General features: G+C 27.6%; 6 protein-coding genes and 2 pseudogenes across 10 annotated transcripts; 2 read left to right on the top strand and 6 right to left on the bottom strand.

Annotated features, from left to right (window-relative positions):
• Positions 1-8901: 8901 nt before the first annotated feature.
• On the bottom strand, positions 8902-11412 carry LOC149061372 (uncharacterized). Its single transcript, XM_089214962.1, has 4 exons — positions 10664-11412; positions 10136-10234; positions 9879-10064; positions 8902-9383 (listed from the first exon to the last, which is right to left on the bottom strand). The coding sequence occupies exons 1-4, from the start codon at positions 10779-10781 to the stop codon at positions 8902-8904; spliced, it is 885 nt and encodes a 294-aa protein (XP_089071088.1). The 5' UTR covers positions 10782-11412.
• A 3099-nt stretch (positions 11413-14511) lies between these two features.
• Positions 14512-17551, top strand: LOC107172707 (E3 SUMO-protein ligase ZBED1-like). Its single transcript, XM_015523004.2, has 3 exons — positions 14512-14525; positions 14612-14693; positions 16646-17551. The coding sequence occupies exons 1-3, from the start codon at positions 14512-14514 to the stop codon at positions 17549-17551; spliced, it is 1002 nt and encodes a 333-aa protein (XP_015378490.1).
• A 4238-nt stretch (positions 17552-21789) lies between these two features.
• Positions 21790-23199, bottom strand: LOC149061371 (uncharacterized). The gene is made up of 4 exons (XM_089216118.1): positions 22700-23199; positions 22487-22581; positions 22145-22344; positions 21790-22057 (listed from the first exon to the last, which is right to left on the bottom strand). The coding sequence occupies exons 1-4, from the start codon at positions 23025-23027 to the stop codon at positions 21919-21921; spliced, it is 762 nt and encodes a 253-aa protein (XP_089072244.1). The 5' UTR covers positions 23028-23199; the 3' UTR covers positions 21790-21918.
• A 13-nt stretch (positions 23200-23212) lies between these two features.
• Positions 23213-26312, bottom strand: LOC149061370 (uncharacterized). Its single transcript, XM_089216117.1, has 6 exons — positions 25482-26312; positions 24989-25386; positions 24507-24640; positions 24125-24347; positions 23757-24023; positions 23213-23666 (listed from the first exon to the last, which is right to left on the bottom strand). Exons 1-6 carry the CDS (start codon positions 25661-25663, stop codon positions 23224-23226), a joined length of 1647 nt encoding a protein of 548 aa, XP_089072243.1. The 5' UTR covers positions 25664-26312; the 3' UTR covers positions 23213-23223.
• Positions 26313-28971: 2659 nt separating this feature from the next.
• On the bottom strand, positions 28972-29881 carry LOC149061369 (zinc finger protein 423-like). Its single transcript, XM_089218220.1, has 2 exons — positions 29298-29881; positions 28972-29231 (listed from the first exon to the last, which is right to left on the bottom strand). Exons 1-2 carry the CDS (start codon positions 29692-29694, stop codon positions 29227-29229), a joined length of 402 nt encoding a protein of 133 aa, XP_089074346.1. The 5' UTR covers positions 29695-29881; the 3' UTR covers positions 28972-29226.
• A 138-nt stretch (positions 29882-30019) lies between these two features.
• Positions 30020-39162, bottom strand: Cdc14 (cell division cycle protein 14). 4 transcript variants are annotated; one of them, XM_089218218.1, is made up of 13 exons: positions 38795-39162; positions 38655-38698; positions 38389-38577; positions 38122-38330; positions 36681-36764; positions 35684-35763; positions 35491-35623; positions 35349-35436; positions 34923-35270; positions 34725-34863; positions 34381-34606; positions 33953-34320; positions 30020-33504 (listed from the first exon to the last, which is right to left on the bottom strand). In XM_089218218.1, the coding sequence occupies exons 3-13, from the start codon at positions 38468-38470 to the stop codon at positions 33405-33407; spliced, it is 1857 nt and encodes a 618-aa protein (XP_089074344.1). In that variant the 5' UTR covers positions 38471-38577; positions 38655-38698; positions 38795-39162; the 3' UTR covers positions 30020-33404. The 4 variants fall into 4 exon arrangements, with proteins under 4 accessions (XP_089074344.1, XP_015374612.2, XP_089074342.1 ...); XM_015519126.2 differs by having other exon boundaries at positions 38389-38574; XM_089218216.1 differs by having other exon boundaries at positions 38389-38508.
• A 5116-nt stretch (positions 39163-44278) lies between these two features.
• LOC107169397 (uncharacterized) lies at positions 44279-47634 on the top strand (annotated as a pseudogene). The gene is made up of 5 exons (XR_016189978.1): positions 44279-44731; positions 46504-46682; positions 46919-47051; positions 47112-47332; positions 47402-47634. The product of XR_016189978.1 is annotated as an uncharacterized LOC107169397 (transcript).
• Positions 47635-51149: 3515 nt separating this feature from the next.
• Positions 51150-54214, bottom strand: LOC149061368 (uncharacterized; annotated as a pseudogene).
• Positions 54215-60948: the final 6734 nt, after the last annotated feature.

Genomic DNA, 60948 nt, shown 5'->3' with positions numbered 1-60948 from the left:
CGCGAACCCGGCGGGAGTTGGCGTTAAATATTATTATTGTATTATTAGTCGGATGTGATCGAAAGACACATCCTGACATATTATAGCCTAGCGTCACTGCGAATATTATTCTTATTATTCCTTTTCCCATATGCCATGTGCCCCCGATATTATATCATGTGATCGCTAAAACTATCGTTGTAAAACTTGTATACTAGTTAAATCAATTTAGATTATCCTGTGACAATTGGTCTTATTTGTTTAAACGTATTATTTTGTACCTTATTGCAAAAAATGTCCACTACATATTATTATCTGAAATGAGACCATTATTATTTAAATGTCCTATACTAAAATATATTATTCTTTATTACCATAATCTAAGCCATATTTTAAATTATTATTCAGGGTAACCTATATTGTACTATATTATAAATCTTTGACATTCATTTGTCACTGCGTGTTCAAAAAATCTATCAGCTCTGCCGACGTAAGTCTCACGACTTACCACGCGGTACGGCTGGCAGTTCACGGTTTCCATGCCCCGTGGAACCGTGGGTGGTTTGTGGGGTGTCAAGAACCCCACATTCTCACAACCTACTATATGATAAGGACTTTATGTATCACTGAAAATGTTGCAGGACCAATTTAAAAATATCTGGTTTATTGACAAAACAGAGACAGCAATAAGACATAAATACAATATAGTTAATTAAATTTAAAAAAGGGGATGAAATATAATACATACTAACCAAGAAAAAGACATAGTAAATTTTTCTTATAAGTAGAGTAGAAAACAAAAATAAATGCATAGATAGGATTATAGTAATTAAGACTAGAAAAATCAATTTATGTCACGGTTATTGGGAATCTAAATGTAATTGTAATGCCTTCTCATATCTAACTATCATCCCTAGAGATGAAATATCGAGGTTATAAGATTTTTAATAATTTCTACGGGATTTTTGCTATTCATGGGATAAGCAATAAAAAGTCAATCGATTTTTTTATAATTATTCAACGTAGCATCCACAGAGTAGAGAAAATTTCCCGTCATTAGACAATTTTAAGCTCATACTGGCAAAAATTGACCATTTTCTGATCAACGGCGTTCGCGTAATTACGATTCTATGACTAAGTCGCCGACGTATGAACAAACACGACATTTTTCGATATTTCTAACTCTTTAAAAAATTATTGATATTTTTTCATATATGAATAAATATTTCCCTCTTAATCATTATCCTACAGAAATCCTTATCATATAGTATATGTTAAACTATAAATTTGTCTTAAAGTGCACTTATCAATTAAAAATCGTCAAAGATATCTTAATCTGGGCTCTACATATTTTGTTAATACAAAAACCTCCAAAATCCAAGCCATATCACAAAGCCTTATCAACCTCATCAGGGTACATTATTTAGGCCATATTCTGGTTAAACTTTCATGTTTCTTACATTCCGATCATAAATTTAACCACACGTGTGAACCCCCCTAGTTGTTGTGTTAGCTACACACGTATTTTTCATGCGTTTTAGATCGGTTGACGCTGCGTTTTCTACAACTTCTTAAAAAAAATGATTGTGCTTCAAGGCATGGTGTTTTTTTTTGACAGTTTTGTCTGCGTCTGCATATAAAAAGGTAATTTTAATTCAAAATGTTATTTAATGGGGAGGTTTGGTCATTACTTATTTTTGGATTCTTGGGAAATTTCTTATATAAAACGATTTAATCGAATGTTTTTGAATAGTTACAGGTTGAACACAACCCAGGTTGTCTAATGAAAGACATGTGTGCTGAAGTTTCAAAAGTAACATATATACGAGCCGATGGCGAAGATGATACTATTATTCACTTTTTAATTGATGTCACAAGGACTCCATCGCTGGCCATAATAAAAACAAGCAAAGACGCTGTTATTCAAGCAAACTATACTGGTTTTTTATATGGCAGTAAAATAGAATTTACAAAGCTTTGGAAATAAATGTACCAGTCCTCCTCTTCCTTTACTACCACTTTCGTGGGCTTTACGGCTCTTTTTTATTATGGTTTCCAAGTGATCTTTCATTTGAAAATCATATTTTGCTAAAAACAATATGATTTCTAAAAAATTTCCGTGGTCTACAAATGGATTATCTAACGTGTATGCTGCTTCAAATTGATTTCCCCTATAACTCAATCCACGTTTTCCTATAAGTTTAACAGCTTCGATCACTCTTGTAACAATTTCGCGGTTTTTTTTTTATTTCTTTTTTATTTTCACAGAAAAGTAGTGAACCAATATCATGTTTTTTTGAATGGAAAAAAAAAGCTGATACACAATTTTTATGTACTGTGCTTTTATCATGTTCATCAATTCGAATATAAGTATGACTCCATACATCTAAGCCTTTAGTAAAATTATTACTTTCTGAAGAAAATGCAAGACACAAATAGCACAATAATTGTTTTGGATTTTTATTGTAGGTTAACCATTTTCGTTCAGAGCCATTACTTCTGAAGAAAGCTTTTTGAAAATTAATTGGAATTTCTTCATTTAATTTTGGTTGTTGAGGATGATATTTAAAAAATTGATTAAGCTGTGTAATTTCAGGTTTCTTGAATATATCTAGAGGGCCAAAATTAGAAAAATTACACATTGATCAGTTTGATAATTTACAAACTACAATAGACACAAAGACACATAGGTTATAGGTATCTAATAATGAGCCAAATGCTCAAATTAGTAAATTGTAATTTGTAATATAATATGTCTACAAATATTTTTAATTAAAAATATTATTAATTACTTTATTGTCGAAAATTGCAAAAAGTGAGATTGACCCTTTTAGACCCGAGCCACAGAATTGTTGTAATTAATATTATTTTTGTCTATGTGCCTTTGTATGCTAACTAAAATTGTTTCCAAAATCAAAAAAAACTTACTAGGTATAACTTCATTGTTAACACTTGTTTGATGACCAATAGATTCAATTACATTCAAGCCAATATTTACATTATCTTTATTTCCAATATTAAAAGTTTCATTCTCCATTAAACTAACGTTATTAATGCAACTATCAGTCACCTATTTAATTAAAATGTTAAGAAATATTATACATTCAGTTTTAGTACTTGTAATAGTATACGACATATCAATTATGTGCAGAGACGTATTCAGAAATTTTGCGCCCGGGTGCCAATGTTTTTCCGCCTATCCCCCCACCAAAAATTTTTTTTTGACTTTTTCAACTTACCGAGCGCATTGGAGCTTACTTTCCGGTGACAACCCGTTATCGTTATCCTTTTTAGAACAAAAGTTAGAAAAAAAAGCAGATTTACAATTTTAAACATTATGTTATCTTTATAAATTAGTCACATTTACATATTTAATATAAAATAGGTTTAGTTAATGTTATTATCAACTATAATTACAAAACAATAAATATTTAAAATTCACATTTTTTTTTCGAGCTTTAAAGGAACTAAACTCATTGATTATATCATCATAGTCTAAACCTTTTGTAATATCTGATTCGATGTTTAATATGGCGATACTGTTTAGTCGTTCATCAGTCATCCTCAAGGCCGGATTAAGCACCTATTGGGCCCCGGGGCTGAAATTTTATATGGGCCCTTTTGACAAAACATGCTTTACAAAACCGCTCGCTACGCTCGCAGAACACTACATTTTTTTAAAACTATTTCACAAATTCTCAATAGCATTATCATATTATAAAATTAATAGGTTTGTACAATTTATGTCTATAAAATTACTTATTTTAGTATGATAAAAGTAAATACAAATTTTCATAATAACTATTTAATTTATTAATAGTATACAACAAATATCAAACTTAAGTTAATAATATATAAAACAAAAACTATTTAATTAATCACATTTTTTTTTCTTGCTTTACTTGAAGCCAACTCTTTTAGTACATCATTTAAGTCTAATGATTTTAACAAATCATTCTCAGAATATAAAATCATTTGTATATCTAAGTTTTCTTGGGTTTGACTAGTTCTATACTTATTTTTAATTCTAGTTAATTTAGAAAAAGCTCTCTCTGCAGAACAATTAGCTACAGGAATTGTCAAATATATTTTTAAAGTAGTAAATATACAAGGAAATACCTCTTCGAGTGATTGATTACCAAACCAGGAAAATAATTTGGAAATGTCAGCTGGATCAAAAGAAGGTTGACAAAGCCTCCAGTATTCTCTAAATTGTACAAGTTCGTTCGGTAAAGTAATATCTACATCATTTTTATATTTTGAAATAAATGTTGAGACACTTAAATCAATTTTTTCATTAGATTCTTGAGTTAAGTGTGTTATAAATAAAAAATGATCACCAATATATTCATAAGCGGAAATTCTTTTGTTTAATTCTGATACAAATTTATCAATAATAAATATATGTGTCTGTACACGAAATTTGTTTTTTCCTTTTAATACTTCTTCATTTGTGCTACCATCAGGGAATTTTTTAATTTTTTTTCTTTGCTTTTCATCTGAGTAGTAAATGGTAATTTCAGGACTAAGATTAGGTATTTTCTCTTCGTAAATTGAATTTGAGTCCCGTAAACTTAACACATAACACTTCAGTGATTTTAATAAGTTGATCGCCTTCATTGTGTCACAGTTTGAATGTTGTAATTCAGTTGACGTTTTGTTACTTCCTTCCATGATGTCATTCCAAAGTAATGACATATATGCACTTTCTCTTTTTACCATTTTCTTCCATAACGATTTAGCATCTAAAGTTGTAACATTATTTTCTTCGCCATCATACATACTTTTTAACGCAGTCAAAATTTGTTCATAATTTACAACTATTGCTTTACAAGCTTCTGCATGACAAGACCACCTAGAGTCACTTAAGGATTTAAGTGTAAGAAGTCTACTAGAATTTCCTTTGACACTATTTTTTTCTTCTTTTTTCAATATGTTAATAAGTACATTCCACCTGTGAGTTGACCCACTAAAGAAATTATACAATTTTTGTACAAAATCAAAAAAATTGACAGCTTCATTACAACAATTTACACTAGTTACTCCAACTAGATTTAACGAATGAGCTGTACAAGGTATAAACACAGCTAATGGATTTTTATTTTTGACATAAGCTTGAAGCCCTTTAAATTGACCACTCATGTTTGAGGCGTTGTCATAAGATTGACCCCTAATGTTCATAATGTCTAATTCACTTTTTTCAAGAAAGTCATCTAATACTTTGTACATAGATTGGCCTTGATGGTCTTTAATGGGAAATAATCCTAAAAGTCTTTCTTCCACACCTGTTAATGTGCAGTAACGAAGAATAATAGCCATTTGATCAACTTTTGTCAAATCTGGAGTTGAATCCATAATTATCGAAAAATATTTACATTCCTTTATTTCATTAATAATAAAAGTAGATAAACTATTTTTCATTATTGTCATTAATTCATTACAAATTGTTTTTGAAAGGTATGATGGGTTGCCTTTTCCTTGATTTCCATACTGTTCAATATGAGCCTTTAACACGTTGAGTGCCGCGGTCGACGGGTAGTCGACAACAGTGGCGTTGCCTCTGAGGCCGCTGTCGACGGGTAGTCGACAATTTGTATAGGCATCTTTATGGTCTTATAATTTACTCGGTTATCAGAGCAATTCTTCTATTTTAATACGTGGTTATTCAGTGAAATGTCTACTTTTAAACGGTGTATTCGGTTTTTATTTTGGTTTATTTTTAGAAAAGTAATGTTTATTTTTTCCCAGGAAATTGTCGATGACGGCGACCACGACAATAATTATACATTAATTTATTGTTTTCATCATATACAGACATACATTTGTATAGACTGTATTCTAATTAAATTTTCGTTTATTTTTATAAAAGTAATGTTTATTTTTCGCAGGAAATTTTCGATGACGACCACGACAATTATACATATATTTATTGTTTTTGTGATACACAGCTGTGTTGTTATTTTTATTATATATAATATTCGTATTTCCAAACTTGTTTTATTTTTCTTATACCTAATATCCATATAAATATATATATATATATTATAATTTTTAAACGAAAATAATTCTAGGATTTTACATCATTCATTATTATTTCATTTACCTGCTAGCTGCATACTATTATTATGTTATTATTATAGTATTCATTAGGTACTTCAACTATAAAATAGTTGAACACGTTTACACGTCTATTAGTCACGTTCAACACGCTGAAGTTTTCAGTAATCAATATTGTATGGTATCGGTGTACATCGACGTATATAATATATGTTTATTTATATACCTGTATTATTATTCATAATTTTGAATCGCTAGTTATAAATCGTATACATTTTATTGTTATTTTATTTATGTAAGAACAAATTTTATTATTCAAATTACAAAAAAATGGATTCTTCTCTTTGTACACCTGGTACGTCCCATGATCGTTCAAAATCACCGGTTACTAAAAAAATACGTTTATCCGATCATGATATTTCTGAAATGTTTGAAGAACCATTATCGTCTGATGAACAGTTTTCTTATGACTCAGATACAGATCTAGGTGAAGGTGATTCGGCGGACGACAATTCAGATTATTGTGTAAATGAAAAGGTTTTGCAAAATGAGTCCGAAATTGAAAATGACAGTATCATCAGAGAAGTAAGTCCTTTGCGTTTAGATAATATCGATCAAATGTTAATGCAAAATGAACTTTCTCCACTTATAAACTCTCCACCTACAATTCATCGAAAAAAAAATAAGAATCTGACAAATTCACAAACACATAATAATATTTGGTTAGATCATTCCCCAGATTTGGACCTTATTGTTTTTGACGAAAATACCGGATTAAAAATAAAGCCTAATGGTGACAAATCAATTGATTTTTTTGACTTACTATTGACCGATGATTTTTATGACTTCGTGCTTGAGGAAACAAATAATTATGCAGCTGAGTTATTCTTGACTAGGTCCAGTAATAAATCTCGAATTTCAAAATGGATCGAACTTACCAAAAATGAATTGAAAACTTTTTTTGGATTAGTTTTTCATACAGGCACAATAAAAATGCCACGGATGTCTGATTATTGGAAAACCGATAAGCTTTTTAATTTAAATTGCTTTCGTGACTTTATGAGTAGAAACAGGTACATGCTGATAACACGTGCATTACATTTTAGTCGCAACCCTGACCCTGATGATCCCAAACCTAGTCGATTATATAAAATCGACCCAGTTTTAGAGTATTTCAATAACCGTATGCTCGAAGTATATAAACCGTCTAAACAATTATCCTTGGACGAGTCAATGGTCCTTTGGCGTGGCCGATTAGTTTTCCGCCAATATATAAAAATTAAACGCCACAAATATGGTATAAAACTTTATATGTTGACTGAACCTAACGGACTTGTATTAAATATTCTTATTTATTCTGGGCAAGGTTACTGATAGTACACCTGAACAAACTCATACAGAGTATGTTGTTTATAAACTGATGGAAAATTATTTGGATAAAGGTCACTCACTCTTTATGGACAACTATTACAACAGCAGTAATTTAGCACACTCATTACTACAACGTAAGACATACTGCACAGGGACACTACGAAACAACCGAAAAAATAATCCGAAAGAAATCATTTCAAAAAAACTTAAAACTGAAGAATCCGTTTGTAAATATACTAAATATGGTGTGTGTATAGTCAAATGGAAAGACAAAAGAGAAGTCCTTGCTATAAGTTCCGAGTTCAAAAATGAAATGATAGAAGTACATAATAAATATGGTAAATCCAAATTGAAGCCCTTGCCGATATCGGAGTACAACAAGTTTATGTCCGGCATTGATCGGCAAGACCAAATGATGTCATATTACCCTTGCGAAAGAAAAACGTTGAGGTGGTATAAAAAAATAGGGTTTCATTTTTTGCAAATAACGTTACTAAATTCTTATTTGCTGTATTGTAAAAACGTCAAAAAAATAAGCTATTATGATTTTCGATTATCAGTCATCAATAGCTTGCTTTATTCTAATAAAGACACAATCTCGGACCCAATACAACCACCATATTCACGATTACCACAAAAACATTTTCCTATCAAAGTGGACAAAAATCATAAAAGACGGTATATTCGTAAAAGATGTCGAATTTGCGCCACAAAGGGAAAAAGAGTAGAAACCATTTATTATTGCAATAAGTGTGAAGATAAACCGGGATTATGTTTGGAACTCTGTTTTGAAGAATATCATAGCAAAATGTAAGTCATTTCATTGTTATTCTGATTATTATTACCTACATAAAAATTATTTTTAGATAAGTAATATAATATTATAGATATTACATTTTATATCATGTTATTTAATTTAATTTTTAATTGTTTTAACTATTTTATATGAGTAACGTATTGTATTATACATTTAATAATTATTAAAACGTAAAACTAATAGATTTTAACCTTGCAATAACCTTATGATTTTTTTTTATGTATTTTTTTGATTTTTTACACTTATATAAAAAAAAAAAAAATGTTTTTTGAAAAAAGTAAACGCGAGTTGCATTTTAAGTGAACTTTATTTAGTAATATTAGATACTAAGAAATCACAAGTGACATCATGATTTGTATTTTGATTTTTTATGATGTTTTTATTTTTTACGCATGTAAAAAAAATGTTTTATTAATAAAAAAAGGAATTATGAGTTGCATTTAAAGTGTACTTTATTTAATAAATTCCATATACTATACTATATTGTATTCGTAATTCGAATACTAAATAATAATAATTAAAAAGTATGAAAAAGACAACGGTATAATAATAATAAATAAATAATAATAGGTAGGTATTGCTCTGGGGGCCGACGTCGACACGTAGTCGACCGACGTAATTGCGCGACCGATTTCACGCGGGTTCTGGTGCAACGCGCCCCAGTTGATACGAGGCACTCAACGTGTTAAGAAAGGATCATATTCTGAAATAAGTTCTAATAGGCCCAGATAATTTCCATTGTGTTCACTATTGAACTTTTCTTCCTTTCCTCGAAAAGCAAGGCCTCTAGATGATAAAAATGTAATGACAGATACAAGTCTCTTCAATACTTCAAACCAATAATTCGTTTCAGCAGAAATTTGACGACATAATTCTTTATTAACTGAGTTGTTGGTATTAGATCTTAATAACCACTTATTAGTAGCATTTCTGTGTTGATGACTATTTTCATGTTCGCCAATCCGTTCAGATTTTTTCCATTTGTCAAAACCACCAGAAATAAAGGGATTCTCTCGATTGCTTCCATACAATTTACAAACAAAACAATATACAGATCCTTCACTAGGTGAATATAGAAGCCATTTCCTATTACATTTCTGTCCATTGGGTAAAGATCGAGTAAACATTGCTAGTGTTAAGTGTCTGTTGAAGTTCTTATCTGAAAAAAGTTACAATAAATATTTACTGATAACTGACATAAGCATTCTATTGCAATTCACTTAATTAAATAATTTTAGACAATTTTAAAAAGTGATTGAAATGCTTTAATATAATACAGGTGAATTTAAGTTATTAGAATAAAAACAAGTGGATAAACAAGATAAAAAAAATCTATAGTTATAATTCATAGTAGGTACCTATACAAGATCCTTAAAAATGACAAACATTTACTATTAAATACATATTTTATATGCATTAATGTATAATGTATTAATGCATTATGCAACTAAGTTATATCAACGATAGATTAAACTAGTTAAGTTAAAAAATCAAAAAATCAACTTCTTAACTTAACTTTAACTTGTTAACAAGTTAAGCACCTTTGAGTATTTACTTATATTTATATTATTATACTTATATTTACTATTATAAACACATAATTTATCAACACTTAATGATTGTTAATAACTTTTTTATAGAATTTTTTAATTACCTGAACGTTTTGAATTTATAAAATCAGAGTTCAAATTTTGAAAATAATCAGGTCCTTTTTCTACACAGCACTCAATAAAAGATTTCTGCATGTTTTTTGGCCAGAAAAAAGGATCTTTGTATAAATTCCAATCTACACTGTTTAGTTCAGTAGTTGTTTCTTCAATATTAACTTTAACCATATTATCTAAAAATTAAATACAGTATTCATGTCAAACAAGAGCAAACATGAACTAAAACATATAATTAGGTACCTACCTTCAGTTAATTTTTCTTCAATTTCAAAGTTTTTGCTAATGTCCAACAAATTGTCATGTGGCGCAATATCACTCTGGATCTCAGCTAAACCATTGGCTTCTTTGTCATAATAATAATATAATGAAAATACAATTTTTAATAAAAACTGGTATACAACAAATTTGCAAATAAAATAGTTATTTGATAGAAAATGATTTAAAATATATATTTAGATACCAACAAATTTGCAAATAAAATACTTATTTAATAAAAGTATTTTATTTTGAATAGTTAATAAAAGACTTGTTTTTTTTTAATTCATTGATTAAAAATTATAACATATCAATTATTTCATTCTTGTTTATTAAAAAGATAATTTCTTTTTAAACAAATGGCCAAGTTAATGGTTCAAAATATTATTGATTGATAAGTATATTATAGTATATATTAACACTAAGTTTAGTTTTAAAAATGTTAAGCTTTGAAAATAACATGTATTGATGTAGGTATTCAATGATAACTATAATAATTTGAATGCTTTGCACTTACCAGGTTGAATGCATCTAAATAAATTGTTGATTTTTTTATTAGTTAGTAAAATATTTTTTGTTTGCTGCTCTTTCTTCTTTCTTTTCGCTGATCCACTCAAAACTTTTGATTTCATCATTTTAGAAAAAATTAAGATTATCCGGATATTTTAATGTTAACACAATATGAAAAATAATACAATACACTGCACACGAAAGAAATGTGAACTGTAAAGCTTGTAATAATATTTAACCGAAAATGGCAAAAATATCCGACTAAATGAATATTATTAGTTCGTAGTCACTAGTCTCGTATTTGCAATAGTTTTATAAAATGATACTAGATCGTATAGATTAATATATCATAAGCACTACGGGTTACTATAAATAACTTAAATGCATCGAGAATCGAGATAAGATATACTCGTACAATACTAGAGCGCGAGCGATTTCCCGTATTCCACCAATACTGGCAATATTACCCACAGACTTGTAATTATTTTCTAATTTTATGTCTATGTTATTACAGAAATAAAAATAACATAAATTATAACCACGGACTAAGATATACATAATATATATGTCTTAGTGCGTGGTAAAATGCATCTTTTCTACCATTGTGCTTTTGTAAGTATTTACTATTTAGTTATTTTTGTCGATAAAAAAAATGGTTTTTAAAATATAGAAAAACTATTTTTTTTAAATCACTGAAAATTATGTATCGGCTTAAAATTGTTTGGGCCCCTTTCACTTGGGTATTTGAGAGGGCCCCGGGGCTGCCGCCCCGGCTAGACCCCCCCTTAATCCGGCCTTGGTCATCCTCGACCGCAAATAACTTTTAATTCGTTTTAGTGCACTAAACGATCGCTCTAAAGAGCAGTTAGACACAGGGCAACATAGATACATTCTTAGAGCAATATTTACGTACGGGTATATGTCTTCAAGTCCTTCATTTTTAAGTGTTACACACATTATCTATAATTGATTTAGGTAATTGCTCCTTAGGTAAGGTAAGTAGATAGCTACGAAAATGTATACATTCGTTTGAAAATGATAAATCCAGATCCGTTGAATAGTGTTTTCTTAACCGTTCAGCTTTTTCTCTAACTTCACTAATGCTTAATTCGGTTATATTAAAGAATGTGTTGCCATATTATTGATAAAAATTTTAATTTTTTAATTATTATATAATTGATAGAAAAAAAACTTATTTATATTATTTTTCATTAACAGAAGATGGGTTATGTAAAAATCTAATGCCGCCCCTATAAAAATGCCGCCCGGGGCGATCGCCCCCTCTAGCCACCCCTAAATACGTCACTGATTATGTGACCATGTTTATAAGTTATAATAATATTATTTACTTTTATAAGAAAAATTTGAGTAATTAAATATAATAATTTAATAGTACTTTTATAAGAACAACAATAAATTACAAGACTTAGTTCATCTAAAGTAGATGTTCCAACTTCAATATCTGTAGTAGTTTCATCCTCATTAATAATACTCTAAAAATAAATCTATAATTATTAAACTAGGATGGGTATTAATGATTTAAAAAGTTTAAGTTAAGTTAAAAACTGAGTTTAAAAAAAAACATTAATTTGCACAGCCTAGTTATTAAATCAATCATAATTTATACTTTTAGATAAATACTATCTATAATTTTTAAAATTATCAGTTGAATATTACACTAAAATAATTTAATGTATATTTTCATATTAAAAAATAAAATAGGTACCTATTGCATTAAGTATTTAGCAAAATATGTTGTTTCTCTGATTCTCTATCAATAAAATAAATTGTAAATTATTGAACTTTGTAGTTTGTACATGTACAGTAACAGTTTAATATTTTTAATTATTAATATATTATTATTATAATGACAAAGTTCAGCTAAAACTCACTTCGCTATTCTGGTACTTGAAAAATGATTTAATGCTTTTAGAAGCCTTTGCTTCTAAACGTAGCATTTTTTCTTTTTGTCTCGAATTTTTTCAGCTCCTCCTTTTCGTTTTTTACCACAGTCTGATCCATCCATTTCCATTTTATTTTATAATTCACAACTATTAAAATTAACCAAATTGTGCTCACTGCCGAATGCTGACATCGAGGTTTGGAATAACGATTGATATTTAAATATAAATAAAATAAATTTCAAATAAAAATATTCTTATTAGTTACCTATTAGGTATTCATATTAACGACCCGCATCGACTTGTATCTTCAATATTCATCGTCATTACCCGCAACCCGCCGGCCCATCTGATCGACGACAACCCAAATAACCAATTATTTATAGATTTTACTATCCACGGAAGTCGATTTTTTGATTACAGCTGTTATTGGTACTACTTATTGATAATTAATATTATTATTCAGTTTCTGTTGTAGACGTTGACACGTTGTATAGGTACTTGTATTATTACAATTTACAATGTTTTACGTTATTATATTATAGACTGTTACTGTTATTACGTAATATCATTGAATAAAATATAATCTATAATCAATGGTAATATTTATTAATTATTTTATTATATTTACGTCTACCTACTATTTACTATTTAGTACGCGGCCCATCGGGAATTTCCCGATTTCCCTATGGCCCAATCCGTCCCTGACTGTGATACATCCTACTTATAATCTACTGATATCTTTTGAATGTATAGAACTATTTGTTGAGTTCAAAATGTGATTTTGAAGAGGTACATACAGCAAAGTATGACATTCATGATCTCTATGAAAATGTCTATAAGAATGATTGGAAATATACAATTTTATATATAATATATGGAGAAACATTATTTAATTCTCAGTATCTATTTTGTAATAACGCAAAAATAAAAGAAAAGAAGTTAATATAATAAAAATAAAATTCTAAAATAAATAATAATATAACTAAAATATTTAAGTTAATACAACTACCTATTATATAACTAAGGCTCCTGCCAATAGCTATATATTACTAGCAGAAGATATGAGGATATTATAAATAAAAATGATGTTTGGTTGATTTATTGAGTTACACTAAAGGATCTGTATTGTTCTCTACTCGTATAAGAGCTGGAGAATAAGCTACCAGATATAAATATTAAAATTGCGCTATTACCTTCCTCCTGATCGTCGGAAGGTTCGAGAACGATCAAGTACGCCGTAGTAATAAAATATTAATTATTAAATTATAAAAATCTAATAAATACAATATAATATATGAAATTATATAAATATATGAATATTGATGCGCATGCACCTTACCTTATTCGCAGCTGTCTTTGATATGCAGTTTACGTAATAAAATAAATAAAGGTTTTTTTTATTAAACACTCAAATCAAAGAAAAACAACACTGTTAAATTTCGATTTTAAAAAAGAAACGGTCCAGCTGTCGCTCGCAATGTCTGGTGTTGAAAAGTTTTTAGGTGCTCCTGCGCTCTTGAAGTTGTTTTAGTTTTGGATGGTGCTCATGCACTTGAGAGTGGTGCTCATGCACTTGAGAGTGGTGCTCATGCACTGATGGAAGGAGATGACGTGGTCCAGCCAGCCAGGATTGTAGGTGGCTCCAGACTTAGCATTGTCTTTGGCAACAGAGATCCTCATTGGACCATCCCCTGCTCTGGTGGCACACGAAATAGCTCACACGTGTTGTGCCAGATAGTCACAACTACGTATAAGTTCCCATGTGATTAAATAATACAAATCGTTCCTTTCATCAGTGGTTTCACCAATGGTGTTTTTTTTTTTTTGATTTTAACTGTTATCTGCGTGCGACAACTTGACTGTTATTTATTTTATTGAATATTTAAACAACATACAATCATGATGTGTGAGCATATCATTACAATTTAAATCACGTAACCTATCATTTGAGATGCCCAACGATGGGTATTATAATTATAATAATAATACATCCATGTAAGTTATATATTTGTTTTATTTATTGTAATTTATAAACAAACTATTATTTTCAGGAAATTTTTAATTGGTGAAATCCAAACAAGAAACTTGGTCAAAGCTTGGAATGTAACTCATCATGAACTTAATCATTACAAGGTGTGTATAAATATAGTTTATTGTAGTTACTTAAATTATTTTTTTTTTTTTTTTACTCATCAAAGCTTAGAATGCTGAGATCATATTTTTTAATTATTTTCTATCAATTTATACTTAATTACCTATTTTTTATGTTTAAAATACATTTACTCATATAAACAAATCAAAGTGATTAAACTTATTTAAAATGACTGTTTTAATTATATTAGTGTTTTGTTAGACATTTTTTACTCTTGATTAATATTTTTAATTTTGAACAGGATGCTCAATCCAATGCGGACTCAGTTCACACATGGAACCACTCGACCGTTTTCCGCTCGATCATTGAACTTATCTTTTTTTTTTTGCTTGTGATACTTCTTTACAAACTCTAAAAATATAATTTACGAATAAATAATGTGTATTATTATTTTAATTTGCTGTTATTATTTTAAGACAACCATAGAAGTGTCTACGGTGGCAAATTCCGGGTCCCGCACTTGGTATGCTGAACGACTCGTATCCTTCGTAGGGTGTTGACTTGGGTGTTATAATAGTATTATTATAATTTGTAATTTACAGCCTATAAGGCTAATATATTTGTTGTTAATCTTGCTTTCATATGTAATATTTATAATCATAATTGTCGAAGCTAATTGTTTACAAAGTTTCTTTTAATAAAAAAAAAAAAAAAAAAAAAAAGGCTAATATAATATCATATTTGTATATTAATATATTATGAATATAATAATATATAAATATTAAATTATATTCGTATTATCAATTATAATTATAATTTATAAACATCAAAGAAAAACATGATCGTGAACCAATAATCACTAGTCAGCTATGAAATCAATGTGAAATCTAGTGATGATTTTTTCAAACAATTGAAACGTACCAAAAACAAAAAATAATAGAATATTATATTTTGCAATATTTCAAATTGAAAATTGCATGTGAAATATTTCATACTTATAACCCTAATTATTAACATCGAATATCGAACATTAAACCTTGAAGAATTTTATTTATAATATTTAAAACAATTTTGAATTTTGTTCCAAAATGTTCACCTGTTTCGAGTTAATCCTTTTTATAATATAGTCTGTTTCTTTCATTTCGTGTTTCAGCTTTTAGAGTAACTCATCTTTGTATAAAAATAACTTTTTCCAGTAACTTATTAAAATATTTTTACTAATTTTTGAAATCCATAAAAAATGCTTGATTAATAAAATGAGAATCTCAATAATATGAAGCCCGAAAAATTTTAATTTAATGTCCCCAGTAAAATCTATACCTCAATAAGGACTAGAATATAATGCATAATAAAACATTAAAACCTTAAAAATATACATAAAATTCCAATAAATGCACTAAAATATGCACTTAAAATATTTAAGATAACTTACATAATATATCAAAAGTATTAAAAATTATTTAAAAGAAAAACTATATTTTAGTTACTAATTTAGTGAGAAAAAAAAATATTTAATTTATTTAAGCAGATAGAATATTAACAAAAAACAAAATGAATATACGTCGATTTATTTAGATAATAAATTATCATTTTATGTTAGTGCTAATAAGGTGGTATCCATATAATTTACATAGAATAATTTGAAGTAGTTTATTTTATGTTCAATTATGATGTGTGTGTTACTAAAATAATTCGATTTGTTTTAAGTACTTGATTTATCGTATATATCTTATTCCACTTTTTGCAGTAAATTGGTGAATGTTAATTGTTATTATGGTTATGTATAGTTATCTATTAATATCAGTGGATTTTGAAAATAGTTTGTCTAACCAAGACTTAAGAAAAAATTTAAATGTTCTTTACAAATATTCTCTATAAATATTATTATTTTTATAGTTGTAAAAGTTGAGGCACTTTTTATTCTTGTATATATATTTACTTAGTTCCTAGTAAACTTATTTGTACAGCATTACACGTGTTTACGTCTTTTCAGTATTTCCAGTCAAAAGCTGGAGTTCCTGAAGGAAAATTCAAAAAATTAATTTTAGACGTTGCAACACGATGGAATTCGGTTTTTTTCATGATTCGAAGATTTTTAGAAATTATGTTTTTTCTAAGCCCAATTCTACTAAACGATATAACTGCGCCTAGTATGCCGACTGCCATAGAAATGAATATCCTTCGACAACTGCTTGAGTTACTACAACCATTGGAGTTTGTCACAAAAGAATCCTCTGGGGAAAATTACATAACCATTTCAAAAGTGATTCCCATGATTAGCTGCCTACTAAAACAACTGGCCCAAATCCAGCCAAGATTTGATGTGTTGTCTGATATAAAAGATGTGTTGCATGCAGAAATAGTTCGTAGATTTGGACTGATTGAGCAAGTTAAACCGATCGCCATTGCCACGATTTTGGATCCAAGATTTAAAAATCTTCATTTTAGCGATCCAGTCGCTTGTTCAAGTGCGATGGCAGAACTTAGAAGACTATCTAAGCCAGATATATCATCCAGTGAATCGGAAGGGGAGGTGACCACTTCTTTAGAAAATGAAGAAAGTTATGATTTTTGGGCTCACCATAAAATGTTAACTCACGGCCAAAAAAAGAAAAAATCATCTTTATTTGCAAATGATGAATTATCTTTGTATCTTTCAAACCCCGTATCTCCACTGAAGTCCAATCCTCTAGAGCTATGGGAAGATATGAAAACTGTTTTCCCTATGTTATACAAACAGTCAAGGATATCTTTTACTATGGTTGCAACGTCGGTTCCAAGCGAAAGACTGTTTTCCAAAGCTGGAGGAGTTATGACTAAAACAAGAAATCGTCTAACAGGTTCTCGTTTAGAGAAAATATTACTGTTAGCAGATTTACCTGAAGACCAATGGTTTTGACTTTTGAGTTATTATAATTTTTTAATAATAATAATATAATATAATTTGTAATTTGTATTTGTATTTTAAATTTTTTTCGATACCTAATATATAATAATATAACTACGATACCTACTTATAGTAAATATGATTTTCTTGTATATTAAATGAGTTTTTTTTATGACGGGGTATAATCAGAGATGTGTTTAAACACCAGTCTTGTAAAAAAATTGCTTTTTTATATAGTTATATAGCCTTGACAATAATGCTCTTCAAAAATCATAACTACTTTTAGTTGAATGTTAGAAAAATGTCATATTCTAAAATAAACCAAGATTTTGAATTCTTTCTTAAATTGAAAAAAAGAATGCAATTAAAGATTAAAGCCCCATTTACACGGAGACAGACGACAGTACTGCCGTGACAGTTCTTTAACATTGAAACATTAACTGTCACCGTGTAAATGGGGCTTTAGCGTAAAAAAAAGGTTTTATTCGATACAATATAGTCTCATAAAGTCATTTCGGTCCTTTTTGCTTAGGTATTTTACCCGTATCAGTATTTTAAATCGATTCGATACTTTTTTTTCTATACTTACTCATATCGGTCCTTTTATTTCGATATTTTACTCATATGAGTATTTTCATTCGATTCGATACCAAGTAAAAGTATCGATACTTTTCTTTCGATATCACGTCCCTAATTTGAGTACTTACTTATTTCGTATTATAATACTGAATTACGAATAAAATGATAACGTAAAATGTACCTATTATCACAGATTATATGAAAATTAATATTATTTTCAATTAATCTGAGCTATTATCACGTTTATCAAATACAATATTAAAACAATACTTAATAAAGTCTTTATAACCATGATCTAAACGTGTTTATAACTCATGATTAAAACGGCCTATTAACGGTTTTGATAAAATTTGGTTACCATAGCGGCCTATAGACACCGTGCAGAAAGACAACTAGCGCTCTGGGGAGACAACTCGCGTACTACTTGGTAGCGACGATTATACGCGCAATATTAGCCATTAGGCCCATTCTTAAAATCGTCAACAACCTCCCCCCCATGGTTTTAGTAATTTTTAATAAAAGTGGGTAAAATCGAAAAATGAGCAATCAAATTTTTAGCTTATAAATATATAACTCACACTCCATACACATGTATATACTATATTATGATTATAATAGTTAATTTGTAGTACTTACCTAGTACCTACTACCTAAATTTAATAGGCAAAGAATTATTTTCGTTGTCACTTTTGCAGTATTACCTATTGCGTTAACTGTAAAATATTCAAAAAAAATAAAACTTCAAACTACTTTAATATTTTGAGTATGGGTACCCATCAGTAATAACAATATAAATTATAATCATAGCCATAATAGAATGTCTAATATTGAACAATGATAAGCATAATATGTTATAAATAGAACATGGAATTAGCTAAAATAACAACAATATTATTATCATACCTTGTTAATTATTTTGTTATATTTTTTTAATTAAAATTGTAATTGTTATACATTTAATTACCTATAATTCCAAATCATATTACAAATGGCTGATTTATGAATTATTAGATGTGGTTTTCAATCTGTGTTGTATAATTTTGAATTTCCTAACAATAAAGGGCAAAAGTTAGTTGAAAGTGGGCATTTGTTTGATGTCAAAGAAATAAAACCTAAGCAAACCAAACATGTTGCTTCTAGAATTAACGGACATTGTATTAGACAAACTTCTGTGTCATCTAACCCATGGCAAGTTACTCTTGAAGTAAGTTGAAAATTATTTTTAAAACATACTAAATTAAATATTTATAATTATTATTTAATCGGTTATAACTACATTTAATTATAATTTATGACCAGTTCGATATGTATTACTACAGTTCACAACACAACACATTTTTTGACCACTTTTCTTTTTAATTTTGCTCATTATTAAAATTAAGTTCAAATAAAACAATGCAAATACAGTAAAACCTCGATAAGACGCTCTCGAAGGGGAAATCGTAAAACCGCGCAATATGCGGGATAGCGTTATAGGCGATATCCCGCCTATTACGCTCTTAAAGCGCTATAGGCGATACCCGCATATTAAAAGCGTTTTAAATGTGATAATATGTATGTACATAGATAGAATAAATTAGAAAAATGTTCATAGTGTGACTTGTTATGTATTACACAGTAACATAAGTTGTATTTAAAATTAATAATAAAAAAACATCAAATATACATACAATAAAATTATTAGGAACATATTTTATAATTATGTATTATTTTCTTGGATTAAAAAAAGTGGTAATGGTTGGTTGTTTCAATACATTATTTTTATATTTATTCAATAAGAAATTTTCCACCCTACCTAGATATAGAAGCATGTTTTCGGAGCCATCAGTTGCAGTAAGTGCCTGTCTCAATGTAGATATTGATTGTACAGTACTAGCGATTAATAATAAATATCAATTACTCGGTCGATAATAGATAAACGTTTCAACGAAATTCTTATCGCTGATTGTATTAATTGGGTTTTTTTCTATTTTAAAATGTTTGAGAAGCCAGCAATTAGAGCGTATTATGCGGGATTACGTAATATGCGGTGGCGTATTAAGCGTCTTTTTTTCAATGTTAAAAGTGTACAATTACCTGGGACCGGTAAAAATCCGCGTGTTAAGCGGGATGGCGTATTAAACGGGAGCGTCTTAACGAGGTTTTACTGTAAACAAATAGTATAAGCTAAAGGGCCAATTCGTTAATAAAAAAGGTACCTTACAAGTCTTACAAAACCACAAAACTACAAAAATTATCCGAGGGAACAAATTTGCTTGTATTGAAGAGTAGGTATAGTATAAAACTATTGAAACTATTGCTACCAACTTGTTTGTAAATTGTCCACTAGGCAGCGCCGTTTTCCGTTGTCTGCAACGAATGGCTCTTAGCAGGAAAAATTTTTTGTAGAATCCATGACGTCAAATCTCATGAAACTGTGATAAGACGGACTATGATAACAATGATAACGAGAATATCAATGTTTTGTTTTTCAAACTTCAACTGAAAGTCTGAAACTTGATGACCTTGCCAGATGATACGATCTTGGTGGGAAAATACGATAATTTAAAGTTTGGTACGATCCCCCACCAAACCATTAAAAATAATAATACTACCTATTAAAATAAATGTTTATTAATAGCAAAATAGTAAATTGTAATATAATATTATATAATATTATTTTTATTTTATAAAATGGTATATTAAAGTATTTTACTATACTATTACCTCTCTGCAAATAAGTAAATAGGGAGTAACGACTATTTTAATAGCAATTATTATTTATAATTAGCAAGAGCAGTACTATTTTATTGATCTTAATCAGTCAGTTCTCAGTTCTTCCATCGTTTGCCTATTGTTAAATCATATTTTATGTTGCATTAAATTATTAATTCTTTTAAAATGAACAGTGAAACTAAAGATAATCCTGATAATCCAAAAAGGGTGAGAACTCCGGAACATATTAAACGATGAAGAGGAGATAGGTAAACTAATTTATTACTACATTGTTGGTGTTGTATGCAGGTGGTCTGGCTCAGAGAATACAATTATTGCTGGTAAATATTTGACTTAAATAAAAGTAGATACATAAATATTCTTAGAGTTGTATATTATAATTGTAACCAAAATGTATAACTGACCAATAGATATTCTCCCCATATTTATATCAAAATAACTTACCTCTTAAGAGGACGTGTCACTAAAACGTGTACGCGTGCAACGGCCGAGAGAATGCGCTATTAAGTCTTTTCACGATGCGCAAGCACGCGACGTTATAGCCACGCCCATTACTCAGTGCCACTCGCGCCCGTTCGGGTCACGAGTCTCGGGACCGCCGTTTATTATTAAATGAACGTTCTACCATGACATATCACGGTAGGTAATATAAAAGTTATAAACCTAAATGCCGATGTATTATTTTTATTATCCGCGCTTACCCAAGAACTATTCTTTTTAAATGTTACTGCTTACCTAATTTTATAAATCAATAAACAGATTGTCAAAAATATAATACAACATAGCTTGATTTGTATTTATTGCATTATTGTCTACTAATTCAAATATCTATATTAAATATATATTTGGGTAGTACCTAAATAAATACAGTGCAATCGAATTAATATTAATTACGTGTTTCATATTTTACATTCAAGTTATATTATTTTCCTTTTTTAAACATAATGATAGTAAATAATAATTAATGAAAATATATCGACATTTATACAAATACATGAAATGTTTCAAATCCTTATAACTATTAGCTTAAAAATAAGCGATATATATTTTGAAAATGTTAATCATAAAAAAATAAAAAAAACAATTTATATTATAGGTACTATAAATTCTTTCTTTTTTTTAATGTTCTCTAAAATGTGTTTCGGCTCTAAAATATCTGACTTCAATAGCCGTTTGCCATACCGTGGATGAACCAATTCGGGCAAAAGACATTCCTTATAAAATCTGTAAAATACATGATTTCAAGTTACAAAATTCAAATATTATGTTATTTACAACTGTAGTTGGTATTTAGTTCGTATTTTTACTTACGTTTCTAACTGAGTTTCCATTTTAGAACTCCAAAAGTTTTTGTCGAATTCAACTACATCATAATGAAGCCAGTGTTCAGAATATACTACAAAATAGCATACCTTCCTCTTTGTTATTTTCAACTGCCCTTGCACTTGGTAGTAGTATGAACTATCTTTTTTTAGTTTCATTTTACCGTCTACAATGCATATATAAGGTATCTGTAAATTATAAATAAAAATCATAGATAGGTAGGTATAATATACTAAACATACGCAGTACGCACTATGTGTCTATGTATATGAAATCGCGCGTTCATGTTTATTTGTATCATAGTTTATAATAATTATTATTTTATTGTACCTTTTTGTTGTCGACTGCAACTTGAATATCAATGGTATCTTTTGTCGATAAAGGACATTTAATTTCAAGTAGAGCTGTATCGCCTACCAAACCATCTGCAGAAAATAAAATAGGTATATACTTTATACGTAGGTAAATACAATATATACGTAATTTACAATGTACATTATACAATATATACATAATATAATAATTATAATAAATCGTATTCACCAGGGCTAGCAGCTAAGTATGGTTTATCTTTGTCGATAAACAAACCACAATTTAAAACTTTAAAATTGGTTAAAGTTTCAAATTTCTTTCTAGCTATATCTTCCATCATTTTTCCATACTCCATCGCCTTGGTTGTTACATTTCCGTAAAGCAAATCATAAACAGTTCCTTTACATGATGTAGTTAAACGCATTTTACAAACTCTACCAAAGTTGGATGCAGTTAGGCGAATTCTGCGTTCAACTTGCCACGTTTGTGAATTCGATTGGTCAATTGTGTCCCTTTCTAACTTATCGATAGCTTCACTAGAAATTGATAATGATTTCATAAAATTATTTTTTTTTTCAACTATATCTCCAGGTGTTTCATAATCGTCTAATGGTTCAGCTAGTCCATAATGTTCATCGGGGCCAAAATTTTTTTTTCGTTTAGCAGTATATTTTTCTTTTTGAAAATGAAGCCTTCTTTTTTGTAAATTACTCAATTTACTTTCACGGGCTTTCAAAAATGTTTACCAACTATTCCTATGTAGGTAAAAAAATTATAAACAATATAAAAATATAAATGTTTAAATAATGAAAAATATAAATACCTGGACTCTTCTTAGTAATTGTTTTATGTATTGATCTAATATATTGTCCTGAAGTATTAAAAGATACTACAGCAGCTTCAATACGGGCGTTGTATGAATTTTTTAGAGCGAAATTAATGCGTTTGCCAGCAATATGTTTGTTGATAATACTATTAAATTGCTCACATATATTATTATCAACATCTAGTAACAAACTTTGGGCATTTTCAACAACTCGATGGTAAATTTGTGATATTTCACTCATTAACCCACACTTTTCCGCTTCAGGTACAACATTTTGTTCACCGATTTTAGAACCATTACAAAAATACGATTCGCAATTTAAATGTTGCCCTAGTAAATGTGATGGTCCATTTTCAATATCCTTTTTTAAATCTAAAATTATTTTATTTTACTTATATTATTTTTACTTGTGATTAAAATATTTATTTGTGTAAAAAACCAAAAATTCATTTTATTAACTACCTTTAATTTTGTTTACTTCACTATCACATAGCGATTTTCTATACTGAATAGCCATAGTTATGGCTGTTCGAAATTTATTGCATTTTTGTTTCTGATTTAATAAATTACGTAAGTGCACTGGATATTTAGTACTTTTGGTTAATTGAGATATTTTTTGACCAAGATTTCTCAATATGTGGTTGCGACATTCAATTTTATCTACTAATAATTTTGGCCCATATGGTAAAGTTTGATGAAGTCGCTTACACACTGAACTGTCTCCATCCCCTAAACATAATATTATTTAGGTACAATAATACAGTAGGTTATACGTCATATAATAGTATGAAGTGTATTTCATGATATTATTGTGATTAAAGTAATCATACCTATAAGTTTATTATATATTAGACCATGCATTTCAATACTCTTCGCAAAACCTTCAGCTATAGCGTCAGCTTCCATACCAGTTGATGTTCCTTTCCAATTTAAAAAACAATTATGAGTTTCAGATATTGTGTTTTTGTTTTTTGAACGTTCGCATATTAAACAATAACGATTACGTATTCCAATGAATAAAATTTTTTTAGTTCTAAACCCAATTATTGTTGCCTAAAATGTAAATTAATAATGTAAGAGTATATATTCTTTTAACTATATCCTCTAAACTTAAATGCATAAAATAATACTATTTAGTCAGCAATATAATATATAATTATTATAAGTATATAATTTAGCAATATAAATTTTATAGAACTTATAGTATCTTACCACTCCAGATAACGAATCGTACTTAGTTTTATAACTTCGCTTACACCACGATCCGTCAGCTACTACAGTTATCATGGGCACTCCATCCGAATTTATATTACCATCTTCAATGGCTAACTTCTTTTCTTCTATTCCTAAATTAATGTATAGACGTACCTATAATAGTTAAAAGTCTACCCTGTTTCCGTGGATATACGGTAAATACCGGATATTATACCGAGTGATCAATTTAATGTAAAAAGACTCGTTTAAACTCATTAAAATTTAAATTTAAAACTATAAAAAAAAAATTTTAATATAATTATAATGACTGACGTCAAATGGATCACTCTGTACATATAGAGAACAGTATCTAGTAAGTACTAAGTTTAACGCAAATATAACATTTTTTTAGCACGCTACTGTATACATAATAAATTATTATATATAAATACAATTATTGTAAGATTTTTATAATTTTATATTGTAATAAATTATCATACCGGCTAGGTATATTTCATCCCACGCAGTTTTATTTATAATTTCACCAATATTTGATTGCAGTTTAATAAACACATTAGGTGAAATACACGGGACATCTATAGACGCTGAAAATTCATTCAGTTGTGTATGACCAATTCCAATTGCAATAGAACCACTAACTGCTGCTTTATTTACTCCTACATATTCAGTTTCACAAGTGTTCTCAGAGTCAATTTTTATTTTAATTCGACAAACTAAACATTTAAACAGCCAAGAACAAAAAAATCCTTTTCTGTGTTCAGAAATTAATTCCATATCTAAGAATGTACAGTCTAGCCCTCCCTTGTGTCTACAATTCAAAATTTGTTTAAATACAAAATTCATATCTACAATTCGACGACCACACAATTCTTTAGAACTAAAAAAATAATTAAAAAATATTTCGCAAAAATTAATTGACTTTTAAAATATTTATATAATATTAGTATAAAGTTGTTAGCAAAGATTAGATACCTTTCAATTTGCTCATTGGACATTTCCACAGAAAGTTGAGTGGAGTTTATAATAGAATTTTCTTGTTCAATTTCTATAAAGGTCGATTGAGCGAGTGGACTAATTTCTGGATATAAATTGAATGTACTGGAATTACTGTTGTTAATATAATTGTTGCCATTTTCAATACTACAATTTGACATGCCGTCAGAAATTTCAATCGCAGATATATCATTAAAACCCGGTATATCAGTCAGTATATCCACACCTGTCACTGTACTATTAAAAATGATTACTTATTATAAGTTATAACACTATAATAGCGTATAAATAGTTAAATATAATATGAAATATGTGTCAACCACATTATTATTTTTAAATAAATAATAATATTATATTATTTAACTAACTTTTGTATTGGAGAATTAAAGTCAGCATTAGAAGTATCCTGATCGATTTCTCTCATAGTACCTTCAGTACTAAATAGATAAAAAAATAAAATAAAAAAACAATATTACTATTAGTGGCGTAGAGTTCAGTTAAAAGTTTTTTAAGCTATTTATATATAATTGAACATTTGAACTATTCAATTTTTCTAATATATTTTTTTTGCGAAATGGCGATAAAAAAGTTTAGGCAGTCTGAAAAATTGTATGAACATTTTTTTGAAATTTATATTGTTCCGAAATCGTTTAAATTAACGATTTATCGTCTTTCACTTGATGTTAAGATTGGCATTCTCTTTACACAATTTTTTTTAAAAATTATTTCATTAATTTTTAGCTATTTATAGGCATCTGAAATCTTTTATTTTTTTTTTTTTTTTATAAATTTCGATAAAAACATTTTGGTTGAGTCAAAACATTTGAGCAGAGTGAGTTCCCGGTTATATTTTTCTAATTACATATTGGTGTATAATGTATATTATAAAAATTAATGCGACAATTTCAAAATAATATCTTTATTATTTCAATCAATATTTCATTTTTTGTCTCTCTTGAAAAGTTATAAAAAGTGGACTTGTCCCCTTTCTGCTGTTAGCAATTCATATGGCTAATACTAATTTTATTTTTTTAAACACTATTTAAAATTAGTACTAATATAATACGAATTTATAAACATAACAATTTAAAACGTAAATAATCACCTACACGGCGCAACTGTGTACAAGTCATATAGTATTTTTAGAAACGAATTTAGTACATAGGTAAGGGTTCTACGACAATTGAGCGAAAGAAATCGAGCGAACGTAAATGAGCGAATGAAAAAGAGCAAATACAAAATACAAAATGAGCGAAAACATATAGAGTGAAAAAATAAATATTATATATAGGTTAATATATCGGAAAGAAAAAGTACATAAAGATATCGAATATTGTTATAAATTGACCACTCATGGTAAACAATTATTTGTTTTATAATATGACAGTATCGATGACTATGGTTTGTCAAACCAACGAATTATAATTTTTTGCACATCTGATAGTTTCAATTTGGAAGTTCATAAAAACCCTTCAAAATCAACAGACTTTAGTGGATATGCAGTTACATCAAATTAATAGTGGCATACGTTCCTCTAATAAAAAAAAATACAAAACTACCCAAAGCTATAATGTCAATGTATTTATTGATAATATGATAATTATAAAATATAATAATAATATGTCAAATATAATAGTCAAATTTATACGTCAACAATTACGAGTAAAATTATAAAATAAATGTAATAAAATATAATTTAGTAATAAATTTAAAATTTAAAAATCAATTTGTGGTGGCCAAGGATTTGCAATATTATTTAGTAAAAATTTGAACTTTTCTTCATCACGATAAGTATATTCCTCCACATAAATGTACAACAAGTTATACTACTACCAGCGTGACAGCATGGTTTTGACTATATGTCTAAGTGTCCTAAAAGATACCCAGCAAGTCTATAAAAATTACGATAAGTGCGATTGTAACGACACTGGAAAAAATAGAATTACAAATAGAATCGCGTATAAAACGGCCTCGCAATTATCTATAATATGAGGTAGTGGCGATAACGCATATTATGTGGCGCGCGGTAGTCGCGATAACGCACAAGTACCAAAAAACTATATATAATGATTTTGGGGAAAAATAAAAAAATATTGTTGACGATTATTATAATATTCCCACACTTCAATATTTAAAAGGTATTACGTATAATTTTTCATTGCAAGTATAAATTTAATTATTTATTTTAATTATATTATAATATTAAATTACTAAGTATGACAAATATGGACAAAAATTAAACATAATTATGTATTAATTATAATGTGCAAATGATTTATTTTAATTATATTATAATATTATATTTTTTTCGCTCTATATGTTTTCGCTCATTTTGTATTCGCTCTTTTTCTTTCACTCAATTGTCGGGATACCATTGGTAATATGTAAAAAATATAAAACAATAGCTAGTGTTGGAGAAAATAAGTATGCACTTACCTTATAGTTTTACATAAATCCAATCTAAAATTTAAAAGGTACGTACCTGTCCTACATATTCGTCATATTCGTAAGATGGACAGACATTTGTAGACTACTCTAATAATTTTATACAAATCAAAATGATGACACTATATTATAGTACTTACGGTTGGTTTTTACAGAGTTTTTTCATACGTAAACCTACAGCTTTTTTTCCAGTAGATCTTTTTTTGGATCGAAATTTTTTTGGTGACATTTTTATATTAACAAATTCTAGAGTAGACAAGTCGATGAATAATAATTTATAAATAACTAGGTACTTTACTGTTCACTAGACAAACATTCAACTAAAAGCGACTTGTTGTCTACTGTAGTACTGTTGTATGGTTGTCCTTATATTGGTATAGTAAAAATAAACAAAATTAAATTATTGCATAATATAGAAACCATAGATATAATATTATATTAACTATTATGTCTATGATTGAAAGTATTCCAGGAAATTATTACGGGCGCGCTAAATGCAGATAAGCGCGCGGCGCTGCGGCCCAGATCCGGACAACTTTATCGTGGTGGGGGAAATCGTGTTCGCTATTACAACGACCGTAGGCAGCAGCACATTACAGCCAAAAATATTTAATAAAATTGAAATGTTTATGTAAAAACTGTTTCGCGCGGGAAAGAACCGAGAAGGCAATAGTTATAACTAAGAAACGAAATTTTCACCACATAAAAAGGAGAATTTTGTCTGTGCAATGTCGTTTTAATTTTTTTGATATCACTTGTACAAAAAAAGTTCTCGTTGTTTCAAAATCCATTATTTTTCTATTTTTTTAACATGAATATTTTTTTTTGTATAAGTGATATCAAAAAAACAAAAACGATATTGCACAGACAAAATTCTCCTTTTTATGTGGTGAAATTTTCGTTTCTTAGTTACAACTATAGCCTTCTCGGTTCTTTCCCGCGTGAAATGGTTTTTACGGACGAATTTACAGATGTCAAACGTCCTCTTAAGTTTTAGTGGTTATAAAAATGGGTATTAACAAGATTAAATATTGAATGATTTTAATTAATTGTAGTTACAAAAATCATTAATTTGCCCAGCCTTGGTAAATAGTACATACAGATTCAAAATATGATAAAGTAAAAAAAAATTAACTTATTAGGTACCCAGAATATTTATCTACCTACTTTAATTTAACGCTCACATAATGAATACTTTATAAAAATAAAACTGATCCAGTCATCGACAGTTTCACAATAAAACACAAAAAACACAACATTTCTCCAGGTACTTATATCGTTATCCTAGGCAGAATTAAACAATATTAGACACAAATAACAAAATTACCAAGTGGCAAGTACGATATTTACCAGCAATAATGGTATTCACTGAGTCAGAGCACATACATACAACACCAACAATGTAGTAATAAATTAGTTTACCTTCTATATTTTCAAAATGTAACAATTTCGTCTCAATATTTACATTATGTATACTCTGTAAATGAACAATCAATCCAGACATTGATGAAAAGGATTTCAGACATAACGAACATAATGATGGACGCTGTACATTTTTCATCAAATGGCTTTTGACATGCTGAATCAAAACCTTTTTTAAGTCAAAAGTTTCGTTACAATCATTGCATGTGTATAAATTACGTTTAATAACTTTAGTTTTTTTTAAGTCTTTATGTTTAATCCTCATATGCTTGTTAAAACCTGAAATTGATTGAAACTTTGCTTCGCAAACTTCACAGGAATACATAATGTTGTTCGTAAAAGTTTAAACTTATAGAACTTGATTTAAGTGAAGTAAAAGCAAATTCAAGTTTCAGACTTTCAGTTGAAGTTTGAAAAACAACATTGATATTCTCGTTATCATTGTTATCATAGTCCGTCTTATCACAGTTTCATGAGATATGACGTCATGGATTCTACAAAAAAATTGTCCTGGTAAGAGCCATTCGTTGTCTGCACGGTGTCTATAATGCGATAATGTAAATAGGCCAGTTGCATTATAATAAAAACAAAAATGACTGAATGCAACAACAGACTAGTGCTACTATCTAGGGGGAAAAAAAGAAACTGAATAGGCCGGTTTTGCTTTTATATTAATTACACAATTTTGAATAACGTGGTACAGTTGTTTCAATTTTTCATTTTTTGTGGTTTAGGCCACTTTTGCGCTCAACGCCTCATATATAGGTACAATATACAAAACGTATAAAAAAAAACCAATAAAGACATCTCCATTTAAAATGAATACAAAACATGAATTCCTTCCTAACCAGCTTTAATAATGACATTATCCTATAACTATTATGATTTTATATAATACTATATTTACATATCAACTTCATCTTGATTTGATCAAACAATATTATTTAACCAAATGCATTAAATTATAACGTAACAAAACCATACATCATTTAAATTGACTTTAAAATCTGATAAACTAGGTAATAAGTTACAGTTACAATATAATTTGTATTCATCTCAAAAATCATGCTATTAAGATTTGTTACATAAATAATAAATATGTATCAATGTATCATTAAGTTTGCAATTAAAACAACATTAATTTATAACCAATCAATAATCATCATTTAAAACTAAGCCAAGTATACAACTTACATTCTGGGGCCATCTACATAAGTTATATAATATAATATCCATTTAGTTAATAGTAATATAAATAAATTTGTTAAGTATAAAATAATTTAAACAACAACATACAGTTTGAAATTGTATTATAATTAAATATCTACAGGGACCATCATTTAATAGCATAGTGTTCGGTTAGTTAAACACCAAATACCTATCAAGATTAAATAAAATGTTAAATAAATGTGGAGAAAATTGAAAAAAAAATTAATATCGCACAACATATATTTATTATTATACACCTATATTTTCTTAAATTTTCGACAATAACTTACAAATTATCAAGTGGTAATCAGAAAATAATTAAAATTAAATATAAGCAGACATTGGACAGCTACATTTATGCAAATTATAATTATTATTTTTATTTTAAAGTTACATTTCAATGATTATGCAAAAAATTGATTTTGAGTATTACATTCATCTCAGAATCTAAAATAAAAATATCATAATTAGGCTATAAAGGAACCAGAAAAAAAGATCAGTTTAATATTAAATCCAAATTGACTGAAACTGAACATCAAAAAACCATTTAACACTAAGAAAGCCTCACAATTTAGATATACCTAAGTGAAATATAACTTGTTCGGTTTGAATCATATTGTATAAGTAAAAAGTGTACTCTAACCAATTATGTGTATTATATTATATTAATAATAAAAGGATAAAAAAAAATTGCAAATATCACCCAACATTTCTAAAAATATAGAAAATTACGACTTATCAACAAATATGAAGCTCAGTATCTTATTGAGGCTCTGCAGAATCAATACATTTTTTTTATAAATATTACTTAAACACTTGATAAACATAATTACATTTTTAAAAGTATAAAGATTGATGCTCAACTGATACAAAAATAATTTATTTATAAATTAAAATATAATTTCATTTTTAAAACCAAATAACAAGAATTACCCATGTTATTTCTCAGGTGTATATCTATTACTTATAGATACATTAATTATTTGGAATAAATGTCATTTGTTGAAACTGCTTAATAATTACATATACATAAAAATATATTGGCATACTTTGTATCATGTGGTTAATCTCTGGGTAGGGTATATATACAGGCATAATTAATTTAAATGAAATAACCAAAATTAATATGAGTAAAGCATACATCAATTGGACAAAAAATAAAACCAAAAGCTTGTTCAAATTCTTATTTTAAAGGATGTCAGCACACTATTTGTTTTTTGCTCTTATACAGACTTGCAAGCAGATTTTAGTTCAGCAGAACCAGCTTTTTATTGTTATTTTTTATATTAGAATGAACTGACCAGACTTTTAACTCAAAATTATTGAACAAAAAATTGAGAAAATTATCCATCATTGTGAATTTTAAATAATCGATAACACAGTATACAATACTTATGTTAATTTTATCAAGAAACATATTTAACTGTGTCAGTTAAAACTAACTAGACTGGTATTTAAGCAGCATACAAGATTCATCCAAATAATATATAATATAAATTAGCACAAATTACATATTAAACATATTAGGTAGGTATCCATATTATTCTTATCTTAATAATATGTATTAATTCACACTAAAAATATGAGATGTCTTGAGGTTTACCTATATGAAAACCACACAAACATACTAATTAATACTTTTATTTACAATTAATACTTGCCCAAATACAAGCCATGCCTACATAAAAAAAAGATTTATATTATCCCTATCAATTATGCATTTGCAGGGATCTATAAATAATAATTGTAAGTAAACAAACAAATAAGTATTTTTTTTTTTTTATTTGGTCTTCTCTTGGTGTTTAACACAAATTCCTGTCAGTCAATAAAAAAAACAACTATAATTCTAATCTGATATTATACAGGTTGTCCCGTGAGGATTTACTCATTGCAATATCTCCCGAAATAATGGTGATATCGAAATCCTGGTTTTGTAATAAGACTCACAGGGATAAGAATTACGATTATTTCATATTTTAATTGATTTTAATGTTTTGGTAAAAAAGTATATAATACTCATTTTGTAGAGTTTATTTTTCTGAAGATATTGACGTTTCAAAATTTTATTTTCATTAATTTCCTGATTTTTAATATTTTTAACCTAACCTAACAAGTTTCGAGAAAAATTGCGAATTATTTAACACCGTAATGTTATCCAACATGTGACCCGCCACCCCGCGCTCATTCCCATTCAACCGGCTGAATTATACCTTTCGTGTTCCTAATACTCGTAGTTATAAATTATAATCATATTTTATTTCTTCAAAACTAGAAAAAGTATTAAAAATCAAAAAATCAATAAAAATAAAATTTTGAAACGTCAATATTTTCAGAAAAATAAACTCTACAAAATGGCTATCTTTAATATTTTTGGAAATAATTAAATAAAAAAATATATTTTTTACATTTTTTTACAAAAACATTAAAATAAATTAAAAAATGAAATAATTGTAGTTCTTATCCCTGTGAATCTTATTATAAAACCAGAATTTCGATATCTCCATTATTTCGTGAGATATCGCAATGGGTAAATCCTCTGGAGACACCCTGTAGCCATGTCCAGTTTTCAGCACTAAAATAAAACTACACAATAGGTATAACATAATGCATTTATGACTGATTTAAATAAGTGACAACCATGGTAAATCAATATTGAGTTCAAAATGAAACTTTTCAATAACTTTAAGACTAAGACCATCAAAAATCTAATCAATCATTTTAGCTGTTCTAAAGAACTAAATCTCTATGCGATACTTTTGTTCATAAAAGAATGATTAACTCTTCATAAACTCTTTGCATTTGGTGTAATGTATGTGCTCATTATTTTTATTTAGTAACGCAGTTTTGATTACGAAGACGCCTTGACATACGTGCAGAAGATGCCACAGTAGCTAATGCATAAGATGGTTGTGTTTCGTTTGTTACTCTGATCAAAAAAATAAAAATAAATAAATATTAGATATTTACATTAAAATCCACCGATATATGTTGTGTTCCAGAATTGAATAGTTACTTTTAATTAATGTAAAAATTTTGATATCGCCATTTTGTAAATGTTTTGTTGAATTAAAAAATAAAACTCAATTAAAATAAAATTTTTTGACAAAAAGCAATATTAAATTAGAGTTTAAGTACTGATAATTACAATTTTCACAAACAATATACATAGTTAATGCAATTGGTACATTTCTAATGTAATACAACCAATGTATACAAGATGTGTACTATGTCATCCATTTAATATCAGACACTCAATTATATTTAAAAATGTATTAATATATAAAAAATATTGATTTTTCAATGAAAAATTACATATAACTTTCAATTTTAGAACACACTACATTTTTAAAACTTATTATAAAAAGGGTAATTACGTTGTGACAGTTTCTGATGGTTTTGTTGTTTTGGTGCTAGTTTTACATGCAGTTAGAGGTTTTGTATTTTTTTTTCCAATCATGGAAGTCTTTAAATTACTTCTTGTGATAGTAACTGAAGTTGGAGCAATATTTTTCTTCACCAGATTATTCATACCCATTCCAATAGATGCATTTGTAACTCGACGAATATTTTTTAATGCTGAAAATGTACTTTTAGGCTTAGGGTCTTCGGTTTTTGAGGCTGATCTCTTTTGTCTCAAGTTTGGTACATTTGGTACAGATACATCACTTTGGATATCAGGAAGCGCATGATTGTCCGTTTTCAATTTATTTTTTAAAACAGATGATATTCTGGTTTGTTTGTACTATAAATAATTAAATAAAATTAACAAAATTATTTTATACCAACAAATTCTATAGATTACCTCTTCAGATTTTTCATATTCTATTACACTATCACCACCACTAATGAATTGTTCCTCGTTACTAATGTGTAACTGAGGTGGAGGATCTACATACTCATAAGCATTAGAATTGGAAGTATGTCGCTTAACACTATACACCCCATTTGTAAACCGTTTATATTTGTTGACAGCATTTTTTTGTTTTTCTCGCCATTGTTTACCAAGAGTTGTAAGATAACTTTCTTTACTATATAATAAATATTATATTTAAAATAAAACACTGATATTATAAGTGAGAAGTTGAATAAACTAAAAAACATATTTTCTAACTTTTAGATACTTATAATTTGAACTTAGGTTCTTACTTGATAAGCCATTGTTGTTGCACACCAATTACTGAACCAGGTCGACATATACGAGTCCATGCTATAGCTTCTACTGCTGTAAATGACCAATGCTTCACAATATATGAAGCCACTAAACAACCAGTTCTTCCCAATCCAGCTAAAGATAATAATTAATAAATATCTAAAAGATAAGTATATGTGATGAATTACATTTACCTTTACAATGTACAGCAACTGCACCTGCATGATTAGCTACATTAGTTTCATTATTTATGATTATGTTTGGAGTGATTTCATTTGATTCATATTTCTCATTATTTGTATGTTCAGCTTCACAACTATCATCAATATATTGCTCACAGAGATGTAGAAAGCATTTGAGTATAGAATCTGAAGGTGGTGTACCATCAGTAAAGAACAAATCTGTATGTTGAATATTGGCTACAGCTACAAAGGTACGTTTAGCATCATACGTCTTTTTACTGTTTAATCTAACAACATGCTTGACATTGTTTTCTTTAAAATATGGGTAATAGTAAGCTGGGGAATGTATCTGATAGCCAGCTATTAATATAAATATCAAAAAATAATTAATAAGACTTCATAGAAAACTTAAATAAAAATTATAATATGTGTAAATACATTTATCTATATAATCTCGAGAATGCGGTGATGAAAATGCCAATAAGGTAGCAGGAACAATCCAATTAATATCGCCATATTTCACAGTCTAAAGAAACATTTTATAGTAGCAAATAAATAACACATTTAAATTTATACTAACCTCATATTTTTCATATTCATCCAAATCAAAGTCACTCATATCAAAAAATCCATACCATTTAGCTTTGTATAAGGCATTTACACATTCTTCAACTGACACTGAATATTCTGATTGCAACAAGCATGATGCATCTCTAATAGTGTTAACACATACATTATTAATACACAATAAATTTTTTTAACCTTATATTTACCTAAATGGAATATATTTATGTTTATATTGTTTTGATAACATATTATATGTTTGGTGTGCTGTCCAATTATATTCAATTACCTATGACATTAAAAAATATAAATGTAAAAAGTGTATATGTTACATACAATGTTGCTGTACAAAGTAACTAGATTGTACAAGTTACATTATACAATTTGCAATATCTACAATAATCACTGTACAAATTGCGAAATGTACCTTCATTGTACAAATCACAAAATTTAAAAGCATATTATAAAAATTACAAATCGTATACAATAACATATTACTGTAAAGTGTACACAGTACACATTGTGATATGAAATAAAATACGTAAATCTATAATAAGATGTATAATAATTTCATTTGTTGTTTTTCCAACGTTATGTGGAATCTAACGTATTAATAAAGGTATAATGCAATAAAAATGATACATTTTATCCAAACGACTTTACTATAAGTACTGCCGTTGAGTCGTTCAGAAGTATAATTTAAACAGATTTTAATATGGACTTGTGCATTGTAATCGGAACTGCTGCAATATTTCAACTTATATTAGTGTGATTATAGTATTACACAATCGGGCAAAATGAGTGAAGTTGAAAATAATATTAATTAAAGTTTTTTTTTATATGATATACTAATATGTAATATTTGTTAAGAAAATATTTTTAAAACATATCACTTATTATATTGTAATGTATATAACTTTATATTAAAATATCCAGTATTACTATTTATTTGTTAATAATAATTAAGACTTTAAAACTAGCAGTATTCTTGTGATTTGAACAGTGAAGATACATTTCGCAATTTATACAGTGATTATTGTGTATATCGCGAATTGTAAAATGAAACTTGTACAATCTAGTTACATTGTACAGCAAAATTGTACAATTCGCGATGTGTACAAAAATCACTGTACAAATTGCGAAATGTACAATTCCGGACATTGTATGTAACATATACATTGTTAGTGCGTTAGTATGTGAACTAACCAAATATGAACAAATAAGAAAAGCTGCATTTGACCTTTTTTTTTGATCACCAATATGAGCACAGTGAATAACTCTCTTATAAACCTAAAAAATATTTAAAAACTAATTAGATAGAAGTAAATTTCAACATTGATAATACAACAAGTACAAATGAACTATGAATAATAATGGTTTATATTATTTGGTTAATATTATTGGTTATATGGTTAATATTTATGAATAATATTGATTTTATAAATTTTTATAAAAGCTATTTTAAAGAAAAAGTTAAGATTTATAAATATTATTTATTTATTTATTTTAATATAGGCAAACAAGTTTCAATATTTATTTCAATAAAATAAACAGAAACAAAATGTTTTAAAATTACTTCAAAACTTCTCTATAACAGACCCTCTATATGCAATTTCTAACTCTCTATGATGAAAAACTCTTAATAACGGAAAAATATTAGGTTCCAAGCGATTCCGTTGTAGAGAGGTTTTACTGTATGTGAAATATCTATAAAAGTAGTTATTAAAACAAATCAATAAAATCAGAATTTAAAAAATGAAGAATTACAACATTACATTTTTAAAGTTTATAAACAAAATTGATTATGTACATAGCACACCTGATATGTGTCTAATATTATATATTATATTATAATACTTAGGTTATTAATGTACAATAGATTTAATTTTTATAAAATCTGGTCAAGCTTCCATTGTTATAATTTTAACTTCAGTATTTTTTCTGGCGAAATAGTGAATTTAGTTGGTGCATTCGGGAGGTAAAATCATAAGCATTTCTAATACATATGACTTTTTTTTATAATGTAAGTCAAAAAACAATTTTTTTGCTTGATAAAAAATTCTTGAAAAAAATTCTTCATAAATTGTGTTAATGAACATTTAAAAAATAGAAGTGTATCCACTAAATTTCTTATTATCTGAAGTTTATTTATTAAAAACAATCACGGTAAAATCACAACAAATAGCATATTATTATGAGTTTGAAAATCATATAAATGTTTTTTTTTACACCCTAGATTTTAAAATTTGATACAAAATTCATAATATGTTTGTCTAGCTTAAAACAAAAAAAAAAAAATATCTATTAAAAAGTCAAACTAAATATTGGTGAACGTTCGAAGTTAAAATTTTTACAAAATTAGACATTCTCGATTTCTCATGAAACAGACTTCTTATTTTGTTGTGATTCAAAAACGAATAACTACATATATTTGTAATCTAAACAAAATGTTTATTTTATCATTTTCCATACTTGATAAAATTTTCAAAATATTTTTACTTTTCTTAAGCTGTTTATGGACATTTTAAATTTTATAAAATTACATTAAATGATTATAAGCTTATTATTTTCTTTTTAAATTATTTGATACATGATTAAAATAAGATTATCATATATTTTATTTTTAATCAAAAAAAGTCTTACTCACTTTAAACTTATCTCGTAGTATACCAATATAACGATATATCATAGCTAAATTTAAAGGACCAAAGTCACTATAAAAACCATCATACACTAAATTGTCATCAACATTTAAATAAAATACATCGTTATCCTTCAATGCATTTTTCCAATCCTTAAAATTTTGAAGTGTTGTTGGACCTTTATGATTAGATAACACCATAAAATAAAGTCGATCTGAAAATTAAAAATCAGCCAAATTAAAATATTTTGACAAATATTAAGTTAAACTTACTTTCAATAAATTCTGAAAGTTCAGCGACTTCCAATCTATTAGCGTCATCACTAACCATCAAAGCGTTGAATTCAAATGACATTTTCTAGTCGTTTTTTTCCCGGTCGACTGACTGACCTACTAAAATGTAATAATAGTAAAAGTACTGATGATGACAATGTTTAGTGTTCTGCTATCCATCCTACACTGCTAATTCAACGAAAGCCCACACATAACAAATTATGATTAAAACACCTACACCAAAAATCATATGTCCGCCTACTTACTCCTTTTAATGTAGGTGTGTCTTCCGGATTCTATAATATGTATTCTAAAATATCAAAAATAAATATATTACGATTAAGAACAATTTCAGATTAAAAACAAGCAGATGGATAGTCAATTTATGGACATCACAACTACCTACTTTCATTATGCATGCTTCTATACTTTGCACACTATTTCAGTATGTATAGGTTTTGTTTAGAATCAATAACAATTCATGTCGACACATTTAAATTAGTAGCTCGAAAAATAATATTTTTGGTAATTACACAATAACCGACCCGACATAAGTAAATTAATAATTATTACATACTAGTTACCAATTACTATTGCTACTACATCAACTGTTGAATACTTTGTACGATAAAATAATACAATTAATCAAATAGTTATTAATTATTAACTGTATTTTGTCGGAGTTTGTGTAATTAAATGTAGCGTTTTAATTTATATTTTCAATTTTCGTACCTATCTAGACGATCACGATGATGTAGGTAAATGTTTTCATGCTACACCAAGATTTTGTTATTATACACATGTTTCATAAGCTGATAACATAATTCAGGGTTCCCAAACGCAGGCGTTATCATGGGCGGATGACAATACCGAAATACGCCGGCATCGGGCATACGCATACTGCCGACTTAAATTAATTTTTATTAGTTGATCGCCTCTTATGAATTAGTTCATATGTAAATTAAGGTGTTGACATAAAGAATCGAGTTTGATCAACAGTACGAGCAGACGGCTCACTAAAATGTTAAATTTTGGTCGTGTTTAAAAATTAAGATCTTTTATTATAATAATATATTATATAGGTACCTACTGAATCCCGGATGAAAAGTCAGGGGACAAAAAGTCCATTTTGAAAAAAAATGAACAAAAAGTCCGAAAATATAATTAAAAAATATTTTATTACATTTTCATCTTTAATTATATTATATATTAGTATTTCAAACTACTCAAACAAATTATTCAATACAAACATCGATACTACAATAATTATAATAGGTAATTTTAAATAATTCAATACAAATCATTTTGTGTAGTATGAAATACCAATTTATAATATAATAATTATAGATGAAAATGTAATAAAATATTTTAATTATATTTTCGGACTTCTTAACAGATTATCGCACATACTACCTACCAACGATTCATTAATGATTTAACATTTAAAATTTAAATCACAAAAAACTATTAGAAATTAACGTTGCTCTGACTATTTTTTTAAACATAAGCTTTTTTGAACATTTTTTTTGTCTGACTTTATGTCTGTACCTAATTTATTGTTGAGCTATTTTACAGTGATAAACTGCTAGTAAATATTAAAAATAAAAACAAAACTATAGACTTACTATTTAAGTCTATAAATATCTACATGTAAAATGTGAATAATGTGATACGCGTGTACCTATATTGTAAATAAGAATTACTATACAATTCATTTTTTTAGTCCCCTGAATGTACCTAATTCAGGTTATTAATATTATTAACATAAAACGTAAAGTATTAACATTATTAAACACTCATTAGTTATTACTTATTACTTAGTTTGTGTTTTATTATTTATAAAGAATAAATGTATTAATGTTTGAAAACGTAGCTCCATAAGTGGAAAATGAGTGTTTTAGGCCTTTAGGGAACCTGATTATTTGTATTTGCATTTTTTACATATAGTTGTATAGGCAGGCAGCAGATAATAGTCGGATAGTGTCGAACGTGTTTTAGATATTATGCTATTCTCGTTGTCTCGTTGACCACCGATTTCATATCTACAACTTATTAAAGAGACGATAACAATATTTCTATTTTACTGTTTCATTATAGGTATTTGAAATAATAATCCACAATTGCACAATGAAGATTATAGAAAAAATAGTGTGAAAATACATTTGAAGATTTTGATACAATTTTGTATTTTTAAAGGCATCAGCTATGATCCTCAATCTCAGCTATATTTCTTAATCATTAACATTTTATGCATGAAGCCATGAAGATATTAGTTATAATGTTAATAGATTGATACACTTGCCTTGTTTTGTGATAGTGGCAGTGGCGCAACTAGGGTGGTGCAAAAAGGTTTTTAGCACCCCCAAGTTAAAATTTAGCACCCCTAGTTTTTTATATATAATTATTATTATATAGGTACCTAATATTATGAATTTTATGTTTTTAAATGATAGGAAATTTCCTGAAAAAATGTATAACTGTTTGTTCGTATAATATACTTTGTTATTTATCTTTGTTGAATATTGAAAAAGATTTATTCAATCAGATAAACACCGAAACTATTTTGAATAAATATATATTGCATGAAACCCAGCAAAATTATGCTGATTGCTGATTTCAAATATATAAATTATTATTTATTTAACAGGATTATGAAATTAAAATGTTTCAATATGTTTCTGATATTGTAGTAAAAAAAGAGTAGTATAAATGTTGTTCATTTTTTTATTTTTGTAAAAAGTCTTAATATATTTTTTAAAGTTTTGATGTACCTATCGATTAAAGTTGGTCTATGTGTAGGGGGTGTGGGGGGCTTTACCTCCCATGGCCCTGTGATGTATTCACAGATTTAGCACCCCTCGTTTTAGAGATCTAGTTGCGCCTATGGATAGTGGTCTTTCACTGGTCCTTGAGATCAATTTAGCGCGTTTAAGTATGAAAATTTCTGACAAAATATTAAAAATGTATTAAAAACTCTAGGCATCAGTTATCAGCTATTTATAACCACATATTTGAACAAAATAATCAATTGAAATCTATCAATACTTAAACAATTATAAATAAAGAAATGAAGTATAACCCTTTATTATATATGATCCTACTATAACTTTATGTGAACAAATTAGAAATTTATGTTTTATCGTTCTATCAAAGAAAAAGATAACTGATAGGTAACGAATTGATGAAAATTGAAAAAATTAAAAATTTTCTTATTATACTAGCTAATATTATGTTAGGAGTGATTAAATAAATTAATACCTTAGGTACTAACGCATTCTAATCCTATTAAATCATATATGAATGATTGTTTTTGGTGGGAATCAAAATATAACTGTTCCTTTTCATCAGTGGTGGTTTATTTTAACGATAGGCTTGTGTACAAAACCAAAAAAAAAACCCCTTATTATTTTCATTCTAAATAATAAAGATATGAATGATATGATGCATATATTCAAATTTAAAGTAAGAATTTTTATCCCAAAATTATTAAATCTATGCAACTCCACAAGTACTTTCTATTTTTATTAAAATGTCAATTGCATAAAAAGTAAGATAAAATTACATACAAATAAAATAACATAATATATCTATTAATAATGATAGGTAACAATAATATGTAGCTCGATGGCTGAGGGATTTATTTTTATTGGTAATAAAAAAAAAGTGATAAGCATATAATAAAAATAATTTGATGGAAATTTCAATTGCATGCTTTTTTACTTCAAAATTATTAATTATTTCTCTTAAGCGAGCTCGGTCGTTTTCAAAGGATAAAATTTCAATTCCACTTAATCTTTTTTCACAAATTGTGCTCCATAAATAATTTTAAATAATAACGTTCAGCTGTAGCAACTGTTACAGAAAAACGTCAAAAATAACATACATGCTTTACATATTTCAGAAAATGTTGCGAATGTAGGGTTCTCTATGGACTATAACAAATATTTCAGTAATTGCTATTATCGATGTTCGCTTTATAATATCTTCTTAAAAAGATCAATCAGAATCATAATATTCTGCTAATTTATTAGCAGAGTTATAAATTTGTTTGTCCATTAAATTAATCAATGAATTCGGTTGAATAACTTCAAATATTTTGAATATGTTATTTAAACTGGTAAAACGTTCTTTTAATTATATTATTGCATTATCCTATGTTAAGGAAATTATATTTATTATAAAATGTTCTTCTGCTGAATTAAAGCAATAATCTTTGAGGATTTTGTCATAAAATTGTTTTACTCTTCGGTTTCTTTTTTCATGAAATGTTTGTGATGCACCCTATTTTTTATGCGATTTCTACTGCTATTTCGAAAAAATCACTGTATTCATGAAAATTTATCAACGCAGAACTAAACAAAAAAACTATTGCTTGTTTAGGACTTTAGGAGACAGAAGAACTTTTGATACAAAATTTAGTTTTCAGAATTTTGACAAAATTACACTGAATATAAATTAAATAATCTTTCATAATATGTAATTTTAAATAATTTGTTGCAAATATTTGTATTTATTTCATTTGAGAACCATTTGAAATTGGAAACAATTTTTCATACATAACTGTATTTATTTAATTTTATTGTGGAACCTTCAGCAATATTGGACCACCCAAATTGAGACACCGTGGCATTTGCACACATGTATAATACACCACTGCCTTTCATTGCATCAATTTAAATAATAAATGTGGTAATAACACTACTACACAAAAATCATTAAATTTAAAATATTTTTAAATTTGGAAATTCATTTTATTCTTTATTGATATTTGTTGACATTTTTAATATCCCTAATTTTGACGTTTCTATAATGAGTATTGCAACATTCAGAAGTTTTTATTTATTTATTTATAATAATCACTAACATTAAATTATTCATATATCATGTATACCCTAAATAAACAATTGTTTTGTAGATTTCAATACCTGTGTATTCATTTTTGCTATATTTAACATGTACATTTATATAAATAAGTATACTTTTGATTGTTTCTTATTATATATACAATTCATTTATTTCATTGTTTCTATTAAATTGATATATTATATTTCACTTTTTACTCGTATTTTAATTCACACATATTTTATTAAACCAACGACTTTATGATTGACAGTAATATTGATCTTAAATATGTCATAGTATTGTACTATTGTGGTATCATAATCGATATCGCCATATCAGTATATGATGGTAAAAGTGTATAATTAAAATATATTTCCAGGGTACAGCAAAATGTATATAACATTAATGATTACAACATTGAACCTATAGAGATTATTCGAATACCTTTATTATAATATATACCTAGTACCTACTTTGATAATAGTGTGAATACCAATTAAAACTAACATTAAATTATTAAAAATAACATTTCTATTTCCTTGTGATGTTGTGCTACATGATCGTTAGATTATTAATATTCAAATTAGTTTTTAAAAAACATATACATTTTATAAAGATACAGTCTTTTGAACACCAGAGAACACAATTTTAGTATTCTTAAGCAGTTGAGCACGGACTTGGAAATATAAAAATACGACAACGAACACCATCTACTGCCTGCTTACATCTTGCACTCTCACATGGACAACTACCATCACATTTATTACGATTCCAATCTTTAATTTTCATTACGTACGTTTAATACTTTTATTGTGTAAATGTATTATTATCATGTTTCATGATTCATAATAATTATGCATTGGAACTAAAGAGAATTAAAATGAAAACAAAATATATGATCAGTATCAAAAGAGACGCAGATTGCGATCGATAATGTAACATTATTATGACAGATAGTATCGCGGTAATGGCATTTTACATTTTACACTAACTAGTAACTACTTCTATCAAATAATAAATTACAAAGTAAAACCTTCAATTATTAATATAAATAACTAGGTAGTCGAGTTAAATATTAAAATAAAACTATACTTTTTAGTTTGTAATAGTTATGTCCACTTTTTGATATTTATATTTGTTGATAGCGATAGCGAGGTTATCAGTTGTAGACGCCGCCGCCGCTAACCGTATTTTGATGAGCAATAGGATAAAGGATTATTCAAATCATAAAATATAATTTATATAATCATTTGTTAATTAATTGTTATAGATATATAATTTTTTTTATTGTGTTTAAAAATTTCAAACTTCAAAATGTGTAAACGCAAGAGACTATATGACATCAGTATAGGGATTTAACCCTGAATAGCAATATTTGTTGTTTTCTAGTCTATCGCTATCGGTTTTTGAAATAATTACGAATTACAAGAAGCGCTGACAATTCACTGTGATCACTGCATGTAGTTCACACTACGACATAACTTTGATTAGTTATAACTAGGTAAATCGACATTTTAAAAATGATGGTGCTAAAAATATATAAAAATATATTTGTGTAACAGATATTCCCAGTTACGTGATAACTAGGTGGATAACTTATTACTAAAAGAACGTCATTAAAAGACATTAAGATAAAAATTGTAGGTCATAAACTCGTACCTATCTAATGTTTCGGTCGGGCTTGAAAATACAGTAATTGGCACTCGGCTGTATGCTGTTTTCATTATTTGTGAATCATGTGTCTTAATCTTTAAAATATTTTTGATCTTTTCTCGTGCCAAACAAACGAGCCTGTTAGTTTCGAAGTACCCACTGGAAAAACTTCAAGAGCGGAATCTAATAAGCAAAAATAATACATTAAAGTGTAACGAAGGGCAAATTCTTCGTTTATGTCCCTTGAATAGTGCTATCGATGGATTTGTTTGGCGATGTCGAGAAAAATTTTCGAGATGCGAATTTTTTTCAATTGATTTGCAAACATACATTTTTTTTAAATCTCATCTGCCCTTTTTTCAAATAATGGCATTTTCTTATTTGTGGTTTACAAATGTTTCTCTATCTTTTATAATCGAGCAAATATCTTTTTTGGAAAATACTGCAGTAGATTGGGTAGATTGGGCAGCTTTTCACAGAGAAGTCGTTTTTGATTGTATGATTATACATCACGAGAAGATTGGTGAGTTTTAAAAAATGAAAATGAAAATTTTTTATGAGATACATACAAATCATACCCTTAACGTATGTAATAAACAGTAAAAAATTTTTAAATGTTTCAAATATTAACTATAATAGAATAGGCAAAAATGTTGAAATAGACGAGTCGAAATTTGGTCGACTTAAATACCATTGTGGCCATCGAGTAGAAGGCCAGTGGATTTTTGGAGGAATGGAATCTGGGCTTTGTTTTCTTGTTCCTGTTGAACGCCGTGATAAGGCCACATTGTTGTCATTAATTAAAGACTGGATTTTGCTGGGCATGTGTATAATTAGTGATTGTTGGAAGGTACAATTAACTTAAACCTAAACAAACAAATTTAAATTAAAAACTAAAAAAATTTAAGTTTCCATTTTTTTATTTCCAACATATGAATTATATTATGCAAAAAAAAAGTAATAAAAACAGTTTAATTAGTTATATGCATTTTAAAAGTTTCATAATTTCAAAACTAATTGTTAACATTATACGTAAACTAAGTTCGATCGACAAATACTGATTACACCATTGTTTTTAAATAGTCAACATACATAAGCCTCCCAGACTCCTTAACTATAAACCATATATGTTAACCTAACCTATTATAAGCCTCCCTAACTGCAATTGTTCCCAAATATATTTCTATTATTTCCTGTTGAAAAAACTTCATTGTCAGAATATATTGAATTCTGCTCAAATAATTGAACAAATTAGGTACAACATTCACAAACTTTCTTAGCTGGTGTAGCAAGTGTAAGTTTGTATTCTGGCTATGTGTTACCGCACAAGTAGAAAAATACAATTTATTTTGTTTTTCTCAGCAAACCAACTAGGACAAAGTATCATAGCATTACATTTTAATATACCAGATGCTTTTTTTTTACATAATGAGGTGCTTACATTTTAATTTTTATAATACATTTTTACATTGTTGCAATTATTATGCTGGAGAAGTTTTAAACATTTAAATAACCTTTTAAATAATATGTATTATCATATTTTCATTTCATTGTTGAATTAAAATTAATTAGTTAACAACATTTATTTTTATTTTTTTTAAATATAACTTTTTGTTTCAGACATTATTTATTACTAAATGTAGCAAAATGTTAGAAACACTCATGTTGAGATACCATAGTGACCCTGAAGTGTATCTAACTGCAGCAACATATCATTTGATGATCGAAATAATGTTGAATCAGCTAGATGATATTTTGTAGAAGGATTAAAATATCACAAAAATTGTAAAAATGTATAGGTATGTAGAATAGTTCTGGGTAGAAGTACAACACTTATAAAAGACTGCAGGCACCTCACTTCCAATTGCTATTGATAAATATAGAAACCTAATAAAACATTTTGAAGGTGATATTGAATTTCATGTTATATTATTGGACATAGTAATAAAATTAAGCACAGTTAGAGAACTGCAATGCAACGTAGTCAGGTATTGATATTTAATAACATTTTTCTAAATATTTTATTTTTATCTAGAGATATGGTTAAGAAGTACAATGCACAATGAGCTAATGTGGCAAAAATTAGCTAAAATTCATTTTGATGTTTTTATCTATCATCAAGAGACTGAGCAATTACACTATGATAAAAATTATATTAATGGTATTAGGTCAGTATCCAAACAATTCAAAAATTAAATTTTTACGATACTTACATATTTGTTGTATAGAAATTGCATTAAACCCTATGAAAATGGATTAAAAGAAAATTTACCACTACAAAATAAACTTAAGTTATGGAACTTTTATATCGATCATGTTGTAGAAATTTGAAAGTCTTATCGCATGAAAAAAGAAACAATCAAATTTTATGAATAAAACAATGGAGCGAGCCTTTCAAGAAGCTCATGATAATAGGGCATTATATAAAGCTGAACAATACATTTATTGGGTAGGTACATTTTTATAAAGTATTATTGTTTTAATTTAAGTAAAAATGTGTTTGTTTATTTTTATTCAGGCTAATAACACAATCAAAGACTATGAGAAAATAATGAGAAAAGCAGTTGAAGTGATAGAATATAATGTTGAATTCTGGGTTAATTTAATATCATATTATTTGAACTATGACAGTCTTGAAATAGGCATAGAAGTTTTTCAAATGGTGTTCGGGCTTTAAAAAGCAAATCAATGCCTGTACCAGAAATTCTAATTATATACATGGGGAACACTCATCCAAAATTGGTACAATAAGTATTTCTACTACTATATTATGATGAGTTCTCAAATTAAATGAACCTTATATTACCTGTTATCTTTTATACTGGATTTTTTTGATCACTGTGATCATAATGATATACATTATATTACATGCTAAATACATTCCAGCCTTAGATTAAATTGTGCCCAAATCAGTTTTGTAATTCATTCATTTTTATTAGCTAGTGTTTTAGTGTTTTATTGTTTTATACTTATCATGTTGATTATAATATCACGAATAATTGAATTTTTTTACTAACTTTACTTAATTTTTTAATCATTTAATATAAATTTCAGAATAATTAAATATTTTATACCTAACCGACAGGTTTACATAATATGACAATATTAAAAATACTAAAAAAGATACTTAAGTTACATATATATTATAATAATAAAGGCGCAGCATAATAAGTTTTATATTGCTACCAGTGTTGGGTAAATTACTTTTAAAAAGTAATAAAGTTACTTTACTCGTTACTTAGAGAGAAATGTAATAAAGTTACTTTATTTGTTACTCTAATAAAATTGTAATGAAATTACTTTACTTTTCAAATTGAAAAGTAATTCATTCCTTTCTCGTTACAAAAAAAAAAAAAATAATAAAATATTTTTAAATATATTTTAACAATATTATCATTGTGCCTGGCAATATTGTTACTAGAAATACATTACCTATATAAATAGATATAATTTTAAAAAGAAATCAATATACTATAATCAATATATTACAATATTATTATTTTATATTTATTTATGTTTTAAATTAACTTTACACAATAGTGTATCTTCAAAATGTTTGTCAATCATATGCGACTTTTTTATAGAACAAATATCCCCTAAAACACTAAATAATCGCTCTACAGAAGCACTGGATGGTAAAGCTGTGTTGTATTTAATAACAATATTCTTTACTAATGTCATTAAATTCAAAATTGTGAGATCAGCTGTATAAAGAGCTTTAATAAGTAAACATAGTATACTACTATACTAGATTGGTAAACATAATAATATCCGCATTATAGACATATTTTTTTTTCAATTCGCAAAAGGTACTTAATAATTCGAAACTGTAACGCGTTATTCAATAGAAATTACTTATCAAAAGTAGTTTCCATTACATTTTCGTTACTTAGAAATAATTCTAATGAAAGTACGTAACAAGTTACAAGCAAAGGAACACGGTTACAGTAACGCATTACTTTCGTTACGTTACTACCCAACACTGATTGCTACATATTTTAAATACAGTAGAAATTGGTTATAACGAGTTTCAAGGGCCATCTAGTTTTCTCTTTATACCCAGTAGCTTGTTATATTTGGTTACCACGAACATTTGTTGTAACCGATTAAAAGCGAGAAATACAAAAATAAAACCGACAACTTTTTTTATTTTACTTTAATGTTTTTACTTATTTTTAGGTCTAGTACAATAAGGATGCTTTTCTCCTAACCAGTCAATCAATTCAACCATTTTCTAAAACATACAATGTTGTCAAACGCAAATACCATACAGCCAAGAAAAATTAAACTATGAGGCATCAAAGCAAAAAATTTGTTTTTTTGAAATCAGTTATTATGTTCTGGTCTTATGACAATCATGCCCATATTTTGACTGAATAATTTGGTAAGCATAAACACTTAACCAGTTTCCTAAATAAAAATGCAAACAAAATCTTCCTGCTAGTACTTTGCTGTATAAGACATTATTCAATAATTAAATTAACTCTTAAATTATTTTATTTGTGATCTTAGAAATTTGTTAGGGATGAATTTAATTCAATATTATCAAACCCAAAGAAGAATCTATGAATATCTTGAAACTCATGACATAAATCATAATATTTATACCTATCCATTGTGCATTACTGCATTAGTAATTAAAGACAAAATTTCAATTCGTAAACATCTTGACCTAAATTTTCAAGTTCTTTAACGGTTATCTAGTTATTTATTCTCAACTCAAAATTATATTTTTAATATGTATTATAGCTAAATAGATTTTGAGCTACAGCTTATTGAGATACGTCGTCGTGGCACCCGTAAATCATCAAAACCTCCCCTAACATATCTCATTTTTTTGTACCCGATTTGTATCCATTTGTACCCTCCTTAAAAAAAATTGTACCTCTCTCCTTTTAATGCAAAACCAAATCCCCTGTCCGGGTGCTGAAACGACGTCGTCCTGGCACCTGGAACTACCAGGAGTCAACCGATCGTTTTCGGACCTATCTCATTTTTTGTACACGATTTGTATCCATTTGTACCCTCCTTAAAAAATTTGTAACATTCTGCTTTTAACGCAAAACCAAATCCTCCGTCAGGGTGCTGTAATAACGTCGTATTTTGTTTTTCGGTTTACCTAAATGTAATAACTCATCGATGGTAGTAATCATGTTATATAACTGTTGTATACAAGTACATTTTTATTTGACTAAATCACTATGTTATATTTTATTCAATACAATTTTCAATTCTCAAGTTTTCAAACAAAATCATGCTTTTGATATAGCACTAACCGCTTATTGAACTCCATAGAGCTATGCTTACTTTAACTAAAACTACTGACCAAATATGAACATTAGTTCAAGTTATTTTATTATTTTTTGTCTGTGATCAAATCCGGCAAAATAAAATAATATGGTTTTGATACCAACAAAATTAACAATAACGTCTTCAAACGTATAGGTAGGTTATGCAAGTGGAATCGATTTATATTTTAATATATTTAATTATATTATGTTAATATATAAGTTGTTACCTAAATACGGTTATAAAAGTATATTATTATTAATAGATTTTTATGTAAATGCATAATATACAATATTATATACATATTGGAGGATTGTTTTATGCATATAAATCTGTTCCCTAATTTTTATATTTAATATGTATTATTGATTATTCTATTAGTTACCTTTCATTTTCAGATGGAATATCCTCAACAATTCCATCAATTATTGAACCACAGTCTACACAACGTCCACGAACTGTTATATAATATTTTCCTGTCACTGTAATCTGAGCTTTTTTAAATGATAAGGCACAAGGAAGCCTTGAATGTAAGAAAAAATGCTCTTGAATTACATTACTTCAAGTGAATGGAGTTAAAATATCATAATCTCTAATGCCTCTTTTTTCATGATATCGCTACTGTCACTGCAATACCACGTAAATAACATTTCACAAATTGTTCAGGAGAGACATAAAACTAATTAATTTGTGTGCAAGAAATAATTTTACAGTTTTTTTTTCTTATATTGATATTAGGAGCTTAATATAGTTTAAAAACAATGAAAATTATATTTTGTAATATCATTAAATTTAATTAATAGTACTTACGTGGTTTTTCAGTAATATAATGAAGATACGAGGTATTGAAGGATTGAGATACGTGTTGTTTAAATACAAATGTTGTAGATACGTGTAATTTATATTTATTTAATTTATTATTATAATACCTTATTTAATAACATTAATTAATACGTCTTTAAAATATATCAAAACTGTATTAAAGCAAGCACGTACTCAGGATCAATGTTTTTGGAGGGGGGGGGGGTGAACCCCTAAAATCCCACTGGATACCGGCTTTTCTTATAGTATCAAATAATAACCAGCTAATACATTTTAAATTTTGAAATAACTGAACAACCTTTGTTTTATTTCACAAATCAATAAAAAAATTAAACAATATAGTATATTAAATAAAATCAAAAACTTGAAGTAGGTGTGTAGTATAAATAATAATACAACAGTTAACTAAAATAAAAATATCTTGTTAAAACATAATAATTATAAAAAAACAAAAACATAATATCTGATTTTTACCACATTATAAATTGTTAATTCCTTATTTAATATCTTAATTAATATTGAACACCAATAAAACTGCAATATAGTATAAATAATAATATACAAAATATAACAATTTACTAAAATAAAATAATAAAAATATCTTGTTAAAACATAATAATAATAATTATAACAAAAAAAAAAAAATCATAATAACTAAATTTTATCACATTTTCTTTCTTTATAAGTCTTTAAGTGAGGTATATTGTCATAATAATCGTGGACATCAGTTGGTAGAACAGTTTTTAATTTTTGGAGATCATTCCACTTGGACAGAGTAATAGGAATTCTGCTATTATACAAACAAGGTGTGTTGATGGACAGATCTATAGTTTTTTTTGTTCGATGGTACTGGGGTAATTCTGTATATTCATGTTCAAAATTTATTTTGTAATATATTTTTTTGGTTGTGGGATCATATCTAAGAGCTCTTATATTTCGAACTTCAGGGTCACCCTTTGATCGTCCAGGTCGGATAGACTTATAATAATTCAACTTTTTGTAGTCATAGAAATCTGAATAGTTAACAGAGTGGGATTCATAGGGTGACGGATTTTTCCTTGCTAGTTTTGTTAGTTTTATGTAGTCAGATGGCAAATAGATTTCTTTGTTTTTTATTGTACGTTCGATTGAACTATGTACACTGTCGCATGGCATTTGTGTATGTCCTTTGACAAGGAACTTTTGTTCTATAATAACATTATTTTCTATAGAAAATTTAAGTAACGCATTGGACAATACCGTGTTGCGGTTCTGATACCCACAACCGTCTGAGTATATAATAATGTCTTTTTTTTTATTTTGAGTCTCATCTATGCATTGTTGTTTAATATGATTCAATATAATTGTTGTAAATACCGATGCTTCGAGTCCCCCTTGACTTTCATCCCACCAATAATTAGAACAAGGGTGGTTAGGTTCTAAATTATATACCGTAAAATTGTGTACTTTAAGTTTCATGCTGTAATACAATGCACTAGCATTCAGCGCAGGGCATAGTTTCACAGCTTGTAAATCCATTGTCAAGACTATTTTTTTGAAAGCAACTGCATCGAGCGTATCAACTTTAAGCTCTTCTCGGGCTTGATTTTTTTGAGCAATGTGTAGCTCATAGTTTTCTTCATTTACTTGTTTGACTTTATAACTTGAGCAGGTATCACATAAATCTTTTCTAGGTTGGTATATGGAAAATTTTTTTTGTTTCATAAATCTGGAGAAAAAACTTCTACTTAATGGTTTCATATTATTATCTTCTTTACATTTCAACAAATATACATCATAAACTTCTTGTTGGCTATTAAACGGACCCTCAAGGTAAAGTCTCTCAGACCTCTTTCGACAATAATGACTGGGCATTTTCGGCAAAGACCCAAACCAAGATATGAGATGATTATGTCGTACAGACACTGATACTCGTGGTATAGGTTCTTCAATTTCCTCTTCATTATCAAATTCCAAATTTAGATTATTTTGTAAATTATTTTTCTTTATCTTCTTTGTTGATTGAGGTAATCCATTAATTGAAGAGTTTATCCAATTCCTCACCATCCATTCATTCAAAAACATTTTTTTACAGACCGGTAATGATATGTCTTCTTTTTTTAAATGATAAGTGTAGGAATAATCTCTTCGACTTTTTTCACTTTCGGTCATTATACGTTTTGTTTCTGTTTTGGTAATCATATTTACACAAAAAGTTTGCTTTTCTGCCCAGGATGTACAATTATTCCAAAAATGGTTAAACAGCTCACTCCTCTCAGATTCAGAAAAATTATCGCAGTATCTGTTTTTTGATTTATTGCAAAATTTTGAAGCACATGTTGGTTTCATTTTCCTTTCATCCTTATTTACATCTTGAGATACTTTCTTGCCTTGCCTCTGAAACCCTATGTATGCCTTTCCTAGCAATCTATTTTGTTGCATAACTTCCCTATTCCAATTTTTTTTTTGTGATTTTATACCTCTTTTACGCACTCTTTTGTCAGTGATTGAATCTGAAGTTTCAATTTCGATTTCTTTTGAATAGTCATGATCATAATTAATTAATTCATCATTATCAGTTTCAAAGTTAGTTATAAAGTCAGTCTTGTCATAAATACTGTCATCAACTTGATTTTCAGTGATCGGTGAAGTATTATTAGGAACATTTAAATTATTTTCATTAGAAATATTACCTGGTACATCAATGGAAGTTACAACTTCTACATCCTCATAAGTTAATTCAATATTATCCTTTAAGCAATCTTCATAATAATTATTAAATTCAGAATTATCAGTTTCAAAATTAATTATACAGTCAGTCTTGTTATAAATAATGTCATCAACTTGATTTTCAGTAGTTGGTGCAGTATTATTAGGAACATTTAAATTATTTTCATTATAAATATTATCTGGTTCATTTATAGAAGTTACAACATTCTCATAAATGAATTCAATATCCTTTAAGGAATCTTCTGTTAAAACTTCATATTTTGTTTTTGAAATAGATGAATTGGCTATTAAATTAGTTTCATATTTTGGTTTTCTATTAGAGAAATTGGTAATATTTGTCTTACCTTTTTTTTTTATAATATGTAATGTTGTTCATAGCGTCATCTTTATTACTAGCTTCATTAGCAAGCTCCAATAGGTGTTTGATTCTTCTTTTTGATGTCATTATGTATAATACTAAAAAAACATAAATAATAATAATTATACAGTGTACCTACTTATTATAACTATCATCATAAAACTGTAATTTTATTTGAGTAGATAATAACATAATTGAAACTAACTACTTTCATACAATGTTTTATTGAAATAAATTAACTATAACTTAATATTTATAATTACCTGTATAGTAAGACGTTCAATATTATTATAGATGAACTGTCTTAGACTAGCAGTCTAACTCTACCAGCGTCCAGCGTTTATATTGAATAATATTATAATATTGTTCATTATGGTAGATACGTGTTATCAAAATCAAAATGTAATACGTGGTATCACAAAATCTTTAATTTGAGCGGGAAAAAACAATATAATGGACTCATGGTACATAACAAAAGTGATAGAGAAAATTATAATCTATACAGTGATACCAAAATGTCATTTTCAAAAAAAATGTTATTTACGTGGTATTGCAGTGACAGTATCGATATGTTTTGCTTCTGGGTTTGATTGAGTTCCATTCTTCAGATGAAAATGTTATACGAAAGTTAAGTTTTTCATCAGGCTCATCATACTCTGAACTATAGTGTTCTTGTTCTTCAGCTGTTTCTAAATGTTTATGATTTGAGAACAATTAAATTAATAAATGTTATAAGTAAATTAATATACACATTCAATTTAGGAATTTAAGAGTGTGCACTATTTCACATGGGTGCCCCATAAAAGAAATCTTTTCATAATTTATTTAAAATATTCAATTTAAAACTATTGATTAATAAAAATAATTTAATTCATATAAGTAGTATTCCCTGCTGTATTTATTTATCTAATAATGATGAGGTACCTACTTTATAAGTATAAAAAAATTAACTTCAATAACGAAAAACATTATATTAGGAAACAAATTACAAATAGGGTATAATGTTCTTAAAATTAAAATATTATACAAAAAAAGTATTAAGACTGATTATTTTTCAATAATCATACTGAGTTTTAAATATTTATGCAAATTTTTAACATAAGAATATTGTAACTTTGATAATATTACCTTCTACTATGTCATCAGATCTTGATACATGTTTCTTTGAGGATTTATGTTTCAAACCTAGTTGTGTACTTATGCCATTTCTATTAAGAGCAACTCATAGGCATATCGAAGCAGCTGTGATAAATCCATGAACATTCAACTCATTTGCAATATTTTGCCATACTTTGGCTGATTTACAGGGTATATCTTTTATAAATAATAAATATTATATTATATTAAAATTATCAATTGTTATTTTATAAACAAATATAACCCAAATTATTGTAAACTTAACATTTAAATAATAAAATTTACAGTTAGGTATACAATACAATTTATAATATTAAAAATATTTACCTATAAATTTTATTTATGAGTTTTAAAAAAAAATTATAAATCTGGTTTAGTGCAATACTAAACATGAAAATAGATTGTATAAAGAATATAAATAGGTACCTAATATATTCAATTTTTTTTAAATATACATTTGCGTTCAGTATGTAATAAAAATGGCACAATAATCAATACACAATTAAATATACAACTATATAAGTGAATAGATATGCCAGAAACAACTTCTTAATCTGAGGAATAAAAATTAATATTTTTGTATCATTAATCATAAGTAATTTATTCACAATTAAAATTAATTGTTTAGTAAATAAATAAGTGTAGGTACATAAATTTATTGGATACAAATAGTTTATTTTTCAACACTGTTGAACCAGTATAATTAGTATTAAAGTATTAAACAAAATGAAGCAAGTTCACTAGATTGTCCATAGGTTGTATGTTTAAGATACGTCCAAAATGTATCAGGATCTTCATCTTTCATTATTTCTTCTGCCATATTAACTAATGGAATCCTCTATTATTTGAAATTGGTTTTCACATATTATTCTAGGTAACTGACTAGCTAAATTACATATACTTGGATATTCATCTCTTTTATCAAAAATGCAGCAACAGATGGAGTGAGCATTCTTATCAAAGAAAGAACTGTGTTAGAAAATGTATATCTTTTTTTTAATCTGACTACAAGATACCATATAAAATTCAGTACATTTTATTTGAAATTCTGATAAAAATCATAACGACTAGAAATAATATTATTAAATAAATATGTGGACAATTTAAATTTAATTTTTTGTAGGAAGAATCTTCATAATATGGTTTTCAAGATTCAATTCTCCTAATGGTGTTTGAAGCACATACTTTTTATTCATATAGCACATCCATATTTTTTTAACTGTGAATTCCATTATTTCGTGCAAGTTGGGCAAAATGACCTTTTCTGTTTGAAAATATTGATTTAAGTAAGTGAATTTTGGTAATATGAATTTGTGGCGGTCGAATGTTCTAGAATGTTCGCTGGTCTCCGGTACCATTCTGGAAGGATCGCATTGCTGTCGCCGCCACTTCTAGAAGATTCGACAGCTTATATAAGCGCGAAATCGTCGCTCCGTACAGTCTGTCAGTCGTTATTCAGTCTTCGTGTTTTATCTCACCGCCTTTGGCTTAAATTTCATTTGTTAGCTTTCGTAATATAGTTGTAATCAGTATAACAGTTAGTCTAAAACAACATCTACCTATTACACATCGCTACAAAACCTAAAAACATGTAATATGCTTTTGTAAATGGATCGTGCAAATGTTTATAAATTGATTTATTAGATAATAACTTTTCAGATGGCCATTTATTGGTGAAAAATGATCTTAGAGCTTCCCATTGCTCTAAATACGATTAACTACTTCTAGGAATGATAACCAACGGGTTTGTGATGGATGTAATATTTGATGTACCTTTATACTGCAAAATTTTTGGTATTAAACAAATTGGCTTTGTCTTTTAGAACTATGCCCAAAAAAGTTATATATATTCCTTGCTAAATCTTCACATCTTCTCGGTGTATCCAAGTCGCATACCTGACTGCAGCACAAATGTAATGAGTGACAAATACATTTAATTATCACAATGCCAGGAAATATTTCTTTCATTAGAGTTGATACTGACCCATCATTGACGTGCGTCAACATGCACATTGCACACCTATCCGATCCAAATCCAATTATATAATTCATATTAGATTCTGAACGAAGTGATGAATGTATTGATTTTACAATGATGTGTGTTTTTTTTTTGTGTGTGTGTCTGTGTACAGCATAACTAGTCGAAATAATGCTTCGATTTCAAACTTTGGGGGTGGTTTCCGATGTAAAAGTGAATATCCTTGGTGCATTATAGAGGTCAAAAGTAAACATTTTCCTACACTTAACAAAAAAATCGAGAAAAACAAAAAAAAATGACAGAAAAACGGGAATACCAGTTTTTGACCAAATCGATTTTTTTTATATGGTTGTAATTCAAAAACTAATCACTGTAAATTCTTGAAATTTTCACCAAATGTTTATGTTAGTGTTATCTATATACAGTTTAATTTTCACAAATTTTTACTTTTTTTGAGTTATTTATAGACCACTGAAATTTTCAATTTTTTTGAGAATTTTATTTTGAAATGTCGGTAAAAAAATGTCGGACGACCAAAAAAACTTGAAAATTTAATACACGGTTCCTTATGAGTTGTTCTTATTGTAGCTAAAAAAAATTAAAAATCGTTAGTCACAATTTTTTTTTATAAGCGTTTATAGTTCAAATTTTTACGAAATCTGTCGAAAACGCGAAAATTTGCAAGTAATTTTGAAGTTGAAAAATCATAAAATTGTTTGTGTTTATAACTAAGGATTAAAAATACAACACTAAGTTTTCTATTAGTTTTCCTTCAAGTAGCTATAGATAAAACTCGAAACATCATTATAGGAAAAATTTGAATCAAGCTGCTTTCAGTTACGATGTGTCAATTGACTACATTAACTACCACTGTGTTGTTATTGATTTTATGAACTCGGTTTGCTCGTATTGTAAGGCTTTGAAATACAAAAACGAAGCAAATGGATTGTGTTGCATAAATGGTAAAGTGAAATTGATATCATTGGATCCACCACCAGAGCCATTGTACTCATTGGTTTCAGGAATAGGAACAGATTCCAGGGGCAATCATTAAGTGTTTGTGGTATTAATCTGGAAAACCCATGTTTCTCACATGGTCAATTGTATGTTACCTGTTCCCGTGTTGGGAAACCATCAGATTTGTTTGTCTATGCGCCAAGTAATCAAAAAAAAAAAACATCGTATATCACAAAGAACTACAATGAAAATAAAACTGATTTTTGTCAATAATTATGATTGACATGATTAACAATAAAGCGATTACTTACTTTTAAATACTTATGTGTGTTTTATTTAATTATTTTTTATTCACACCGTCCTATCACCCAGGGTGACGGTTCTGTTCAGGAGAATTTTTTGCCCCGACAGGGCGAGTACAGTGACGGAGAGGTGATACAAATTAAATTAAATAACAAATAAAAAATTAAATTAAATAAAGTTTGAGTCATATGGAGATGGTACATTTAATGGGCAACGAAGTGCACGGGATCAGCTAGTATATCTAATAAAGAAATAACCTTAAACTCAAAACTAAACCGTTGAACTGATACAAACGTAGATAAGATGTATAGTTTTTTGCCTTATGTCTTCTTATGTCCCATGTAAAAAAAATTAAATTAAAGAGTATTGGACAACTTCTTTTTTACTGTCTACTCCAGCTTTTGAAAGTATTATGTCCCAAGACCAATCTCTTTTGTTGTTTAGATTACTACATTTTAATGACAATAAACATCAAATAAAAGAAGGTGATGGATTATATAAAATGACACCTGTTATAGAAACATTACGAAAAAAATTTTAAACCTAGTCAAAAACTCTGTATTGATGAGAGTATAGTGGAATGGAAAAGACGATTAAGTTTCAAGCAATTTATTCCATCAAAACGCCGTTTTGGAATAAAACTATTTGTGTTGTTTGATTGTGAAACTGGATATCTACTAGATTTTATTGTGTATTGTAGTCAGTAAAATCACATCGATACATTGGACAATCTAGGCGTATCGGGATCGGTAATTACAACCCTCGTGAAACAATAATGTTATAAGAAAGGGCATATTGTTTACATGGATAACTGGTATATCTCACCAACCCTTTTGAAACATTTATCCTCTAAAAAAGTTGGTGCTTGTGGAACAGTTAAGGCAAATAGAAAAGGTATGCAAAATTTATGCAAAAAATTAAAAAGAGGAGAATGCAAACTGGCAATTACCAAAAAATCTAAAATTCTAGCTTGCAAGTGGAAAGATAAAAGAGACGTATTGATGTTGTCTACTATACATAAACACCAAATGAAAAAAATAAATAAAAACGACAAACTACAAATAAAACTGAACTGTATATACTTGATTATAATACTAATATGGGATTAGTTGACAACTGATATGATGATGAGTTTTAATGGCACAATAAGAAAATCTGTCAAGTGGTACAAAATTTTTTTTTTAATTTATTGGATATAGCAATTCTGAACTCTGGAATAATATATAACAAACTTATCGATAAGAAATTGAGTCTGCCAAGTTATCGACTTCAACTGATAACCCAAATTTTAGAAAAACAATGATTAAATTTACCAGGCAAAAAGTCAACAAATGACAATCCTACTAGGCTTGCAGCACGCCACTTCCCATCAATTATAACATCAACAGGCACAAAAAAACCCGTTCAAAAAAAATGTCACGTCTATCTCATACACTGCTTACTCAAAAATCACGAAAAGACACCAGATATGAGTGTAAAGAATGCAACAAACCATTATGTCTTATGCCATATTTTGAAGCGTATCATACTAAAAAGAAATATTGAAAAAATTACACTATTAGTTACCTATTATATATTTTACATTAATTGTTTAAAAAATTGTTATTGTTATTTACCGTAATTAGGATAAATTATTTATATTTACTTATTTCTAAATCGAGATTGAGGTAGGTACCTACAGGAAAAAAAATGTTTACACATAAAGTTCTATGCTTAGATTTTTATTTTATTATTAATTTTAATTTTAATTTCTCAACATGTTATATTTTAATCAAGAATGATGTTAAAAACTTTATAATATTGTTATATATTTTTTATGTTTGATTTATTTTTATTTTATGTAGTGAGTTATTATTTTGTTACTCTATCAACAAATAACAATTATCATTTACCTTTTTAGTTGTCATTTTATATTGAATTGTTTTTTTTATTAAAATTTAACCTTGTTTTTTTTTTTATTCAGAAAATAAAGAAATAAAAATTTAAATACAATATTATTATTTTTTTTCGTAAGTATATTTACATATACACACTTTACTAAAAAGGTAAGCTGAAATCTAATGTTAAAAAAATGATAAAACGTATATTTACGTCTTTACTAGAATACCGGTTTCGTATTTAAGACATAAATATACGTCTTTACTTTAAATAATTTATCTAAGTTGGTAATTCCTAATTCACTCCCTGGGTGTAAACTAATAAATCCCAATTCACTCTCCAATGGGCTAGTTTATATCCATTTATAAATTTATTATATCAGTTAGTAAATGAATAAATTTCTGAATCATTTCCTGACAATAGTTAATGATAGGAATCTGTAACCTATATGTATTATGATATAAAGTTATAACAGCAACAGCAACATACCGACATGGCGACATGTGTAGTAATTATTTATAATCTTATTTCATCAAACGATGACTGAATTCGGCCAGTTAAGTGCACGAGAGTGTGTAGAAAAATAAAACTCTAATTAACAATCACAATAATCATAGGTGCATTCTTTATCGCG

This window comes from Diuraphis noxia, unplaced genomic scaffold (genome assembly GCF_037042655.1).
Source record: "Diuraphis noxia isolate RWA-SAM2 unplaced genomic scaffold, SU_Dnox_SAM2 contig0001, whole genome shotgun sequence".
Lineage (NCBI taxonomy): Eukaryota > Metazoa > Arthropoda > Insecta > Hemiptera > Aphididae > Diuraphis > Diuraphis noxia.
The sequence above is the reverse complement of the archived record's forward strand: the minus strand, read 5'-3'. Positions and strand labels throughout refer to the sequence as shown.

What these genes read in the sequence shown, in the direction of transcription:
- LOC149061372 (XM_089214962.1), bottom strand. Translation starts at nt 10,781, where the DNA reads ATGATGAAATCAAAAGTTTTGAGTGGATCAGCGAAAAGAAAGAAGAAA. An exon ending in ATTTAGATGCATTCAACCTG is followed by an intron (nt 10,235 to 10,663) that starts GTAAGTGCAAAG and finishes ATTATGACAAAG; the next exon opens with AAGCCAATGGTTTAGCTGAG. An exon ending in TGAAGAAAAATTAACTGAAG is followed by an intron (nt 10,065 to 10,135) that starts GTAGGTACCTAA and finishes TTTAATTTTTAG; the next exon opens with ATAATATGGTTAAAGTTAAT.
- LOC149061369 (XM_089218220.1), bottom strand. Translation starts at nt 29,694, where the DNA reads ATGTATTCCTGTGAAGTTTGCGAAGCAAAGTTTCAATCAATTTCAGGT.
- LOC107172707 (XM_015523004.2), top strand. An exon ending in ATGAACTTAATCATTACAAG is followed by an intron (nt 14,694 to 16,645) that starts GTGTGTATAAAT and finishes ACGTCTTTTCAG; the next exon opens with TATTTCCAGTCAAAAGCTGG.
- Cdc14 (XM_089218218.1), bottom strand. Translation starts at nt 38,470, where the DNA reads ATGTCATTTGAATTCAACGCTTTGATGGTTAGTGATGACGCTAATAGA. An exon ending in ACTTTCAGAATTTATTGAAA is followed by an intron (nt 38,331 to 38,388) that starts GTAAGTTTAACT and finishes TTTAATTTTCAG; the next exon opens with ATCGACTTTATTTTATGGTG. An exon ending in TTCTTATTTGTTCATATTTG is followed by an intron (nt 35,764 to 36,680) that starts GTTAGTTCACAT and finishes TTAATGTCATAG; the next exon opens with GTAATTGAATATAATTGGAC.
- LOC149061371 (XM_089216118.1), bottom strand. Translation starts at nt 23,027, where the DNA reads ATGAAATCATTATCAATTTCTAGTGAAGCTATCGATAAGTTAGAAAGG. An exon ending in ATACTTAGCTGCTAGCCCTG is followed by an intron (nt 22,582 to 22,699) that starts GTGAATACGATT and finishes TATTTTCTGCAG; the next exon opens with ATGGTTTGGTAGGCGATACA. An exon ending in ATGGAAACTCAGTTAGAAAC is followed by an intron (nt 22,058 to 22,144) that starts GTAAGTAAAAAT and finishes TGTATTTTACAG; the next exon opens with ATTTTATAAGGAATGTCTTT.
- LOC149061370 (XM_089216117.1), bottom strand. Translation starts at nt 25,663, where the DNA reads ATGTCAAATTGTAGTATTGAAAATGGCAACAATTATATTAACAACAGT. An exon ending in ACGATTCGTTATCTGGAGTG is followed by an intron (nt 24,348 to 24,506) that starts GTAAGATACTAT and finishes TTTACATTTTAG; the next exon opens with GCAACAATAATTGGGTTTAG. An exon ending in TGAAGTAAACAAAATTAAAG is followed by an intron (nt 23,667 to 23,756) that starts GTAGTTAATAAA and finishes AAATAATTTTAG; the next exon opens with ATTTAAAAAAGGATATTGAA.